This window comes from Benincasa hispida, chromosome 1, assembly GCF_009727055.1.
Source record: "Benincasa hispida cultivar B227 chromosome 1, ASM972705v1, whole genome shotgun sequence".
NCBI classification, from domain to species: Eukaryota; Viridiplantae; Streptophyta; class Magnoliopsida; order Cucurbitales; family Cucurbitaceae; genus Benincasa; species Benincasa hispida.
Window position 1 is genome coordinate 14,058,453 of NC_052349.1, and position 72,089 is coordinate 14,130,541.

At 32.6% G+C, this 72,089-nt stretch overlaps 3 protein-coding genes and 1 long non-coding RNA gene across 4 annotated transcripts; 3 read left to right on the plus strand and 1 right to left on the minus strand.

The window, feature by feature from the left end:
- Window positions 1–7,604: 7,604 nt before the first annotated feature.
- Window positions 7,605–9,446, plus strand: LOC120085263 (ADP-ribosylation factor-like protein 5). Its single transcript, XM_039041205.1, has 3 exons — window positions 7,605–7,764; window positions 7,969–8,183; window positions 8,901–9,446. Exons 2-3 carry the CDS (start codon window positions 7,992–7,994, stop codon window positions 9,258–9,260), a joined length of 552 nt encoding a protein of 183 aa, XP_038897133.1. The 5' UTR covers window positions 7,605–7,764; window positions 7,969–7,991; the 3' UTR covers window positions 9,261–9,446.
- A 1,012-nt stretch (window positions 9,447–10,458) lies between these two features.
- On the minus strand, window positions 10,459–11,661 carry LOC120088884 (guanine nucleotide-binding protein subunit gamma 2). Its single transcript, XM_039046327.1, has 4 exons — window positions 11,220–11,661; window positions 10,834–10,886; window positions 10,689–10,733; window positions 10,459–10,610 (listed from the first exon to the last, which is right to left on the minus strand). Exons 1-4 carry the CDS (start codon window positions 11,340–11,342, stop codon window positions 10,514–10,516), a joined length of 318 nt encoding a protein of 105 aa, XP_038902255.1. The 5' UTR covers window positions 11,343–11,661; the 3' UTR covers window positions 10,459–10,513.
- Window positions 11,662–27,715: 16,054 nt separating this feature from the next.
- Window positions 27,716–30,430, plus strand: LOC120073773. Its single transcript, XR_005480794.1, has 2 exons — window positions 27,716–28,654; window positions 30,111–30,430. It is a non-coding gene; the product is annotated as an uncharacterized LOC120073773 (long non-coding RNA).
- A 26,892-nt stretch (window positions 30,431–57,322) lies between these two features.
- Window positions 57,323–59,089, plus strand: LOC120088922 (calmodulin-like protein 11). The gene is made up of 4 exons (XM_039046363.1): window positions 57,323–57,525; window positions 57,613–57,770; window positions 57,863–57,943; window positions 58,759–59,089. Exons 1-4 carry the CDS (start codon window positions 57,450–57,452, stop codon window positions 58,894–58,896), a joined length of 453 nt encoding a protein of 150 aa, XP_038902291.1. The 5' UTR covers window positions 57,323–57,449; the 3' UTR covers window positions 58,897–59,089.
- The last annotated feature ends 13,000 nt before the right edge of the window (window positions 59,090–72,089 follow it).

Consider the following 72,089-nt stretch of genomic DNA (forward strand, 5'->3'; position numbering starts at 1 on the left):
TCGTTCGTTTTCGATTGAGTTATATTCGTAAGGGAATTTTTTTTCCCTATTTGTTTACATTTTTTCTTGAAAAAAACATTTGGTTAGATGGAGTGGTAGTTAAATATGAATAATATCTCAAAACATTAATTGAAAAAACAAAAAAAATAGAGACACGTTGGTCATGCAAATAAATAATAATAAAATAATAGAGATGGGCTCCTCAGATTCTCGGCCTTATCCGTTGATGATTGGACCTGTCGGCCCAAACGCACTCTATATTCAAAGTTATTATACCTTTATTTTCCACTTTTCACTTCTTCACTTCTTCGAGACATGTGGTCCCCTTCTTTTATTTATTTATTTTTTTAAAAAAAAAATTATCAAATAATAGTTACATTTTATATTCATGTGTTTCCGATTTCATAGTCTCTTTTTACAACCGTTTTTTTTACCCTTATCATCATATACACATACAAAAGCTTCCATGACGTGAAACTTAACTATGAAACGTTACCTTGTCACAATGTGACGTGCTTTCAGTGCCAATAAAAAGTAATCTATCTAATGATATTTAACATTCAGAAAACTGTTAAATAAAAGGAGTCCCAAGTCAAAAAATCACAAATACCACCTTGTCCCGGACCGTCGCAAGGAAAACTATAACCAAAATCCTTTTTAATTGGCATTAATTTGGAACCACGTGCATCTAAAGCACCTTTCTATCAAGTTTAATTTGATTTTTTAATGAATGAAAATAATTAAATAAAAAAATTATGATTAATCTAGATAACTATGTCTCGTTTTATATTTATTTGGTTTTGTATTTTGTATATAATAAAAAGTTCAAAATCACTTTTAGTCCATAAATTTTCATAAAAGTAATAATTTAGTCATGAACTTTGATCTATAATGATCTAGCCACTATATTTTCAATTTTGTAATAATTTAGTCAATGAACCTTACTATGTAATGATCTAGTCCTTGAACTTTAAAATTTGTAACGATTTAGTCTCTATTATAAAAATTAATATTAAGGTCTAATGAGATTCCATGTATAAATAAATCATTAAACTAATTAGAGGCTTTAATATTTTTACAAAATACAAAGTTTACATCATAAAGTATTAAAAATGGACATCTAATTTTGATTAAAAAAATTATGTTTGAGACTAAATTGTTAAAATCTAGGGACTAAATTGTTGTAAAATTAAAGATGTGGGGACTAAATTGTTATTTTCATGAAAGTTTAGTGACCAATAGTGTTTTTTAACCTAATAAAGATTAAGCTTATAATATTACTTTATTTTATTACTTTATTTGTTTCATTGTCCACTTTTGTATGTTTTTAAAATTCAAGCAAAATTTTGAAAACTAAAAATAAAGATGCTACTTAGTAATCATATAGTTTTTTTAATAAAAAAATTATGTTTGTTTTTCAACAACTTATTTATCAAGTTTCCATTTTTTAAATCAAATACTTGAATTTTTAGTCAAATTATAAAAACAAAAAACAAGTTTTAAAAACTTATTTCTTAATGTTTAGTTTGATAACCATTTCGTTTTTTGTTTTTGGTTTTTGAAAACTAAACTCATTTTCTCTCAATTTCTTACCATGATTCACATCGGTTTCTTAAATTCAAAGTTGAATTCTAAGCTAAATTCAAAAAAAAAAAAAGAAAAGAAAAGAAAAGAAAATAATAATAATAATAATAAAAGCCATTTTTTTTTAGTTTTCAAAAATTGATTTGATTTTTAAAAATATTAGTAAAAAGTCAATAGTGAATCAATAAATTTAGAGATGGGAATACATGTTTGTAGGTTTAATTTTAAAAAACAAAAAAAAAATAAAAAGTCGATTAATTACCGAACGAGGCCTAAAGTTTTCAAAATATGACTCTTTTTTTTTTATGAAAAACTAAAAATTACAAATCAAATGAAAATGTAGTTTTAAAAAACTTGTTTTTACTTTTAGAAGTTGACCTAGAATTCAAGTATTATTTATGAAATATAAAAACTATGATAAGAAAATGGTGAAAAAACAAGTACAGTGTTTAAAAATCCCAAAATCAAATAACCAATACCTGTTTGGTAACCATTGGTTTTTTGAAAATTAATTTATTTCATCTTCATTTCTTACAATAATTTACATATTTCTTAAGTACAATGGTCGAATACTTAGTCAAATTCCAAAAACAACTTGTTGAAAGTTATTTTTTTTTTTATTTCTCAAAATTTGACTTGATCTTTTAAACTATTGGTGAAGAGTAAATAAAAAAAATGGAAATGGAAACAGTGTCTTAATTTTAAAATAATAAAAAAAAAATTACCGAATAGATGAAATAATTATATAAGAATGTGTAGTATACAAATCTTTTAATCGGTAGAATATAAAGGCGTAGGTCCTTTCAATATGATATTGTAGAAACGTCCTCATACAAGCTGAAAATGTGGAAAACATGTCGAAGACAATATTATCAATATTGGATTAAATATATAGCACAAAGGCAATTAATTAAATTAACATGGATGTGACAATATGATTAAAGCAAGATTTGCAGAATTTTTCATGATTTGTAGAATAATCCAAATCATGCAGGAGGAGCCCTTCACGTGTTACAAGTGTCTTAGTCACATACTTACATTACAATACAATCGAATTCACACTTTACTCTTTATCTTCTTTTTTTTTTTTTTTTTTTTTTATTATTATTATTATTATTACTTTGTGTGTGTTCGATACTATTTTAATTTGCTGTGTAGTGATTTGATATGAATATAATTTTTTAAAAGTGGTATGTTATTTTGAATTTTAGGTTAAATATATAATTTGATTAATGAAATAAACATTTTAAAATTAAGTAACGAAATAATGATCTGATCTGCAATTATTATTATTATTATTTTGCACAACATTATTGCAACGTTGAAAACACTTGAGCTAATACGACAGTTTTATATAGCATTAGAAAAAATATTGAAAAATTCGTTTTTTTTTTTTTTAAACACTTTCCTAATTTAATCATGGTGCAAGTGATTACTATATTATACAAAGAATTAAAAGGTTAGACTCTCTATACATGTTATTGTATCCAATAAAATCCAAATACAAGAATAATATATATTTTTGGTCTCTAAGATTTCATTTGATAATTATTTTGTTTTTTATTTTTTTTAAAAAAAGTTTAAGCATATGAACACTATTTCCACTTCCAAATTTTTTTATTTATTATTTACTTTTCACTCGTGGTTTAAAAAACAAAGCCAAATTTTGAGAACTAGAAAATGTAGCTTTCAAAAAGTTGTTTTTGTTTCTTAAATTTGACTTAAGAATTCGATCATTGTAGTTAAGAAAGATGTAAACATGGATGAAATAAAATTAATTTTAAAAAACAAAAAGAAAAGAAAAAACAAAAAATTTAACAAACTTTACCTAAATTTTTAGGTCTAGTTTTCATGTGGCCTCCATATTTTAAAAGGTTACATTTTTAATAATTAGATTTTGAGTTTGATTTTAATTTAACTTCTACATTTTAAAAGGTCACAAGTTTAATTTTTTATTGAGATTTAAGTTTTATCTATAACTATCAAGATTTACCTTTACTTATTTATTTTTTTACTAAATACTCCGGTTCTTAATTTTAGAAAGTAAATTGATTTAAAACGCCACATGGAGAAACGATGCAATTTCCAGAAAGACAAGAGAATCTAGAAATTACGAATTCTTGGAACATACACAAATTCAATTTCTTCAAAAAATAGAATCATCTCCAAAATTTATGTAAGCCAACCATAACTGTCATTAAAAGACTGTGAAGCTTTGTTTATAAGGTTCATATCTACAAGGAAGTCTGACTCCACAATTATGCGAGAGATCTTTAGACTTCAGGCCAAGCAGGGTCCTTCTAAAATAGCCAAAAATTCAGCCAGAGGAAGAACATATGTGAGATTCAGGTGACTAACTGCGACAGCCTTCAAATTATAGTTATCATCTCGCAGGATGACACTCAAACCAGTGGAAACTATTGGAATCAGATGCTTAATTGTCATCATGTTTCGAAATGCACTCTAATTTTTCATTCCAAGTTTTCTTTCCCTCCTTTCTCCTTCTCATTTTAAAAAACCCATTGGTTTACCGTTTTTCTACTTTTTTCCCCCTTTTTTAAAGCCATTTTATCTTTATTTTTTTTTCTAATTAAAAAAAAAAAAAAATCTATATTTAGCCTCGCAACTGGGCCGAAGTTAAGGAGTCGGGGTGGGCTTACGACACATCTAGCTCCTACCTGTAGGCTTGAATCTAACAGCCCAACCACTGAGCCCAAAAGAAAAGTAAAAGAAAAAAAAGAAAAACAAAATTTATCAAATAAATATTGAAATCTAGTTTTCAAGTGACAATTGGTTATTGGTTGTTTTTTTGGTTAATACTTAACACTCAACATACAAATGCCAATTCAACTTAGCGCAATTGGCATAAGAATTTGTGAAGGTTCAATCTAATAACAATTATTTAGGCCATGTGCAGGTTTACTTTTTAATTTTTTGCTTAAGAAAATTAAACTTTTGATGTGATTGCCTTTTTGTTCTATATAAGTTATTTTATACAATTAGGAATATGTTTCGTCAACAAGATTGTAACTTGAGATAGATAAAGAGATTTCTACATAAAGACCTAAATAATGGACATATATTACGTTATTGTCTCGAACATTTCATTTTTTATATAAAAAAAAAACTATTGGTCTCCCTATTTTCATTGATATCAGTGGCTATTTACAATTTAACTCTCAGTGACTATATTTATCTATTTCTCACTTCTTCATACATACTCTCTCTCCTCCATGCATATATTCTCTCTCTTCAATAATATATTTCATATATTCTCTCCCCATATTTCACACTCATTTCTTCCTCCTCCCTAGGGTTGGCAAAATTCCTCGCGAGGCATCGGGGGCGGAAAATCCTCAAGTTGATCGGGGATAGGGACGGGACGGAGGACAGAGCAAGGATGGAAAAAGTATCCCCGTCCCGTCCCCGTCCTTGTCCCCGTGTATACATACATACATACATATATATATATATATTGGGTATTTAACTTAACCAAATCAAAACAAAAGGCTAAATCAAATAGAATTTTAGGGGGCAAGAAAGTCTAATTGGAAAACAAAAGGCAAAATGGGGAATGGGTCCCCAATGGAGGCGGGGATGGGGTAAAATCCCCCAACGAGGACAAGGTGGGGATCCCTCCCTCGCCCCGGCCCTGTTGGCAACCCTACTCCTCCCTCTCATCTTTTTTCTCCTTCCGGCGGTGTGAGTTGCAGGCGGTAGACAACGACGTGGGGGGAGAGAGAATCTCCAGTGCGGGCACGAGCAATTCGACGCGGGCTTGAGTAAACAACAACATGATTGCATACGAACACGTGAGACGACATGGTGCAAGGCAAAGCTTCTGGCACCGAGCGCGAGCAAATTCGATGCAGTCTCGGGCAGATCTAGTCGATGAAGGTGCGGGCTCAAACAAACGAACGACGTGAGACGGCATGGCGAAGCTTCCGGCACAGGGTGCGAGCAGATCAATGTGTGGACTTAGGCAGATCCAATCGACGGAGCTAGGCAAGAAGATCTGGTCGATAGTGGGGGGTTTAATATAAAATATGATGATATATATACTGTGATATATATAATCGTTCATTTTATATAAACGACGATGATTTCTATATTTAAATTTCTTGTTTTGTGATATATACGCTTATATATATGTTCTATGTTGAACATCAAGTCCATCTATAATTTATATATCATGGTAGATATTTTTTTTTGTTGATTTTTGAATACTTTGAATTTATGATATATGATATATACACGCTTGTATATATGTTCTATAATTTATGTTCTAAGGTATATTTAAAAATAACCATGAATAGTTGAGTAGATATCAAATATATTTACCAATATATTTCATATATATTTTTAGAATGTGTTCAAATAAACAACAAAATATATTATATGTACAGGTGAACAAACAATAAAACATTTCACATAATAACAAAAATCAACATGAAAAACGAAATGGAAAATAAAATCATATTAAATGTCATTTTCTCTCTTCAAATGAAAATGGAAAAAATGTATCAAATGCATTTTATCTCTACAATCGAAAAATGAGAAAAAATCATAATAAATGCATTTTCTCTCTTCATAATAAATGTATTATAAATGATTTATGTCAAATATCGAATTTATATATTGTGCTATATTTCATATGTTGGTTAGAATATTTTTAAATACCTAACAAAATGTTTTGAGATATATTTTAAATAACTATAAATCGGCAAAACAAAAAAAAGTGAAACCAACAAAAACAGAAATAAATTTCATTAAATGCATTTCACTCTCCAATTAAATTAAAAAAAAGAAAAAAATCTCAACAAATAAATACATTTTCTCTCTCAATTTGAAAATATGAAAAAAAATCTTATTAAATGAATATTTTTTCTCCATAATAAATATAGTTTCTCTCTCCATTATTAAGAAAGTTTTGAAAATAAGAAAAAAAATATATAAATCAAGAATAAAAATAATAAAAAGAGTAAATTTATATAAAAAAAAATACTAAAAATCTTTAGTAAAACAAATTCAAATTTAAAGACATTTTTGAAATATAGACGATTTCTTTTTATGTAAAAATCCCATAAATAAATCTACCATATATTGTTCTAATTCCTAAATGTTATGGGCTGCTCATGACTGAGTTTGGCCCACATAGTCTCTATAATGCGATATATAAAATTATTGTTAAGACAATTGTTAACAGTTTAAAGCGAGTTTTAGATTCCATGATTTATTTAAAGCAATATGCTTTTGTCCTCCAGTGGTCTTATTTCTGATAATGCGCTTATTAGTTATTGGATTCGACTGTGTTTATGCAATTAACTGCAACATAAAAGATTGCGATGAAATTGGATATGACTACAATATCAATCGAGTGAAATTTACTCTAAAGTGACGATAAAGATGGATTTAACTATATTTTTAAAATCTATAAATCCACTTGATATAAATTTGAAAGTTTAAAGTTTCTCTTACTTAGAGACATATTAGTTAATAATCACTAATTTGAAACTCAAAAAACTATTAAACAATTTTAAAAATTTAAGAATTAAATAAACACATACTTGAAAAAAAAAAAAACTAAACTTGTATTATTATTATTATTATTTTTTTGTAATTTACGTGAGATATAGTAAAACATAAAATATTGTTATAAATATTATAATGTATTAGATAAATGTCTACGCTTAATGTCAAAAGCCAAGTGTCTTCCTTCATTATCACATGATTGGCCATATGTCATACAACAACTTATGCTTAGTGTCACACATGTATTGGACAAAACCTATGAATTTTGGAGAAAATGGAGAATCTTGAAAAATTGTTTATTTCATACGATTTTATAATTATTGGTTAGACCTAATATTGTTAGGTGTGATTATTAGTACGCATAGTTGGTTTGGTAATGGACTAACATAGTGGATTGGATTTAATGTGGCCCAACAAATATGCACACGTCAAGCTGCCACGGTGGATCAAACGATCCCTGCTGTCCACCACCTTCCTCGAAGTTCCTTTAACTTAGCGAACAAATACTATCGATGCCCCAATTTTATTATTCTTTCTCAAGTTCAGAAATTTCATCTATGAATGCGATTAGGGTTTTCTCTTCTCCCTCTCCATCGCTTCTTCTGTAAACCTCCCTCCGTATCGGATTCCCCGCATCGATTAGTTCAGGTTTGCTAACTTTCTTTTCAATTTCAACCCTTTTTTTGGTCATCCGATCTGGATCTGCAATTTATCATTCATCCCATTCAATTAAGTAGTTCTGCTTGTCTTGTTTCCGTTTTTATGTGATTCTTCTTCTTTTTCGACATCAAATTCCATGTGTCGAACTTTTACGTTGCTGTTGATGAGTAATTTATGTATTTCATTGTTTAGATATTTAGGCGATTTATCGTCCGATGGGGGCTTTCATATCGAGATTCTGGTTCATGTTATTTCCGGCTAAAGAATACAAGATCGTCGTCGTTGGGTTGGATAATGCTGGAAAGACGACCACACTTTACAAATTGCACTTGGGAGAGGTTGTTACTACCCATCCTACCGTGGGAAGTAATGTTGAAGAGCTTGTGTACAAGAACATCCGATTTGAGGTGCACTCAATCTATCAGTTTATCAATTTACTTCTACTTTGCCTTCTCATCGTTCCATAATTTTTTTATCGGTGCTCTTTGTTTGTTGTTCATATATTACATCCATTGGGGATTCTTAGAGTATTGGTTTGCACTATGACCCTTGAATGCTCCAGACTATTGGCGTTGAGTTGTCACTTAAAATTGTGAGTCTATGGGTTTTGGCTGATGCAAAAGATTGACCTAGAAAAGGATTTGTGGTGCAAGATATAGCAATTGGTATGTTGTCTGTAAAGGTGGATACTTTGCGTGTGAAGTCCAAAACTAGTTCGTGAATAAAGCAATATATTCCCTTTTTATCTTCCCGAAGGCTAGTCTTGTGAAAAGCCAAGCCGAAGTATGAGATTTATCCTGGCTTTTTGTAAGACACATTTCAAGAGCATTTAACTGGAAACCTCCCAAAACCCCTCACAATTTGCAGTCTTTCAGAAGGGACATAGTTGGTTGATTTGGTTTGTGATTTTGTGTGTGGTTTCCTCAGATATTGTGATGGTTTATTTGCCAAACTAAGAAAGTAGAAACAAGAGTAATTGTTGGAAAAATGTATTCTCGCTATCTAGAAAAGGCAGTTATATAGGAGACTTTGTGCAAAACCTGTCTTTGTTCCTCATTTCGAAGGTTAAACTGAGCTTTTCCCTCAACTAAACACGTTTTCTTTTGGCTATATGTCTTCTCTAGGTATGGGATCTTGGTGGGCAAGAGAGGCTTAGGACATCATGGGCAACATATTACCGCGGAACCCATGCAGTGATTGCAGTGATAGACAGTACAGATAGCGCAAGAATCTCCATTATGAAGGAGGAGCTCTTCAGGCTACTCGGTCACGAAGATCTTCAGCAATCTGTGGTGCTGGTTTTTGCAAACAAACAAGATCTTAAGGATGCCATGACTCCCGTTGAAATCACTGATGCTCTTTCCCTCCACAGTATCAAGAATCACGATTGGCACATCCAAGCCTGCTCTGCCCTGACCGGAGACGGTTTATACGATGGTCTCGGGTGGATTGCACAACAAGTAACTGGCAAGGCACCTAGTTAATACAGAACTCACTCACTGCTTGTGAGATTCATTCTTACTTGTAATCTTGTGTTTAAACTCCGCGCCTTCTGTTTCATTTTACACAAGTCTGAGAGCAGTTTACATATCCTGTTTAATTCCATTTTGATTTCATAGTTGTATTAATTTTTTTTTTTATTTTAAAAAGATGGAGCAATATTAAAAGAATTGCTAGTGTCCTTCCAAATGAGGAAGACATGTGGAATTGGATTAAAAGTTGAGCTGTTTTTCTGTCCTTAAGAGGTGATCGATAATTTTAGAAACAAGATTATACATTTAATTGTTAACAATCAAACTTTTCCTTTTCTATAAAACATAAATTTTTGGAATGAAAACTATCGTTATATAAAAGAAGTCAAATTAGTGTCTATTTTGTTCTGTGTAATAGCTCTTTAATATTTTTTTTTCAACGTGATATTGACCAATTTGATAGGGAGTGTATTATTGAGCTAAGTTCATTTAAGTAAATATTCCATTTAATTTTTAAAATATTGAATATATCAATAATCTATTATACATATTTAATGTAAACAAATTAAATAGACAAAATTTTAATTTATTAGACACTTAAACACACGTTTGAAAACTAGACTTTCTAATTTAACCGGTAAAAGAGCATACCACATAATATCAAGCTATTAACCTATCCAATATATATTCTCTTTTCTTATCGTCAGTAGTGAAAAATTAAAGATGATCACTATTGACTGCAACACGTTGCCGTGGGATTCTGTTCAACAAAAGAGATAAAACCAACCACGAAAAGTTTTGCAATTTAATTATTTTTTGAAATTCTCAAAAAGTAAAAAACTATTCAAACTGCAATACTTGAACGTCACGAAAATTGAGAAAGTAATATTTTAAAATACTTTTGGATAACGTACTTTACTAGTGTTCATTCAGAAACTACTTCTTGGAATTGCCCTTTCCCTACCTCCAAAAAAAAGAAATTGTTTCAATCAAACTCACTCTATATTCTATAGCTATAGTGCTATACCAATTACCAACCAAACCCCTAAAAAAAAGGCAGTAAAATTGTTTTTGAAAACCACAACATGAACATTCATTAATGTGAAAGCCCTGTTACTGAGAAATGGGTGAATCTTGAGATAGCCAATGATCATCACATGAGTGAGCTTTTCGAATTCATTGGGCATTAGGCAATCAGGGCCTCACACTCTGTGGAAACCAGAAAATTATATATATATGTGTGTATATAAAATCAAACAGAATGGTTACAAAATCCAGCATCTGCATCGACATTGGCATCGATTCGAATTTTTCGGGCCTTCGAACCATCGATCCCAAGCTGGATTTACCGGGCCGAGAGTTCTGTAAAAAAATGAACGAATCGGACCATGATTTTGAATATGAAAAATGAATTAGCAAATGTTAAGTAAAGAAGCATACTCTGGAAGTAGAGGGTCTGATCTCATTTCTACACTGTCCAACAACCTGGTAAAGTTCAGATTCGATGTAAAAATAAAGAAACACTAAAAAAGTTGGGGATTTTTCATGGAACAAACAATGGAATTTATTGCCAAATCCAACTTACTCTTTACATGATGCTGATGCTTTGTCCAATTTTTCTAACTGCTCCAGCTCCTCCTGCAATTTCAACACAGTGGAATTCCATAATTTCCAGTTTCATTCTATATAAAAGTTCATCATTTTACCAATCTCAAATTTTTTTTGGCGACATCAGAGAGACAGAGTGGCAACACCCACAAACAAAAATCTAACTTTTTTTCCCCCGATTTTTTAAAAGGAACCATAGAAACTTATGGGGGAAGCAGTAAAACAATTGAACAAAAAAATATAAAAAACAAAATAAGAATTAAACCCATGAATTATTTCAGTAATGTCTCATTACAAATGAAAGTAAAAGTTGCTGGAAACAACAAAACAAAAGAAGTAAAAACAGAACAGAGAAAGAAGCACCTCCAGAAATCTAGCCTCTTGGTCGAGGCGCTTCATTTCGGCGAGCAGCCTATGTTTTCCGAGAGCATCGAGGGCAGATAAGGAATGAATCCGGTGGGGAATGGGAAGAGCAGCTTCCGCCATGAGTAAAGACAAAACCCTAAGATTATAGTTGGGAGAGAAAAACAGAGGAAGAAGGAAGGTATGAGGAAAAAGAGAGAATTAAAGAAGAAAAATGGAAGGGGACGCCATAAACGAAGCAAAAGAAGGTTCTTTGTGAAGAAATGGGAAGTGAAAAAGGGTTTTTGTTGTGTGTCAGAGAGAGTTGAAAGGGGGAAAAAGGAAAGAAGGGTGAATTTGTTTGAAAAGTTTGTATGCTTTCTCATGATTCTCTTATTCTGTCTGGCTTTGTCTTGCTTCCATTGGGCATTCGCCGAATTACTGTCTACCCCACCCACGCCTTCCTCATTTGGATCCTCATCCGCTAACTCATAATATATACCAACACTCATTATAGTTTATCAAAGTTTACGGTTGATTTTGACGTCCCAAATGGGTAGACAATTCAAATTCTAGAGATTTAGATCTATTTGGTTTACATTTAACTTAATATTTAGTGATTAACTCTAATTAATTTATGGTTTATAAATATATTATCAAATACCTTTTCTACCAAATAGACTCTTACTTTTCTCAAATATTATAAAATTGAGACATTAGGTTAAATAAAATTATAAAAGAAATATCCTTAAAATTTAATATCATTATTCTTTGAAAGTTTGTAATATTTCGTTTAAATGTATCAAAACTACTCTAGAAGCATAAATCTTATAGAATTTCTAATGAAGATTAAGATTGGAAACACTTAATTGGAGATTGAGAATGAAAACTTTGAGTGTCCTATAAGCCACTACCCAAAGTTTTAAATGAGTGTTGAGACAAAGAGTGGAGTTGTGAAGTTAATATGATATAAAATTGTTTTTTAGTAGTGAGGCACACGAACTTTTTGGACAAAAAAAAAAAAGTGGAGTTCACAACTTTACACTTCCAAACACCCTACCTCTCAATTGCTTGACAAACACCTCCTCACACATTTATGCTCTAATGGTGGTTCAGGCAAGGCCAAGGAGAAAGAGGAGAAGCATAGAGAGGGTACAAGGTGGCGGTAGAGGAGAGGGAGAAGAGTTGGTGGTGGTGACAGTAGAAAGAAAAGGGAAAAAAAGAAGAAGAAGTAGTGGGGACGGTGGAAAAGTTGGAAGGTTTTGTTATATTGTTTGAAAAGAAATGTGTTTGTGGGTTTGTTTTTGCTTTTTGCCTTTTTCTTTGTTCCTCAAAATGGAGTTTAACATTACCTTCTGTCCACCACTTACACTTTCACTTTCTCTTTCTCAAAAATAACTATATAATTTTCAATCTTTTCATTACATCCCTTTGTCTCATTGAGAAAAAGGGCAAAATAATCCCAATGAATAGAAATTTGATCATTCCAAAGTCAACATTTCTGTCTCTCCCAAAATTGTTGGTTTAAAATTCACCTTTCTTTTTATATATAATCTAATGATTTTAGAGGTAAAAATGGATGAGAGTAGTAGGAGTCTAACTAAAAACTCAAATCCATCTAGTGGTTTGATTTGGTTTTTAGAATAAAATTAGACATATCATTTGTATTTGGAGAAAACTAAAAAGTATTAATTTGAATTGATTTTTATTGAAAAACCAAACAAAATACGATCAAACTGAACATATGTGAAAATAAACTCTAATATTATATATTTTTTAATATTATAATTATTATGGTGCATATATATTTATTCTTTATAAAAAAAGGACCAATTATAATGATGTTTATATATTTTTTATTTAAAGAAGTGCCAAAAAAAATCAAAATATAAAATTTCGATCTATAAAAAAATAAATTCAATCTAAATTAGAAAAAAGAACCAGTTTAAAACAAAAGTAGAAATTAAAAAAATGAAAAAAAAAGTAAAAAACAAGAACCAATTCGATAATAAACAGAACCAAACAATATCCCATCTATTGGTTTTGTTTTTTATTAAACATTGGTTTGGATTTCTTCTCTATAAAATCATTGGTTTGATTAGATTCTTAATTATCCTAAAACCATCAAAATCGAACTGATTATCATTTTGAGAGAGAAAAGTGTGGATTGGGAGTAAAATAGGAAAAAATGAAATTAAGTTTAGTGAGTTGAGTATATTATTGCTCAAGACTTGTTAATTCGAACAAATTATCCATTAAATTTGTATTGTCATTCTTATTTTTTGCTAGGTTCCATTACGATCACCTATTAATTATAACAAAAGTAAAGCATGCAAGAATCTATTGAAATTTGCTTGTTTCAATAAAAAAAATAAAAAATAAAAAAATTAATCAAATTCTAATCTCTAAACCGAGTTTAATGAATAAAATTGTCTTAACAATAAATGCACAAATTAATTTAAGAAGAAATGCCCCCAAATTCACACATTTCAAAAAAGTCAAAATTTCTATGAACTCAATCAATTTTTCACCATGATTTTCTTTGGAATCGATTATAAGTTTGTGAGATTTTCCTGGCCATTCAAGATTTTTACTAAAAGTGTGAGTCTAAAACATTTAGATCTGTTGGGTAATTATTTGGTTTTTTATTTTTATTTTTGTTTTTGAAAATTAAGCCTATTTCATTAATATTTCTTATAATGATTTGCATTTTTTTAATTATAATGGTTGAATTCTTAATCAAATTTCAAAAATAAAAACAAGTTTTTGAAAACTACTTTTTTAGTTCTCAAAATTTGGCTTAGTTTTTTAAACTATGGGTAAAAAATAGATAACAAAATAAGAAATTTGGATGTGGAAATAGTGACTATAGATTTGATTTTGAAAAACAAAAATAACAAATAAAATCATTATCAAATCAGACGTTAAGTGTGAATTTAAAACATTTTTCAAAAGTCCTAATATCTAATAAGCTTGACCGTTGCCTCCATTTTTTTTTTTTAAAAGCTTGACCAACATATATTTCATTTTTATTGTAAGGTTTTCTCAACTGTCCTCTAAATTTCCTTATTCAAATTCTCATATTTGCATTTTTAACTTAATATTATAAAAGATTAATTTAAATAATATTTTGGTCAAACTTACAATTTTACCGATTTTAAAAATATCTATTTTGATCCTTAAACTTTTAAAAATTAAATGTGAAGCTTAACAAAATATCTTTAGATTGATGTCAAGTCTTATTTTATTGATGAAAATTGAGCAAGATGGACTTAAGATATGAAAATATTTTTTTTCCCTAAAGTTTAGAAATTAAAAAAAAAGATGATATTGAGTTGTTGAAGGAGGTTGCTTTACCGATGATATTGAGATAATTTTGAAGACCCTTTGAATTTAAGACTTGTTGATAGGGTGATATGACATTGTGAAAAATAAGTAATGTATATAGTTAAAAGTGGTTATAAGTGGTTCCAGAGATCTAGAGTTTACTCTCAATCTTCAAGCTCAAATCTTATGATTGGGGTTTGGAAGATTATTTGGAAGCTTAAAGTTCCATCTAAAGTTAGGCTTTTTATGTGGTGAGCAGTAACGAATATTCTTCCTACTAAGATTAATCTGTTGAAGAGAAGAGTGGAGATTTCTCCCTGGTGTCCTTTATGTTCTGATGATTTTGAAAGCATTGACTATATTTTATTTACCTGTCATCGAGCAAAGTCTATGAGAGAATTATCTTCTTGTTATATTCTCTTTGTTGATTATGATGATAGTTTTGTTGATAGATGGTTTGACATTAATTCAAGATGTAAGGATGATGAATTGTGTTTGATTGCTATTGGTTGCTTGTCTATTTGATTTGTTCAAAACAAGCTTATCCATAATGGAAAATTAACTCCCTACAAAATGAAGAGTAAATGGATCATCTCCTACCAAGAAGAATTTCTGATTGCACACAGTAAAAAATTCATAGGAGCTGGTAATTCACAGAATGTATAGATTCATTCTTTTCCTTGTTAGATGCCTCCTTTTCATGGCTGGTTCAAACTCGATGTTGATGTATCCTGAAAAAATTCTCATGATTAAACTGGTCTGAGAGTGTCAATCTGAAATTCGCTTGGAGTTTTGGTTGCTATGAAGCTGTAAAATTAAATCTTCTTTTTCCAGAGGTATTAGCTAAATCAAATCGATTCTTGAATGTATCAGAATGACAAAATCAGTAATTCCGCTTCAGAAAATTGTAGTAGAATCTGATTACAAGAGAGCCACTGATTTGATATTGAAGAAACAAGAAGTACGAGGTGAGGAAATATGCTGAGTGGAAGAGATATGGAGACTTTGAAATTTAAAAGTCTAAAGCAATTTCATATTTAAAGTGTGGAATTTTGTAAAAAAAGAAAACACATTCACAAGAGAAGTGGAAAGAACGCGCTGATTAAGCGCGTAGACACGCTGCCGGAGGGCCGTAGCGGTCGACACTTGGAAATCCACTAATCAAAAGAGCTCGCCCCTATCATCTTCTTCCGAGTGTTTTGTTTCTTCAAAAAATGACTTATTATTTTCTTTCTACCATAATATCTCAAGTGGGAATTAAATATTCTTATTTGCAGGGTGTAATGAAAATGAGTGAATTATAATAAATTTGAATGGCAAATATAATTAGATTGTTTTTTTATTGTATTCATTAATCACATTTATTATTATCGTTATTATTATCATTACTGTTATCATTACCGTTATCATTACCTCTAAGAGTCAAACGGTAACGATAATAGTAAAAGTGTCAAAATTGATATTTTCTTTGGAACAGTACCAATAATCGTAATCATAACGAGTAACTTCTAAAGTAATTAGATTGAGCATACTCCGCTCGTTAATCCGTTTCCATTTTTTTTTACTACAGATTTGGAAGTAGGTCCTATGTGTTAGTACGGATGCATAACACAAGTAACAATATTAAAGGTAATCAAATGGGCCTACTTTTCACATTATCATAAATTTATTACCTTTTTATCGGGATAAACGTGACTTTAGTTTTTAAAACTTGGAATATTCAACTTTAAAATTCATTTGACATCACTGTAAAAATATAACATAGTTTATTAATTTAAACATGTACTTCAAACATAATAAATTTAAACAAATATATAAATTTTTATTATTAATTATGATATTCTAATTAATTTATATTTATTTGAATAACTAAATTTAAGTTTTAATTAATGTTTAATATAAAAATATTCAATTACTTTTACTTTGATAATTAATTAACATAACAATATGTAGCATCCCAAATTTCAGAAAATTTAAGTTAATTATCTAACATTAGTGAGTTTAAATTTTCCTTTCATTTGAAAAATTGAGATTAAATTGAAATAATTGAAAAAAAAATTTTATTGGTTAAATTGAATTTAATTGATTAGATATTTGAACTAATTGTATTGAAAATATTGAATTTTGCTTTTATTTGATTTTGAATTTTAGAGCAATCTTAAAAAAAATAAATTAAGGAGATAATTAATTTCAGGTGGTTTTGAATTGATTTAAATATTTGGAAGGATTTAATTTGTATCAAATCGATGGATTTTATGTCATTTAATTTTGGTTCTTGAAGCCTAAATTAAGATACTTTGAAAAGTTAATTGATTTATTAATTTAATAGAGTCTTTAGAGATTTTGGATATATTGTTATAAAATATTTTATTTATCTTTTCAAAATTTGAAAAAAAAAAAGAATTGAGATTTTTTTCGAAATTAAATGAGAGTGAAAAGAGGCAAAAGATTGGGGAGAAAACAATTCGATTTTTCAGCGACAACTTCCACAAAATTGTCGATTGCCGGAGTTTGAACAGTTGGATTGTGCTCAAATTTGGCAGTCTATTCGAGACATATAGAGTTTCATTTTGAACGGTTGGATTGTTGTTTGAAGCTCTAGTTTGTTCGTAATCGCTGCTGAATAAAACCTGTAAAACTAGAAATTCTCCTTCTCTCTCACTCTCACAAACCCTTCTCATGCAAGACCCTCACTACCAACTGCTAACCTAAACAATTTATGTCGTCTGACAGCAACACCCGCTGCCTATCTATGGTTGCCACCGCTGTTGATACCATTGTCACCGAAATTGATATTTTAGGTAAGTTTTAGAATTCCTGGAGGTTCTTGACCACCCATTAGCTTTTGGCTCAAATTGGTTGAGATATCCTTTATATTTCACTTTTATATTGAAGTTTGGGAGCATTTCTGGTCACTATCCAACAAGGAAAACGAGTTTTTGAACAATTACTATTCGAAGTTTGGAGATCAGTGGCATGCTTTCTAGTAGGATTTATGGTCGTTCGGTCCTTTTGTTGGTTTTAGTTCAAGTAAATTATTGGAGTTGGTTGTCGGGATAACTGTCCTTGACTTAATTTAGTAAATGGTACTATTACTGGTGCCTTTTTGCCAGACGGCGTATGTTAGATTTATAAAGTTAAGTAATGGACTTTAGAAACATGATTTTGTCGTTGTGATATACTTGTTGCATGATAGTTATGAGTATTATGAGCATGTTTGAAATTTTAAACAGTACTGAAATTATGTATGTGATGCATGATTAGACCAATAGGACAGTTACCATCTCGACTTGATGCATATTTTATTTCAGAGGACCAGCGAGTCTAGTTTCAAGTTTGACGGTGTGCATTCAGGCTGCTAGACATGCGTGAATCGACAGGTTCACGTTCATGTTATTTTTTCATGTTTGATAGTGTGCCTACGGGCCGCTAGACATGCGTGAATCGACAGGTTCATGTTCATGTTACTTTTCCATGTTTGACGGCGTGCCTTCGGGCCGCTAGACATACGTGAATCGACAGGTTCACGTTCATTTTATTTTTCCATGTTTGACAATGTATTTTCGAGCCGTTAGACATACGTGAATCGACAGGTTCACGTTCATGTTTCTTTTTCCATGTTTGACGATGTGCCATCAGGCCACTAGACATGCGAGTCAAGACAACATAGTACGTCCTTTGATATCTTTTCATTATTTGAAATAGTTGTAGTTGTTTGAGCCACGGGCCCAACATTCTCTGCTTGTGGATACATAGCCTGATCCCGGTTGAGATCACTTATTGAGTATCTTTATACTCAACCTTTCTTAATTTATGTTTTTCAGGTAAGGAAAGGAATGAACCGACGGGTGACGAGAGAGACCTGTGATCATGCCATATGAGACATGTAAATCGCTTCTGCTTAGTTTACGTTTTCAAGCTATTTAAAAGTTTTGATTTGAAACTCGATGTTGGTCAAAATTTTATTTGTTTAAGTTATTTTTTCTTCATTATTTGAGGGGCCTCGATCAATGGTTTTACTTATTTGTTATTTATTTTGGAAAACTGTCTTTATTATTTTAATGAAATTTATTTTCCTCAATGGTCAAAATGTTTTGAATGTAAATGTGTAATTATGAGTAACGACCCTTATCAGAGTACTCAAAAGGTCGGGTCGTTACACAATATATATATTTTAAAAGAATACTTCATGTTAGATATATTTAAATAATAATATATTTAATTAAAGTATGGGTTATGTATGTGGATTAATAATTTATCACATTGGGTTATTTTGTTAGATTGGGCCCTATTATGTGATCTAATTAATTAAGGCCCTAGATTCCTAATTGAGTATGAACTTAATGGTAGAAGCCCATTCCTAGTTAATTAGGGTTTAATGGGAACCCTAATTGATCTAGTATATAAAAAGACCTTAGGGCTATGGTCCCCAATATATCAAAACAATAAGACTCAGTCTTTCTTGAATCCCATCTAAAGAGAGATCCCACTAAGGCATTTGGAGTTTTGGTTGAGGAAGATCATAGTCATCTATCATCATCTTGAAGCTATCATCAATTTTGCAATGGAATCCGGTATGTTATTCTTGACAATTTGACAGTAATGATCTTAGATTTTATCTATTCAATATAGATATAAAGAATTTATGCTAACAAGTGGTATCAAAGCATGAATTTCATGTTGGATTGTTAGTTTATGCATTTTCCATTTTAAGAATTTTTTTTTTAAAAAAAGGTCGGCTTACTATAGCAGCGTTGTAAACTCATCGATGGTAGGATGGAAATCTCGACGGTCATTTTTTTTTCTTTGGCAATATGTGTTCTTGCAACCCGTATTCTTGTCTGTGGTATTTGGTATACCCATCACCGATTATGAATGATGTGCTAGTGGTGGATTAAAGTGAATATTATGGTAGATATGATGGATCAGGTGAACAACGTCCAGGGCCCTTTTCCAAATACCTAGAGGAATGTGGAATCGTCCCGCAATACACTATGTCGGGCAAACCCAGCATGAATTGTGTAGCGGAAAGGCGAAATAGAACACTTAAGAATATGGTAAGAAGTATGATTAGTCATTCTTCTCTACCAGAATCCCTTTGGGGTGAGGTACTAAAAACTGTAACATATATCCTTAATAGGGTACCTAATAAAGCAATAGCCAAAATCTCTTATGAGTTGTGGACAGAAAAGAAGCCTAGTATTAGACATCTTCACATATGAGGTTGTCCAGCTGAGGCTAGGCCTTATAGGCCTAATGAAAGAAAATTGGACTCAATAACTATTAGCTGCTATTTTGTTGGGTATTCTGAGCACTCTCAGGGTTTCAATTTTTATGATCCCACTTCTAGATCATTGTTTGAGACAGGAAATGTTAGATTCCTTGAGGATGTTGAGTTTAGGAGGGAAGATAACATAAGGAAAGTCTTTGAAGAGGAATTTGTTTCTTTTCCTCATGTGATTATAAATGATGTTCAGACTCCAATTCTGACTTCATTATTGAACCAATTATAGAACAAGACAACATTGAAGTCCCCGATGTTGAACCTGAAGTTCAAACTCAACAACCTCAAGAAGTGCTACTAAGAAGATCTACTAGAGAGAGAAGAAGTGCAATTCCAGATGATTATATTGTGTTTCTTCAAGAACATCAGGATGATGTGGGCGTAATGGAAGATGATCCAATTAACTTCCAACAAGCTTTACAAAGTTCTAACTTTCAAAATTGGATAAGTGCTATGGAAGAGGAAATAAAATCCATGAAAGACGATGATGTTTGGGAACTTGTCGAACTGCCATCAGGAGTGAAACCCATAGGTTGTAAATAGATATTTAAAACCAAAAGGGATTCACATGGCAATATCGAAAGATATAAGACTTGTCTTGTTGCAAAGGATTTTACTCAAAAGGAAGGCATTGATTACAAAGAGACTTTCTCTCCGGTTTCATCGAAAGAATCTTTTAGGGTAATCATGGCACTGGTATCTCACTTTGATTTAGAGCTACACCAGATGGATTTAAAAACTGCGTTTCTCAATGGAAACATTGATTAGATGATTTATATGGTGCAACCAGAAAACTTTGTGTTTGATAATTTAAAGTCTATGGTATGCAAATTAAAGAAATCTATCCACGGTCTCAAGCAAGCCTCTCGTCAATGATATCACAAATTCCATGAAGTGATAACCTTATTTGGTTTTGAGGTGAACATTGTGGAAGATTGTGTATATCACAAGTTCAATGGGAGTAAATCAATCTTTCTGGCGTTATATGTTGATGACATACTCATAGCTAGTAATGATGTAGGTTTATTGCATGACACTAAGAGATTTCTAAAAAGAAATTTTGAGATGAAGGATCTTGGTGATGCTTCTTTTGTATTAGGAATTGAAATATTGCAAGATCGTTCTCAAGGTATTTTGAGATTGTCACAAAAGAACTACATTGAAAAGATCTTGAGTAGATTTGGCATGAAAGACTGTGTGCCGGGAGATACCCCGATCGCTAAAGATGATAAATTTCATTTAGGTCAATGCCCCAAGACCACACTCGAGACTAAGGAGATGCAGAAGGTTCCCTATGCATCGGCCATTGGAAGTCTAATGTATGCTCAAGTATGTACGCGTCTAGATATTGCGTTCATAGTTGGAGTGTTAGGCAGATATTTGAGTAACTCGGGGATGGATCATTGGAAAGCAGCCAAACGGGTTATGGGGTATTTACAGAGAACAAAAGATTATATGCTCACTTATCGGAGATCAGAAGTTTTGGAGATCATTGGGTATTCTGATTTTGATTATGCTGGATGTCAAGACACTTTGCGATCCATTTCAAGCTATATCTTTATGTTGGCTGGAAGAGCTATATCCTGGAAAAGTGTTAAACAAACACTTATGGCTTCTTCTACCATGGATGCGGAGTTTATAGCATGTTATGAGGTATCCAATCATGGAATATGGTTGCAAAATTTTGTCACTGGGCTGCGGATAGTGGTTGGCATAGAAAGACCACTAAAATTATTTTGTGATAATAAGTCGGCTGTGATGTATTTTAACAACAACAGAAGCAATACGAAGTCAAAGCATGTAGACGTGAAGTTTCTGGTTGTTAAAGAAAGAGTTCAGAATGGTCAAATTTCGATAGAACACATAGGAACAAACTCTATGGTGGCAGATCCATTGACTAAAGGTTTACCACCTAAAGTTTTTCATGAGCATGTTGTTCACATGGGTGTTAGTCAATTTTCTGATTCTATGATTTAGTGGGAGTTTGTTATTGAGAATGTTCTTTGACCTTATTTTATCTATTTTCTATATAGAATAAAGTTGATGNTGATTCTATGATTTAGTGGGAGTTTGTTATTGAGAATGTTCTTTGACCTTATTTTATCTATTTTCTATATAGAATAAAGTTGATGGTTTATGTTTTATTATCTGAACTTGTTTATCATGCATGCAGTTTAGCATAAAGTTTTTTTTTAGAATGATCTCATTATGGAATTTGGACTAGTTGGAAACAGGCATGATCCAGATCACTTTGCATGTAGTTTCCATGCTATCCATCCATACTTGATCTATGTCATTGAATGTATTGGAATTGGTGATCAAGGAAGGTTTAGTTACAAGAGTAGTGACGAACGCCGCCTTGATTCCATGCTAATATAGGAGATGGACCAGATTGAACTAAAGAGGAATTCTATTATTGAAATAACATGTTTATGCACGCTTAAGGTTTATATGATTTAATTATATTAGGTACATAGACATAGCCCAAGTGGGAGATTGTTAGACATATTTAAATAATAATTACATTAATCATTTTAAAAAATTAACTTTGATTTTTTAAAATATTGGTAGAAAATAAATAAGAATAAATAAATTTAGAGATGAGAAAGACGCTTATAGACTTAATTTTTAAAAACTAAAGATAAAAAAAAGTTACGTTAATTTTTTTTTTAAGAAAAAAAAAGGTGTTAATTCTTTTCCTATATATATATATATATTGAATTGGTTATCTTTCCTTTCACGATTCACGACTCGACTTTTGTAATTTTGTTAGAATTAAAGATTCTTTTGTTCAATAGTCAATAAAGTTAATATAAAGCAGCTAGTAATAAAATATTTTGCTTTTATTGGCATGCTAGACTTGATCACTATTGCTAATGGCTAAAGGACAAAATAATAGTAAGACTATTTCATCTTGGTGTAACTTTCTTGTCATAAATGTACTACATTGTAATTTACTATCTAATATTGAGTTTTGTTTTAAATATGGCCCCTAATCTTTCTTATATATTGAAAAATGGAAGTACTTATTATCTTTGACTCATTAAAATGCTAATTAGCTAGCCATATTATTCATTATTATTTTTGTAAATAAAACTACTTTGAAATTATATATCGCCTGTTTTTAATCTTAGTTTCTAATTTTTTGAATTGTCCTCAATTTAATCTTATTTAAATATCTCAATTTTATATTAAGATGTTTTTGATTCCCAATTAGGTCATTTATTAAAATAAAAGTTTTTAACAAAAAAAACAAAACAAAGATAACGTTAAATTCACCACTACATTATTATTTAAATACATAAGAATTATAAATATTGTCGGTCATGTTCTATTTGACACGTGAAATCATATTCATTCCTACTTAAAATCCAATTATCTATCAATATGAATATAACTTAACTAACATATATGTACCTTCACCATAGGTTAATATATTGAAAAATTATTTCAAATGGTAAAACTATTGAGAATATTTACAAAATATAGCAAAATTTTATAACTATCAATGATAGATGCTGATAGTTATAAAATTTTGCTATATTTTGTAAATATTTTGATTCATTTTTTTTAATATTTAAAAATAACCCTAATATATTCCATTTTCATTTCCATTCTATTTGATAGTTATAAAATTTTGCTATATTTTATAAATATTTTGATTCATTTTCTTAATATTTAAAAATAGCCCTAATATATTCCATTTTCATTTCCATTCTATTGAACTAAAAAAATAAAATAAAGATACACCCATCAATAAAATGAATTTCGCAAGTCCATCATTCATTTGCTATAGTAATAAAATAATTTTATTGACATATAAACTATTCAAAACCAAATTAAAGAAAAAAAAAAAGAAAGAAAACAAGAGACTAAGACCACTTGAAAATAAAAAACTACAACATCGAGATTGATAATATAAATTTTCTATTAGTTGAATTAGGTTGAATATGTTAGCCATTCATAATATGATGTCAATATAGATCTATATTATGATCTTTGTGTTATATTCTCAAATTTTCTCTAAGATATTTAACGATTTATTTGAAGGTAATTGTTTTAAATTGTAAAATTGTTGAGAATGTTTTCAAATATAACAAAATAACATTGTCTATCGATGATAGACCACGATAGAATGCAATAGACTTCTATCATCAAGCAATAGATTGCGACGGACTTCTATCACTAGTGATAGAAGTCTATTGTGTTCTAATGCGAACTATCATTGATAAATAATATATTTTACTATATTTATAAATAAATTTATTTNTTCTATCACTAGTGATAGAAGTCTATTGTGTTCTAATGCGAACTATCATTGATAAATAATATATTTTACTATATTTATAAATAAATTTATTTATTTTACTTTATTTGAAAATTACACTTTATTTGAATACTAATGATTTAAAGGAGTTAAAGTGAGAATAAATGATTAGATAAAAAAGAGAGCAAAGCACGAGATAAAACCGTTCTCACAAAAGGTACCTTAAAATGTAAAAATTTCCAGAAATCTTCCCTCTTTTCCTTTTGCTTTTCTCAGTTTACGCCGAAAAGAGTTTTTAGACGGCCAAAAGCAAAGGGGAAAAAAACAAGACTTCTCCACAAATCTGACTCCAACCATTGATTTCACTAGTTAGTCACACGTTTCTCGACTTTTTTTTAATAAATAAATATTAGAAAACGTAGTTGTCATACATAAAAAAGAAATTTAGAAAAGTCATAGATTCTATATCCAACATAAAAAAAAGATTAAAAAAGTCATAGACTCCAAGTACTATAAAAAGATGAACGGATCGAATCTTGTGCAAAAATCATCCTTGAAGACTGATTTCAAATAGTTTCCTCTCAGCACAAATTCCGGCAATCAACAATGTTGGAAAGTTATACATAATTTTATTTTATTATTATTTAATTAAATATATTAAATCATAATTTATTTATTATTTATTAATTAATTAAAATTAAATATCACATATTTAAGATATTTAATTAATTATGTATTTAAATCATATTAAAATGCATACCTCTCTTATAATCCATAGTTTTCAATATGAATCTTATTCATAGTAATTTTAACTTATAGTTTTATACGAATAATTAATATTTATATCTTATTCAAACACACACATATATATGTATTATATAGTCCATCCATATATAGTATGCTAATTGTATCATATAATTAATTTTACATTCCCTTATTTAGTTTGTACAATTCAAATTATTCCAAAACTAAATGATCATTGTTATACCGTTAGTGAGCTAGCAATGAGACTTAATGGATTTACATATTAGAAGCTTCAATGATACAAGATTAAATTAATTAAACTCTTTAATTAAATCAATCAACATTCATTAACTGCGCGCCACTCTACTAAAAACCCACAACTGCCCTCTTCGCACACTATAAAATATTTCTGTGTCCATGGACATAACCAATACCAATAAGTTAACCCTTTACGAATTGCTTGTAATTATAACGGGATCAAATTATCGTTTTACCCCTATAATTACCTCTTACTTCTTAAGTCTCACTAATCTTCTACAACCTATTTATGGTTCTACCATAACAAATCCTTCTCATGCTAATGAGAATGAGAGACTCCATTGTTCAAGACCCAGAGTCAATACTTAAGGGAGCAATTTATTTATTTACCCTAAAGACAGGAAGGAGTGAACTCCATCTTGTGTAACTATGTTCCTAGCTCGCTACTTGGACAAATCTCTAAAATGGTAGGCTTATTGAGTCGGTGACACGAGCCACTCTCACCTACACAAATCAAATTACCACTCTCATAGACAGGAGTTCATAACTCACTCAAGATTGAGGTTGAATTACTTATGGTTATCCTATGAAATGTTAATATCTTCAACCAACAACATTACAAAGGGAGATTAATCATTATGCGGTTTGTTCTTATACAAACTCTTTGTATAGGATATCCCACTCGCATGTCTCCACATGAATGATTTGGATCATAGTGTTTATAACACTTACAATATTTGTAAAATGAGTCGTATCCATAGTGTTACAAGGATAAAATACCTAGTCTTGTCCATATACTACAAATCATTTAAGTTATTACTTGAACATGATCCACATCTGTGTCCAGCACATACAGTTCACGTGGAGATCCAATATTATTATTTGTAACATGATGGTTGGGGTTTTGAACGGCCATCGAAAAGTAGGTTATGATGACAGTTTTAAACCGCCATAGAAAGTAATAAAAAATTTAAACCATCATAAAAAATTTGAAACAAGCTGTCTAACTTTACTTTCAGATTTTAGCACAAACTTCACTTCCCTCCTTCATGATTTTCCTCTTCTTTCCACGATTTTCCATTCCCTCTCACCAACTTGATCTCTCTCTAATTTGTCTCACTGGCCGCCGTTAGTACTCTTCAAAATCTCTCTCCTCTGTTAATTGGATGTTACTCCTTATTCTCACCGGTAAGTATTTTCTATTTTCATTTTTCATTTTTATTTTCTTTCACCGACATCAATCCTTGTTCTCGCCGATATTGTATACTACTGTTGATTCTTTTTTGTCATTTGAGATTGGAAGGTATCTCATGGGTTGAATGGAAATGGAATCAAATGTTTAGGAATTTTGATTTTGCTTGTGAAGATCGAGGGTTGTTTCTAGGTTTTGTTTTCTTTTCACTGCTATTATGATGGGATTCTGTATAGGGTAGTTTCCTTGGGCTTTGAAATGGAGTATTATATACATAATTGATCGTTCTGGTGTAGAATTTTCTTTTTGGAAATCCATGCTCATTGGATTCTTTTATGTTCGTTTCTTGCAAAATTTGCTTCCTTAAGGTTGACGTTGGCACCGATAGGGCTCGAGCAGTTTTCTTTCATTCTCTTGCTCCTCTTTATTTATTTGACACATATTGAACACTTGTTAAAATAACGAATGTATTAAATATTAGTCGTACAAGTCGATATAGATCCGATTTTGATGTAAAGCTGCCTCTCTTTTCCCTGTAAAGGGCTCCGAGTCATTTGGGTGTTTTATATGCCTTTTCATACATGGAATAGGTCTATAATGTTAGAACTCTCTATGAAAGCTGAAAAATTTTCATCCTCACACTCAACAGATATTTCTCATTTACTATAAACACAGTTACAATTGACATGATTTCTTATTACTAAATTGTTTTAATAGGTCATTTGTGTGCATTAATATTCTTTGATTTAATTTTTCTCTGTTTTCTTTTCTCAATTTTTCCCTTCGCGAACTTAGTTTTAGACTCTGAAGAATTTTCTCTTATTCTTACCATGAAAGATATAATTCTATAGTCTTGTTCCTATTTCTTTTGGTGAATACCTTTCTCTTTTTGTTCTACAGGTGTTACAGAAAGATTCGAAATCAAGAAAGAACAGTGTTGCTCGCAGTTTAACGGTTGTCGACTTCTTTTTGTTAAATGTTGTAACCACTTGACTTCATCATCGTTGACTGAATCGCCTACACATATATAAACGAAATCAAACGAGAGATTAAAAAAAGGAGAGTGAATAGAAGAGAGCAAGACATTCATTCTGTAATACTTTGAAGAGTAATAAAAGAGAACCTCCCAATTTACACAATGGACATAGGCCTTTGACCAAACCACTTAAACTCCTGTGTCTTTTCTTCTTCCTCTACGATCATTTAGATTTTGCTAAGGTATCGTTCACACGATCGTGTAGTTCCTATCGCATTGTGTATACGATTGTTTAGCTCCGCGCTCAGTCGTCTATACGATCGTTTAGCTCCTCAACTGTCGTCTATACGATCGTCTAGCTTCATTCAACTATCGTCTACACGATCGTTTAACGCTTCCTCCTNGTATATAATCGTTTAGCTCCTCTCGCATCTTTTACACGATCATTTAGCTTCGCATTGCATCGTCTATATGATCGTTTAGCTCCTCAACTGTCGTCTATACGATCGTCTAGCTTCATTCAACTATCGTCTACACGATCGTTTAACGCTTCCTCCTATCGTTTAGTTATTGATGCATCGTCTACACGATCGTGCAGACTTTTGGTAAACGATAGAAGGATTTTTCAAGCATCTATATTCTATCTCCCCTAACTCTTGAATTGTTATCAACCGTTATAACTGAGTGTATTGAGATTATTAACGTGAAGAACTAATCATATGGGACAACAACAGGCTTATTAACGAATTTAACAAATAAGTCAAGGATTTGGAATTAGGCAGGAATAACTCGAACACTAATCAAATGTTGATGAATTGTAACAGTAAATTCTTTGACAGAAATGTTCCTTCCCATATATGTTTTGTGGTAGTGCATTGTTATTAACTATTACCTTTATGCAGAACAAAGAGTTGAATTCATATGCTACCCTTAGCAGTAAGATATGATGTCTATTGTGATCAACTATGTTATTTGGTACCTCTGACAATCAAGGTTAATTCCATTATTATTACATTCCGACACAAGGTAAAGGTAGTTTTGATAAACATTTCATCATAGCATAGCTTTTACATTTCATAATCTGATATATGTAAAGTAAGTCTTTACGTATTGCTCATGGTAGACAAATTCAAATGTTGTTATTTATATAATATCTATATATGTAGCATAATTCACATTGGGGGTATAGTAATTGTACTATCATTTTGCTTTACTGAACATACTTTATCTAACTAATATCAATGGATGCAAAATGTTAAAAGTTGGTTGTTTTGACTTTTTTCTGGTTTGGTCTGAGTATGATTGTTGCAGCACTCAAGGACTTATGTCCCTACGTCAGGGAAAAAAAGGAAGAAATACTCAACGACTTATGCCGCTAAGTTAGAAAAAAATGGAAAAAATAATGAAGGTATGTAGACCACAACTTTATTACCTCGTCATACATCATTTTTCCTAATGATTTTCACAATTACTATTAAGTATTAAATATGCACTCTTTGGAACTCACAGTGCATGCATGTTGGAATTCATTATATTGAAGTTAATTTTAAAAGTGTGCTTTTCTATTTGTTATATTTATGGTGCATTTCGCTTTGTTTGGAGGGTCTGGAAACTATGTTTCCATTTCTTTGAGATAATTAATGGAGTTCTTGATTTTGTTTTTTTACCCTCACGACTCACTACTTATATAAAAATTATTCTATTGGTTTATTGTAGTTGTGTTGGTGTAAAGGGATCAAATCTCGTAGCGGAAACGTTTCATATGAAAACACGTTGCATCCCACGATTCGATTTATACAATAAATAAAATCGTTATACTAAACTAAATGAATAAACACGTAAACTAGCATGCTATTGGAGAAAGGATTAGAACGGTTCTTATCTTTATAAATTTACCAAAATCCATGAACAACCCTTTGTTCAAGTCTCGGAGACACCACTTAGGAGAACTTTGTTCAAATCCCGGAGACAACACTTAAGAGAACTTTGTTCAAGTCTCGGAGATAACACTTAAGGGAACACTCATCTACTTATTCTTAAGGAGAGAATGAGTGAATTTCATCTTGTATTCTTATGTTTCCAGCTCCATTCTCAATCTTGTCCCCAAAATGGTAGGCATATTGGGTCGATGATCTGACCACCCTCACCTAACAAATCAAAGGACAATCCCTCATGAACAGGAGTTCATAGTATACTCATGATTGAGACACGACTTCCTATTGAAATAGGAACTTGACTAATCAACAGTGTTACATCTAGTGGTTACTATTTCGTGGTCCAGTCTTATGCAAACTCATTGCATAGGATATCTTCACTCGTGTGTCACCTACACCAACGCATTGGATGATTATGTTTGTATCAAATACAAAGTGGGTTGTATTTATATTGTTACCAGGATAAGATACCTAGCCTTGTCCCTATACTATAGATCCTTTAGGCTGTATCTTGAACATCGATCCTTGTATATCTCCACATACAGTTCAAGATTCATAAGACAACCTTGGATGTTAGTTTATTAGATTTATGATTATTAAGACAAAAGAGACAACAATACAGATAATAACATTTATTGATTTAACATTCATAACTCTTTATTAATAGTCAATTAATAACATTTACTTCTACGAGTCTTATGACATAGAATCCAACATGACCGAGATGGGGGTTGAGATACATAGATAGCATTGGAAATAGATTTTTGGAGTTAACTATGGCTTTTAAGAGAGAAGTTAAAACAACTATTATTGTAAATATGTAAGTTTATTAATGATCATGTTAATTTAGTTTCATTCTATTTAAATTCATTAACCATCCGTTTATATCCTTTCAGCTTATAATTTTTCATATTGTTTCGTTATTTCTAGCTAGAGAATGGAGAAAAGGTCGATAAACAATGATTAACAACATTGTGCCATTTTTTGGGACATCTATCAATTGTGAGCAATAATTATTATCAATTTTCGTCACACAACAACAACCACAACATATGTTTGAGTATCACATGGTGGTACACATCAACATATTGTGTGTGGCTCCTTAGAACTTTTTTTTTTTTTTTCCCCCTTTTTTAGCTTGGTAGCTCTGTAGATTTGAAACGATATTGTTTAGCATTTTTTTTTTGAGAATTGTATTGGAATTCAATTCTAAATCAATAAATGAAATGATAGACCATGATTTGAAATTATGATTATTTTGCTAAAACATTGGTGTGGACTGTATGGAATTAATTGAAACAGGGGTAAAGAACTATTGTAGAAATCGATTTTAATACAAAAGGTGGGTTCCAGTTATGAAAACAAATATATTGCAGGTTCAATTAGAAACAATGTCAGTTCTACAATGTCATCCATTTCATATACAATGTCAATTAGCAATTGATATTAATTCAATACATAATCGTATTATGTATGATGGAATGAGTATGATGTCGGTTTTTAACTGATATCATACAAAACTACCATTAAATGTATATGATATGATGTTAGTTTACAACCGCCATTTTAAACAACTGCCATCATATCTATAAGAGGCGAAAAATATGAACGGGAATGAGCAATGACTTGAGTTTCGTTCTTGAGTTCGAGCGGGCGTAGCATTCTGGTCTTAAGCAAAGTCGTCTTGTTCGGCCATATGTCCTGTTCAGTCAGTTGCATATCAGTCAGCATGATTGTAGCAATACAAATGTTCTTAGGAGATGAAAGCTTGATGTAATTGAGCTCGACCGATAGGGAGAGGAACGATGTAGAGCCCGATTGATAGGGAAAGAAGCTTCAGTTGCTTCATTGAGCGAGATGTAATTGAACTCGACTAATAGGGAGAGTAGAAGGAGGAAATAACGATTTTGAAAACATGACAGGGCAAGGATAGATTCTTTACAATGACCACCATAGATCAAATGAAAGAGATGTAGCGCAACTTAGTAGCTCTTTTTCTTTTGGGTACAAAATGTCATGGGTTCCAATCCTGTCATTCCTACCTATTACTTCTCCTCTAGGCGGTAACAAAGGATCCATTGAGATCGATTTAAATTGGACAAACAAAATCTTTCATTGTTCAAGCTCCAGGTGCACCTATCAGAACAGACCAATTATTAGATCCACCTATCATCGCTTGTATAACCATAAAAAAGATCAGCTTAGGAAAATATCGGTCTAGCCATTGATGGCGGTTCAAAATCGCAATCAAAGATAATTTGCCATCGTAGCCTAAGATGATACGTGATACAATATGTAATGATGACAGTTTGAAACTCACATCTAAAGCCAAAATTATTGTAGTGAAATGGGTGGTTTTTCTCCAACAACTAGTATTGGAGTGTTAGGTTCATAGTTTCTTGAATTTCAAAGTATTTGTTATTGCAATATTATTTGTCCTCCTACATCATAAAAGAGTTCTTGAAACATGCTACAATATTGTGAATAGTGTGGGTTGTTCACTATTAGTTATTTTGCAAGAAAGAGAAACATATATGTCAAGCTTTATGAGTTTAGTAAAGTTTGATGTAGAAACTTTTGATGGAAGGATCTACTTCAACTTGTGTAAAGTGCAAGTCAATGATGTATTAATACAATTTGGGTTGCATAAGTGCAAGTTAAGGGTGATGGTGTTCTAGTGTAGTTTCAAAGTGATTCCAGCAAAAGTTCAAAGAAGTGAGTCTTCAAGCAAAAGATGGGTTGCTGGGGATGCAGATATTCTGAACACATGAAAAATAGAGCAGGTTTGTCAAAGAGCTCTAGATTAGATGTTGATGTAGTCTTTCTGGCCAGGGGAGACAATGACTTCCTTTAAAGAAGCCAAAATTCATCTTTGTGATATGTCTACTTTGCCATGATAGAATATGTGATATTAGCGATTCTGCAAGTTTACACACGAGCATTGATTTGGTGGTTATGCAAGATGTTTGGTGGAAGTAGTGTCGATGGCTGAAGAACTTTCGAGTAAGCCAAGTGGAAATTGCACCATAAACTTTAGCAGGTTTATTGACATGTGACGAAAAAGTAAAATCTTGGGTGGTGGTATTCCGTGTCTACTATTTATAGAAAAATATTAGAAGTGCAGTTGCCATACATAAAAAAAGGTTTAGAAAAGTCATGGGCTCCAAGTACTATAAAATGAACCTATGTGTTTTCTTTTCAATTATCTCAGTTAGGAAAAAGAAAAAAAAGGCTTAGCATGTTAACTCTAATTAAATTAATTTTCTAATCCTAGTTTGAAAGTGGGAAAGGGTGTAAGTAGTCAAAAAGCTTTAAGCGAGAGCTATTGTAATCGGAGTTGGAGAGAAAATTATTCTGTGTGATTGTAGCAATTTTTTCATATAGTGAATTTTTCTAGTTCGTAGTTTTTTCTCCAGTTTGGAGTATTTTCATGTAAATTCTTGTGTTCTTAGATTTTATTGATTTCTTTTAGTTTCTCAATTATTTAAATTCCCTGTAAGAGTGTAATAACATGCAACGGAAGTATCAAGGATCCATAAGCATTTAAATTCACTAATTTTGGCAGAAACTAAAGCACGATCATCCAAATAAGAGGTTTTTAGATCATACCTTTATAGAACTCTTCAAGATCTTAATCAAACAGCAGTAGTCTTCTCCAATGATCACTGTGAACCACCTCAAGATCTTTCCCACTATCCTTTTGGAGCTTTAGACCGAGTTGTGGGACTTAAGAACAGCTTGAAGCAATGTAAAATCGAAGGAGAAGCTCACAGTACCCATTTTTTTGAAGAACTCTTCTTCAGTCGAAATTTTCTCTCAAAATTTATGTAGAATGCATGCCTCCAAATCATTTCATTCTTCTTTATTTATTGTAGATGAATATGCAAAGAAGAGATGTGTCTGGCTTGGAGTTTAATGAAGAAGAAGAAGTGAGCTTTGTGTGAGCATGAAGAAGATGATAATGGAAAACCATGTTTTTCCATTTGTGCATGTAATCCAAATTTTCTAATTTTTCTTTAAAACCAAAGCCATGTTCAAAATTCAATTTTGATTTTATAACTGAAAAATCAAATTTCTAAAATTAATTTCATAAATTAATTTAAAAAATATTAATTAATTTAATATCAAATATTACATTAATTTTTGCACAATAACCATCTTCATATATTTAAATCATATTTGAATATATATTCTCCTAATCTATTTAATTTTAATTTGAACATTTCAAATTAATTTCTCAAGTTACTCTAAAGTTTAACCATTTACGAGCTTGTAGGGGACCTTGCGGACCTACAGATCATGGGCGGCAACGATTCGAGATTAATCGGCTAAACTCATTAGACCGATCTAACCCTCATTCGTTAACGCACTCTACTATAGCCCATAGTTGAACTCCCCTCACAGTAGAGATATTATGTCCACTTTATAACCATAATCAGTAAGTCGATCATTCACATGTTGTTCATAATCACAGCTAGGTCAAAATAACCGTTTTACCCATGTGAATACATCTTGTTCCTTAAGTTCCCACTGATCCTCTAATGAACAATTATGATTCATAATTTCTATGAATTAAATCCTTTCTCTATCATGAGAAGGCGGGACCCAATTGTTCAAAACCTGGAATCAGTACTTAAGAGAACAATCTATCTGCTAACCCTAAATTGGATAGAAGTGAATTCCATCTTGCAAGACTATGTCCCCAACTATTCATCCAGTCTTATCCCAAAATGGAAAGCTTATTGAACAGTGCTATTGGACTACTTTCACCGTTTGCAGATCAAAGGATAAACTCGAACACACAAGAGTTCATAGTAGCTCAGGATTAAGATCGAGTTAACCTAGGTTATTTGATAAATGAAATAGTCAGTTTTAACAGTAAACGGTCGTTATAAAGAAAAATGACTATTTTTGTGGTCCAGTCTATAGGCAAACTCATTGCATAGGATACTCCTACTCACATTTCTCAACATGAGCGATTTGTGGATCATATCGTTTGTAGCACTTTACAACTTCTTGTAACAACTACAGAGTGAGCCGCATCTAATAGTGTTACCAAGATGAGATATCCAATTTCATCCATATACTTATTAGATCATTTAAGTTATATACAGTTAACTTGATCCTATTTATGTCACTACATAAAGTTACAATATTCAGATTATAGCCAATGATATGTTTATTGAATTTTCATAATAAGATGCAAAATCAACAAGTCATTATTATTGATAAATAGAATGTTTAACACTAACTGCGAGTTCTAGGACATTCCCAACATTCCTTGCAAAAAAAAGTAGAAGGTTTTTTCCTGACAATTTCGTCGTTGTCGTCGATATCAAAATTGTGAATCGTGATTGTTCCACCACGATTGTCGACGACTGAACCCCAATTAAACATAGTATGAAATAATGTGTTTTTGGTTTTTGCTTCTTATTAATGTTTTTATTGGTAAAAAATTAATAACAAGTGGTAAAAAAATCATTTTCATCCTTGAACTCTTGTTACAATCATAATTCAATCTCTGAATTTTAGTTGACAATGATTTAGTTTATATATACTTTCAAAATTATAACAATTTAGTCGTTAAACTTTAATAAATAATAATTTAATCATTATATTTTACAATTTATAAGAAAATAATCCTCACTGTAAAAAAAAATTAAGATTTAATGAATTTTTTTTTACGTAGGTAGATCGTTAAACTAATCAAAAATCATTTTTTTTTTTAATAAACCATAAAGAACATGCCATTACATTATAAAAGTTAATACCTAATTTTTAAATGATTTTTTGTAGTAGAAATTAAATTATTAAAAACTAAATCATGGCTAAAAAAAATAAAATTAGAGGGCTAAATTGATACTTCAACAAAATTCATAGACAGAATGTGATTTTGAACCGATAACTATTAATTGTTGCCTTTGTTTTACGATTTTTCTTTCGTTCAAGACTTTTAACATGATATTGTTCATTCAACCATTGATTAATAAACACACGTGTGAATGTAAGGGCAAGCAACGCAGGCATTGCAATTCGGTGTACACGTGGAAGTATAAGCATCCAAGTGTGAAACACGTGTCACGAAGACGCTAATTTCCTTCTTCTTCCTCTGTTTCTTAGAGAGAGCTAAAACGTTTTAGCTTCCACACTAGAACCGCCATTGCCGTCAAAATGTCCTGCAACTCACCTTTCTGTTTCACTCTCATCAGAAAAACACTTCCTATTTATTACCCTTCTTCCAATTTAGTCACCCCTTTCTTCCTTTCCCATTCCCAATTCCTCCGCTGCAATGACTCTCCGCCTCTCTCACCTTTACTGCTTTCCGAAGACCCGCCGGAGTTTCCCCAGCCTTCTTTTCCCCTCGAAGTTCCACAATTTTCGCCTCCTCCGGAGGTTTACCCGAGCACTCCGTCGGAGCTTCCGCCGATAACTCCGGAGCCGGCTTTTCCTTCCCCGCTAGGACCCGAGTTTCCGAAGCCTCCGTTGCCGTCGCCTCCGGGAATCGAGGTACCGGTACCGCCCCATAAGCCTCCAGATATAGAGCCACCGTGGCCTGGTTCGCCAGTGCCAGGACCGGACATTTTGCCGCCACCACCGCCGGAAGAGGTTCCGCCGAGGCCTTCTGGTCCAGAGATCGTGACGTCGCCGTCTCCAGCTGGTTTTATTCCTCCGATGTCCATTTAATAGATTTTCATGTTTTAATTTAATTCAATTTTGTGGCAGTACTTAGTACTGGTAGGTTAGGTAAGGTCTCCAAATATGAACTTTGCTCTACACATGAGAATCCGTTGTCAACTTTACTCTCAAAAGTACAAGTACTCATATATTTGGATGGATTTAATACGGCGTTTGGTGTGTTGATGGATTCGTTTGGCGTGTTGATGGATGGTTGAGTTGGTTATAGTCCAACTATAGTATTTGGGGTGCAAATCAAATTATAATAGTGTGCATTTGGGTTCAAAATATTTTTGTTTGAAGAGTAATTAGTAAATATTATGGGAAAGAAGAAAAGGAAAGGAGAGGATGGAGAGAAATACTAAATACGGTATAAATAGGATTTTTAAATATAAATAGTTACATCCTCAATTTCAAGTTTGAAGTTTGGATTGTAATTAAAGTGTGGGTAGGGCAATCCAACCTCAACCTCAAACCTTTATATGCATGCTCTTTCAATTTGCATTAATGATTGGTGATGGGTATTTTTCGGGTGGAAAAAAAAATATAATTTTCTAAGAGGATCTAATTAGTTTTTTTTTTTTTTTTTTTTTTTTTTTTTTTTAATTTTAAATTTTGGGCCTATGTGGTGAGCCTTATCTACATTTTTAATTTGAAGCCCAATTTAAGGTTAAATTTCTTTGCCTTTCCTTTTCCAAGCTCAACCAAGAATCCTCTAAACATCTTTGAAATCTAGCTTTGGCCTTTGGATTTTTCATTTGGTGAATTCCTCTATAAAAACTACAAAATATTGCTAAAATTTAAAACCAGAGGATCTGCATTTTATTTTTCAAAAATTCGAACACTTCTTTAATGTAACATTCTCGTGCGAGTCTATGAATTAGCACAAAATCCAACACAGTAGGCTTTATAAGAAAAAAAAATGATATACTAGGAATTTTAATTCGAGACTTTTTACTTTGATATTAAATTAATACTAAGCTAATAATCTAGGCTTTTTAATTTGAATCATTAAATATTAGTCTGTAAAAACAAAATATTGAATCATTTATACTGTGTCAACTAACAGCCTCTCTGTAAAGTTTCTGGTTTGTTTTCCTCGTCTTCTGAAAGGGAAAAAAAAAAAAAAAAAGTATGATAATTTTCAGTTAATTATCGTTTCTGTCTTTTGACAGTCAAAATTATGTCTTTCTTAATTTAATAAAAAAATTGGACTTACTAAATTTGGCATATAATTTTTTTTCTCTTAACATTTATAATATGAACCTTAGATGTTGGTGTATAACTTTTTTTCTTCTTAACATTTTTAATACTAACCTTAGATGTTTTTTTTTGTGCTTGAGAATATATTAGTATGTCGTCTATGAAAACTATCACAAACTAATTCAGGTAAGAATAAAATATCCTATTCATCAAGTTCATAAATACAGCAGGAGCATTTGTCAAATCAAACGACATTACTAAGAACTTATAGTGTCCATACCTAGTCCTGAAAGCAGTCTTTGGAACATCTGTTTCCTTCATCTTTTAACTGGTGGTAACTGGATCTCAAATCTATCTTAGAGAACATCTTTGTTTTCTTTAACTGATCAAAGAGATCATCTATACGAGGCAATGGGTATTTATTCTTAATGGTCACCTTATTCAACTATCTATAGTCTATAGATAATTTGAGAGTACCGTCTTTCTTTTTGACAAACAAGATTGGTGCTCCCCAAGGTGACACACTGGGTCTAATGTATCCCTTATCAAAAGTTCCTGTAATTGAATTTTTAATTCCTTCAATTCTGTTGGTGCCATCCTATATGATGTCTGGGATATAGGTGTTGTACAGTAAACAACTTCCATGTCAGGTGGTAAGCCTACTAACTCTTCAGGGAACACATCTAAGAATTTTTGTACCACAGGTACATCCTCGGGTCTCAGCTTCCTATTTTGTGGAACCGCCACAAAAGCTAAATAAGGTTCACATCCCTTACTCAGCAGTTTCCTAGCCTTCACGACTGATATTAGACTTCCTGGAAGTATTCTTTTACTTCCTACCAGGGTTATCTTTTTTTCACCTGGTTTCCTAAACACTATCTCTTTCTTAAAACAATCCACAGTGGCATAGTATTTGCTTAGGAAATCCATGCCTAAGATAACATCAAACTCTAGTAACTCTAATGGAATCAAGTTAACCTATAAACTCTAATTCCCAAGAATTACTTCATAATTCCTGTAATACTCATGTACATTTAGAGTATCTCTTACAGGCATAGAGATACACAAGTCCTCATTTATACGCTCAAGCACTCTATCTATATGCAATGAAAATATGCTAGATATGAATGAGTGCGTAGCACTTAGATCAAATAACACATAAGCGGATTGAATACATAAAGTTATCGTACCAGTTACAATATCTGGAGCTTTTTCCGCTTCCTGGTGTGTCACAGCGTATACTCTACCCTGTTTCTGTTGTTGTTGGGGTCGTCCAACTACTCTTTTCTTCTTAGTAGCGCAAGATCCCCCACCTCTGGCTCCGGTCGCTCTAGGTTGGTCTACAACCTGGGTCATACCTCTTTGTTCACCCTGTGCTCCATGATCTAGCTAGGGACAATCTTTCTTGAAGTTTGCTACTTGTCCGCACCGAAAAGAAACATTCCTTTCGCCATAACATACTCCTTTATGGCGCTTACCACAGTTTGCGCACAGTGGTTTCCTTCTTGTACTAGCTACTGACTCGCTAGCACGACTTGTTACTGATCTACCACTCAGTCCAGCTACAGGTCTTAGCCTCTTTTGACTCGAACCCTGTTGGCTCGCGCCTCCATAATTCCTCATACCCGACTGTCTAGAGAACGGGCATCTAAAACTCTTACCTCTCATCTCTTCTGGAGTCTTGAACTGCTCTACACCTGGCTGGAGTTTATCTACCATCGCTACACTCTTTTCAACTCTAATAGCGGTCTCAACTAACTGAGTGAAATTCACCCAATTAGCTGTAGCGGTAATAGGTGTACGTGTCTTTCTTCTTAGGTCATTCTCAAATCTCCTGCATCTCTCATTCTCTTCCGTAATGATCGGAAAGGCATATTGAGATAACTCTGTAAATCTTTGCTCGTACTCAGCAACCGTCATTGATCCCTGAGTTAGCCTAAGAAACTCCTCCCTCTTTGCTTCTTTAAAAGTACTAGAGTAGTATCAATCCTCAAATACTTGTCTATGAAGGATCTCTTACCGAAGAGTTCCATGAGCGCGTTCGGATCGCTCCGAACTCACCGTGATCGAAATACACATTATACATTCAAAACATACAGTTATGTAAACAAACACTAATTATCGGAATGCTATGAACAACAAAATAACAAGGTAAAGAATGTCATACCAGTTGAAGACGTTCTTCAAACTTTAGCACTCAAAGCAGCGAAAAACCTCCACGCGATCAACCAACACCCAGCGAAAGCGTCGACTGCAGCAGCACGAACAACCATGAACACGAACGCCGTGGGGACGACACCACCAAAAAAGAGCCCCGAGTATTCTCGGAGTGAGAACCCACAACATGGTCTTTAGTGAATTTGGTAGAGGAAGGAGGAAACACATATCGTGTAGGCGATAAGCAAGTGGGAGAGAAAAAGATGCTATCGCATAGCAAAATGCTTATCGTTTAGGAGAAGCTACACGATTGTGTAGGTTTTACTAAACGATCATTTAGGCAAAGGTATACGATCGTTTAGCAAAATCGACACACTATACGATTGTTTAGAGAAGCTATGCGATTGTGTAGGAAATAGTGTGCGATCGTTTAAGCGCGAGGTGAACGATCGTTTAGGCGCGAGGCAACTATCGTATAAGCTCTCAATTCTTTAAGCGATCGTTTTCTTTTTCAACAACGCGCTCTTGCGAAATCTTTTGGACCATTGATCAAAATGAAAACTGTTTTCATTTTAATTCATCGGTTACAATAACCGAGTCATTCTCACTAACCCACGTCCAAACGTGAATTTTGGCTTAATTATCATATAACTAACCAATGAATGAATTAATTAATATAATCATATTATATTTTTATCATATAGTTTGTTATCACATATCTACTATAGTATTTTCTCCTCTACTTGATATAAATCATATTTATATCTAATTTCCTCCAAAATAATATATCTCATACATTTAGCCAATTATATCATATATAATTAACCAGTCCAATTATATCATATATAATCGAATTTCCTCTTGTCAATTTGAAAATTTCAAATTAACCCAAACATTGGTTCTTGACTTTATCCAAGCTACTCAGGGGACCTAATGGATCTGTGGCACGAAGCTCCAACAGTCCGTGAATAGCTGACTAAACTCTTTAGCCACGATATCCACCATCTGTTAACTGTCAGACATTCCACTAAAGACCAACAACTGAACTCTTCTTACCACAGATATATTTTTGTGTCCATCGGATATAACCAATCATGAGTACGATGACCCTTCACAGATGCTCGTAAGTACAACTGAGCCAAATTACCATTTTTCCTCTATAGTTACATCTCACTTCTTAAGTACTACTGATTCCTCTAATGAATAATACAATATAGTCCAACTATGTGTGAACACTTCTCGGGCCAAGAGAAGGCTTGTGGCGCCACATCGTTCAAGGCCCGGAATCAGCTCTTAAGGAAGCTATTTATCTACTTATCTCTGCCTCGGGGAAGGAGTGAATTCCATCTTGTGTAGCTGAGTTCCCAGCTCCCAAATCAGACGAATCCTCAAAATGGTAGGTTTGAATCGGCAACCTGGCCACTCACACCCATACAATCAAAGGACCACTTCAATGGCAGGAGTTCACAACTTCACTCAGGATTGAGGTCATGTTACTTATGGTCATCCTAGTGAAGTGAAGTCTCTGTCATGAACGGTGTTATATAACGAGACGTTAACACTTCGTGGTCAGATCTAATACAAGCTCTTTATATAGGACGCCCCGCTCGCATGTCCCCAACACGAATGATCAGGATCAGACCATCTACGACAAGTCACAAGTCACAACACTTGTGACCATTCCACAAAGCGGTCTGCATCTATAGCGTTACCAGGATAAGGTTTCCCTCCTATATCCATATACTACAGGCGATTTTGGTTATCACTCAGACATGATCCAATTGTATGTCACCAACATACATGCTTGAGTCTCATACAGATAACCAGGGATTTTATGTTTATTGGTTTGTGGTAAAGCAAATAAAACAAGAACTGAGCAAAAATACAAAGATGAGAAGTAAAATGATATATTAACAACACAACGCGTTCGTACAAACTGTTTACAAACTACAGGACACGAGACTTAGGGCATCAACCCCAACAGTCTAAACTCAGGCCAAGTCATAGCTTCTGAACTGTTTCTCCTGGCCTCTATCACTTTCAACCATTTCTCATCCCTTTCTGCAGAAGAAAGAACGCTGCTAACTCCGACCTTATGATCCTCAGGGCATTTCATAACATTAAAACATTTCTCAATGAAGTCCAACCAGACCTCACACATCTACTGGATATGTGGCTCCATCGAACGTCGTGGCACCTAAAGCTTTCAAACCTCTCGACGTCAAATTTCTTCTCTAGATCGGTCTGAATTGATCCTACACTCGCCGCTAATCTCTGGGCGATTCTATCAAATACTCGATCCTCCATCCTGGGGATCTGCATCTACCCGTGGGTACTTTACTCTCATTTTCAAAAAGTCGTCTCTTGCCCTACTTCTTTCGGATCTAGGTCCTGTCTAACTTCAGGGCCTCCGCTGGTAGGGTCAACATTCCTCTCCTCATTCTGCCACTTTTCCTCGACATCTTTGCCTAATTAACTTGACACATGTTAGGGACTTACTTATGGGACTTAATCTAATGCATGAACTCTCTCTTTCACCCAAAATCTCATGCTTTGATACCCACTAGTATCAACTAACCCTTTAACCTTCCCAGAACTTATACTCTGATACCAACTGTTACACCCCCTTCCAGACTACCCTCTGAGCCTAGGAAAGGATATGACTGCAGCAGTTATCAACCCTTTTGTCGACACTTACTGTCTAATATCTCTAGCGGAAATAACTCTGATACCAACATGCAAACTCATACACAGCGGATGCCTCTTAGGCCAAAAACATTAAGTTCACACACAAAATATTTAGAGAAATTACATTACTAGTTTCATAAGTCCCGAAGCCCAAAACCTTAGTCCCTATATGAACAATTGTAATATGTGTACAATATTTACAGTAACCACCTAACAGACGGGTTACAATAACTTTGTCCTTGAGTGGCAGAGTCAATGCAAAGCTACCTCCTGAGGATTTGACCGCTATCTGGGGGAAAGGAAAACAATTGAAAACGGGGTGAGCTTGCTAGTCCAGTGAGTGACTTAAGAAAGAAAACTAATTCTCATGCAAAAGTCTCAATAAAGAGAGTAAACTGAAATATAAATTTCTACAGTAACCTTGTACAACAATATAAACATTTTCCAAACATAAAACATATAAAGCTGTTTTTATCATAAAACATTAAACTGTTCCTTAGTTGAGAACAACCCTGCTGTGGTTAAATCCCAACGTCAACTGCTAGTCAAGAGAGAACCCTTTTGCTCAATCTATGACTTTAAACTACCTATGCGCACGTGGCCATAACTAAGTACCGTCATACCTTAGGTAATTTTGCTCAGATACCTTCTCAGAACTTGTCCCTCAGTATCGAGTTGCTTAGATATCTTTTCAAATGTCCCTCGATATCAAGTTTCAAGTAAAACTAGCCATACAATGACTGTCTCTTTAAAGCATGTAAATCATAACGCAAAGAAAATATGTCATTAAAGATATTAACGCATACTTGGTGTAATTAAACACACATAAACAGTTTTTCAATAAACTTTCATATATGGCATGCGTTTAAAATATAACTCATAGTTTGCTTGGAATTTACTTTGTAAAACTAGCTAGCATGAGAATAATCTTTCTTTAAAACATTATAAATATTTAGTCACTCAAAACTTTTAGAACTATTCCTTAAGGGTCAATATGCTTCTATCACTGGTGTCAATCCTGTGGACACAAAAGCATATATTAGCTACTAGCATAAATCTCCCTTTTGAGACTAACCCTTAAATAATTTTTGCATTTAGCCTTCCCTTTTGAAGACTATAACTCAACGTACCTTGCTGTATACCTTAACATTCAGGAATTTCTTTGAGATTTGACTCATGCAAAGCTTCCAACCGCTTTTCATAAACGCAACACCATTTATGCAACCAACACTTTTCTCTCTAAGTGTTCTTACAGCTGCATATGGTCATCCTCAAGGTTGCATATGCATCCAAGACTCCACTGCAAGCTTTCCTCGGCCTACACAACAGGTCTAATGCACGAAAAAGCTCAGCCCTTGGTCTATCCAAGCGTTTCCTTCGAGCTGTCAGTTTATTTAACTCAAGGAGCTGCTTGCTTGTTCATGAAATTCCATATTAATTTTACTAAATTAATAACTTGAATTATAGAGCTCATTTCAAGAAATTTTTTTCTACAACCTTGTTAATAATTGTCTTAGGAATCTTACCTCAAAATTTCAGCTTTAGACTACTCGTGGTCTCTCATAGAGACTCAATTCTTTAACGATGGCCTGGATTCACTTGAGAACAGAACCTCTGGTTCTTTTTTCTCCTTCTCCGGCCTTAATCCAATGAAAACTTCTTCTGGCAGTGTCACCTCTAAAAGTAGACTCTCAGAGCTTTCCAACAACACTAAGAACTCTAAATTTGCGCGCAGGAATTGATCAAACTGATCCTTTGAAGTTCGGCCTCCCTTTTTTATACTACTTTCCACCGCTTCTCATTAAAGCATAGCGTGACACTTCATTCTTCATGGAGTTAAATCCAGTGCTAAGGACATCTGGTGTTTTTAATTGGTGATTAATGCCGATTAATGCAAGTCCAATCGTTTAGCTCACCGCCCCATCGTTTTGCTCATCGTTTAGTGACCTCACGCTGATGTTTGTCACCTAACGATCTCGCCCAACACTTAGCACACTGATGCCCATCATGTAGCGTTGACGCCCATCGTCTAGAACAGCACGACTATTGTCTAGTGCCCATGCCCATTGCATAGTACCATCGCCCAGCGTCATCGCCCAACGCTGATGTTGATCGTGCAGTGCCAATGCCCCATCGCTTAATGATATCGTCCAACGTATAGCGCTATTGTCTAGCAAAACCCTTCGCATCGTCTAGCGTCGTACATTGCGGCACGATCGCTTACCGCATCGCTGAGCTCCGTGAATTTGCTACATGATCGCCTACCTCATCGCCTAGCACCACTCATTTGCTAGACGATCGCCTACCTCATTGTGCTGCGCCGCTCATTTGCTCTACGATCGTCTAGTGCGCGCAACTCCAATCCTCAGCACCCATTGCTCGCGCACACTTAAGGCTGCCGCATGCTTTGTTAACCTCTTAAGACTTCGGCTGCCGCATGCTTTCCCACGCATAGCTTTTGCTCTCGGTTACACTTTGGTTCCTTCAACGCCCAAATAACCTCTCAAATGAGCATGGCCAACGCATGGCATAACACTTAGCTAATTTTCGAGCCTCCAATGCATGGGTTACACTTAGCCAATTTTTCAAGCTTTACCCAAGAGTCAAGCTTTCAAAGTCAAACTTTTCTTCTAACTTTTCACCATTTTCTCTACAATTACACATTAATTCTCACATCAACCTACTCACCACACTAATCTCAGTAGGGAACATAATCAAGTAGAGAAATTAGGGCTAGGGTTCACAGTGTGAACATCTCTAGGGCCAAGAGAAGGTATGTGGCGCGACATCGTTCAAGCCCTGAAATCAACCCTTACATGAGCTATCTATCTACTTACTCCTACTTCAGGGAAGAAGTGAATTCCATGTTGTGTAGCTGAGTTCCCAGCCCCATAATCAGACGAATCCTAAAAATGGTAGATTTGAGTCGGTGGCTTGGCCACTCGCACCCATGCACATCAAAGTACCACCCTCAATGGCAGGAGTTCACAATTCACTCAAGATTGAGGTCATGTTACCTATGGTCATCCTAGTGAAGTGAAGTCTCTGTCATGAACGGTGTTATATAACGAGACATTAACATTTCGTGGTCAGGTATTATACAAACTCTTTGTATAGGATGCCTCCGCTCGCATGTCCCCTAGACGAATGATCAGGATTAAACTATCTGTAACAAGTCACAACACTTGTGACCATTCCATAAAGCGGGCCGCATCGATAGCATTACCAGGATAAGGTTTTCCTTCTATATCCATATACTATAAACCATTTTGGTTATCACATAAAACATGATCCACTTGTATGTCACCACATACATGCTTAAGTTACATAAAGACAATCGAAGATTTTAGTTTATTGGTTTGTGGTAAAACAAATAAAACATTCAGATGAGCAAAAACGAGAAGTGAAGTAAAATATCATATATTATACATCACAAGCATTCGTACAAACTGTTTACAAACTACGGAATTCGAGACTTTAGGTCATCAACCCTAAGACAAAGAACAGACGTTTCAGAGAAAGGGAAACCAAGTTCCTCAAGTAATTGGTGTATCCAGTTATTTTGATGGAACGCATGCGAAGCGGAAGAAAAACGGATCTAAAGTACTCTAATTAGATTAATTAGAAAAAGGAGAAAAGAATACAACCTTTGTAGTATTTGAATCTTTTTCAAATCAGTTCCAATCTCCTCACGAACGGTTCGTAGAACACCACAAGAGTCTTCCCGACTATTCTTCAGCCTTAGAATAGGATGGTGAAATCCGGTGAGTGACTAATTTGAAGAGGAAAAAATGCCAAAGCTTTGAAAGAAAAAGGGGATGAGATTATCATATAATCTCATCAAAACCCACTGTGGCCAAAAGTTCTTAAAAAATATTAAACACTCCCTTTTAAAGACCATAACATGCAAACATGCAATTTTGAGTTTGATGAGAATTTGACACTGAGAAAACCACTAACTTAAAGTGAGATTTAATGGGACAAGTGTCTTCAAATGAAAACAACAATTAGCCATGCAAAAGTTGGCATTTCCCACTCACAAATGTTGGATCATTTCACTAACTTGGTCAAGTTTGACTCTCAAAGTCCATAGTCAACAAATTTGACCTTTTGACTTTCAAAAATAAAAAATCAACAATTTGACTTCCATTGCATTTTTTACCTAGTCAATAATTTGACTTTTAATGCAATTTTGACCAATTCTATTTAATCTCAAAATAAATTCTAATAATCAATTTTAAAATTAAATTAATATTAAATAATTTAATTAATTTAGTTTAATATTAAATCCAACAATAATCCCAATTTATATGCATCCCTATTCATAATCTTAATGTTTAAATCTTATTTATATATCTCCTATTTTCTCTCTATTTATGTTTAGGCATAATTAAACATTACGTCACATATATCGTTGATATTTAATGCTTTGCTCCAAAAATCAAATTTAAACACTTCAAATTCGTTTGTCACATTGTTCTAAGGTTTAGTCCGATATGAGCTAATAGAGAGACCTCATGGACCTATCACTACAAAAATTTTGGGCTTTAATGTCGGTTGAAAAAAGTGAAATCGGATGTATAATGTTGATTTTTTTTTTTTTTAAAAAAAAATGGATCTTTAATGCCGGTTTTAAATTGACATTGTAGGGTACCTTTAATGTCGGTTTTAAACTGACATTAAAAAACCACTTAGTTTATCCTCTCACTTTCTATTTCCCTCCATTTTTTTCATTTTTCCCTTTTCACTCTCCCCCTATTTTCTTTTTCCTCTCATTCTCACATTCCCTCTTCAGAACCTCTTCTTTCTCACTTCTCTCTTCCAAACCCTTGCCATTCGTCCGTCGATCGTGGGTGAAAAGTCTGTCGTGATGTAGATCTGGCTTCCGTGCAGATCTGTTCATTGTGCAACCCGCGCTGTCGCACCTAGTTGCTCGGATCTGCTGCTCGTTCTGTCGAAGCGCCAGAACCAACCTGGATCTGATTGTGGGTGAAGCTCATTTTGACGAAGTACTACAACTCAGATCTACTGCTTCCTCTTCAGTTATTTTTCTGTGTATTATACTTTCGATTTGATAAATAAGCACCCAAACTTGCAAACTTGATACGCTAATCATGTGTCTTTAAATCTAAAGTTCATATTCCCACGAGGTGTGTTCCGCCGTTCGTCATTCAATTTTCCCTCGTCGTCGTTCTGCCAAAGTTCTTCGTTCGATTTTCCCTCGCTGCGTGTCTCCTATCTGTTGTCGTTCGTCTTTGTCCACCGCGCTGCCGTCCAGATCAGTATGTTCTTCTTCTCTTTCCTCTTTTAAACTCACAACAATTTTTGTTCTTATGTTTACGCCTCTCAACTGTTTGTGTAAATGTCTCAATGAAAGCCAGCTGCAATTTCACTCCAATATATCTATCTACTCCTAGATTTGGGCCTTTTTTTGTCTATGGTCTTTGAAATTCGATTTGATTAATGGTTTTGTTGTATACGATACATTTCTTGAATGACTTGAAGTTCTAGTGCAGAATGTAAAACCTGGATTTCCATTTTCCCTACTTAAGCAGGTGATAAAAGGAATTAACTAAGTGAAAGTTAAATCCTATGTTAAAGAGAAGGAAATTTCTAAGTGTTGAATAGATTTTCGTTGAGTAGTTTTGAGTTAAGCCTTAATTGGTGAAATTTGGCTAAGTGTAAAGTCAAAAAGGACCCATGCGTTGAGTGTTCAGAGACATTAACGCATAAGATGAGTAGAAAGCAACCATGCGCTTGTGAGGTTGAACGCATGATTGACCGAGGTATTGGCAAGAGGCGTTTCCAATAGTTGCTCATGCGTTGGGTATGCGTGAGCAAGAGCAGTGAAAGCAAAATGTTGAGCTCAAGACACTGGGTAGACGGTTGTGTAGCACATGAACATTGCTATACGATGAGGTAGACGATCGTCTAGTAAGTGAGTGGCGCTACACGATGAGGTAGGCGATCGTGTAAGCGGGTGCTGGACGATCATGTAGCAATGCGGGGAGCTAAACGGTGAGGTAGACGATCATATAGCAGATGTGCGGAGCTATGCCATGTGCTAGATGATCGTGTACTAGATATGCGCACGACATTAAACGATGAGGAGTGACGCGCTAGACGATCGAGCTATACGATAGGCAAAGTACTACACGATTAGTGTAAGTGCTAGACGATAAGCATAGAAGCTGGACGATAGCGCTAGACGATAGCACTAGATCTGTCTCTTATACACATCTAGATGTGTATAAGAGACAGACACTAAACGATGGCACTACGCGATGGGCGTGAGCATTAGACGATGAGCAGACGCGCTACACGATAGGCGGAATGTTAAGCGATAGGTGATGATGTTAAGCGATATGCGGATGCGTTAGACGATAAGACATTAGTTCTAAACAATGGGCGTGGTAGCTAAACGATAGGCTATGCACGAGATTGTTGAGAGCGAGATCGTTTACTAAACGATTGAGCTACACGATGGGCCGCTGGAGCTAAGGGATAGATGAAGGAACTAAACGATGGATCGGTGCTGAGGCTTGCATTATTCGTAACTCATATCTAGGTAACCAAGCCTATCTTCTTCAAGATCTTGAAAAAGAAGATTATCTCATTTATTCAACTATTGAGTTTTCATGTTGCAGGTGCAACAAAGAAGTAAAGATTTGGTATGACAACCTCTTTATGCTTTTTCTTGGGGAACTCTAGATCCAACACATTCACTACAAGAATTTTTCCTTGAATGTACCATTTATACACATTCCCAATAAACACGTTTAGTTGAATATGAATTCTGATCACATTTTCACTTTCAATCCTTTGTCTTAAACCTTTTTTATTTGTGATCCTTTGAACAACAGTGGTCAGACAAAGATGCCTATAACCAGACACTACTGAAGCTGGGGGGGTCTGTTCAAGAAGAATTATGAAAGGATCCATACTTACTAAGTGGAGAGGGACGGTAAACTCATAATGTTTGTAAAATCATAATGTTTGTATTACTTGTAATTTGTGTTTTCAAGGGCTGAATTATTATACGACCTTTTAAATTATAAATTTATAGCAGAATTTACGAATTAAATGTAATAGATTTACAATTCATACATAAATAATATGTTATAGCCACAGTGTTCGATGATGATGTTTCATGTTATACTTTTTGACTGAAAAAATAGATTCGACAACGGAATTTAAAAAAACAGACAATAATTGATAAAACGGACAGATTCTGGACTTCAATGTCGGTTTAAAAGGCTTCATTTGATTCTCGAGCATTAGTTGCAACCAACATTAAAGGGCTCTAATGTCAGTCGCAACCGACATTAAAACCCTTTAATGTCGGTTGCAAATTTCATTAAAGGGCTTTAGTGTCAGTTGCAACCGACATTAAAGTCCAAAATTCTTCTAGTGTACAGATCATGGGCTGCAACGATCCGCGATTAATTGACTCAACTCTTTAACATAATTAACCACCATTCGTTAACTACCGGGTCTCTTCACTAAAGCCCAATAGTTGCACTCCCTTCACCGCGAATATATTATATCCATTCGATATAACCATGATTAGTAAGTTAACACTTTACAGGTTGTTCGTAATAATGGCTGGGTCTAAAGCTGTTTTACCTCGAGATTACATCTTGCTCCTTAAGTCCCACTGATCCTCTAATGAACAATTGGTTTGTGATCCAATCACTAAACCGAGTCCCTTTCGGGCCAATGAGAGGGTGGGGCCCTTGTTCAAGACCTGAAGTCAATATTTAAGGGAACAACCTCTCTACTATCCCTAAAAGCGGGTAGAAGTGAATTCCGTCTTGCACCCTATGTCACTAGCTATCTACCTGATTTTACCCCTGAAATGGGAGACTTATTGAGTCGACGCTATTAAGCCAACCCTCATCCATGCAAATTTAAGGATAATCCCGAATAAATAGGAGTTCATAGTTAACTCAGGATTAAGGTCAAGTTATCTAGGTCATCGCTTTGAAATAGTCAGTCTTAAACAGTAAACAACGTGATAAAGTAAGAGTGACTTAATTCTTGGTCCGATCTTATGCAAACTCATTGTATAGGACGCCCCCGCTCCTCATGACAATACATGAACGAATCAGGATCACTTCGTTTTTAGCACTTTACAACAAATTGTAATAACTATAGAGTGGACCGCATCCGATTGTGTTACCAGAATAAGATACCCGACCTTATTCATATACTATAGACCATTTTGACTATTTACTTGAACCTGATCCACTCTTATGTCTCCACATAAAGTTCAAGTACTCATGTAATAGTCATGGATCTTTTTGTTTATTGGATTTAGACTTTTCAAATACAATTCACATATTCAATAACAGTTTTATTGAATAAACGTCAATAACATCTTTATTGATAATTGAATATGTTTAACATTACAAACTATGAGTTTTAGGACATACAACCCGTGTTCTATGTATCAATCATATTGCTTTGAAATTCGCTCGTATATAAGATGTTTGATAATATTTTTGCTTAAGAAGCTGAAAAAGACTGCATTTTTTTTTTTTTTTTTTTTTTGCAGTGTGGCGCTTGAACTTTCATGGCCAACCACTTTGACTGCTACTACTGTGAAAAGTATGGTTCAATCTACGTTTACAACAAAGCTGATGTGATTAGATTTATCTTTTTGTTTTTAATCATGTTTTCGATTTATCTAAAGGATAGGAAGATGATTTCACGTTCAATTTCATAGGAAAAATGGTTGCAACAACAACTTCTATTTTCGGAGGATAAGGTTGTGGCTTTGATTTCTAGAGGACCACGAGGGCATTGGTTTCGATTTTTAGAAGAGGTCTGCAACTTCGATTTTTAGATGTTGGTTGTAATGTTAGTTCCGATTTGCAGAGGTGAGGGGAATTTAATTTTTATTTTTAGTTGAAGAATAAGCTTTAGGTTTTGTTTGTCAGAATGAGGCATATTAGACTATTTAACTTTTTGATATTTGGATGTGAAACTTTTCATGGGCTTTTAGTGTGGTTACTGTTTATTTTCAAGCATATTGTTGAATTCTCTATCGATTGGGGTTTGTGTTTGTTAAGCGTAACAACAATGTAATTGGTGGGGCAGTGAAGAAGGCAAGGATAAATAAATGGGTCTTAATTCCAAAAGAGTGAGGTAAGTGATTGCTCTTAATTTATAGCTTTGGGTGAGTGTTACTTGATACTTAGACAATATATACCTTAGATTTCAATCTGGATAAGCTTTCATGGATCGTAATGTAGCAAGCATTGTTCTGCCATGAGATATATGAAGTATTGTTCAGATATCTTGCATTATCTAAGTCAAAGTTGAATTTATTTTTGTTGTCTTTAGGCAAGCAAAGAAGTGGTTTCAAGTGTTTGCATTTTTCTTCTTGTAACATAATGGATCAACTAAAACCAAATGCAGTCCTTGAATTGGCAGTGAACAGATTTGATGTTAGTTTCCATTCTTCTTGCAATTTGATTTAAGTGTGTGTAGGCTTTTTCTTTCTTCATTGTTCGACTATTGATCGAGACTATACTTCTTGTATTATGATCATAAGTGTTTGATAGACATCAATCTCTTGTTTTAAGTTGTTTAAGGGTTTAAATGTATTTGGGGACAAGGAGTAGAGTTGTAAATTTTGGAGATCAAAGTTCATATCAACTATTAATTTGGTATGTTTTGTTTACTCTATAGTAATATAATAACGAACGGGAAAAAAAGCTATAAGGCTCTTTAAATTGGAAGTGGGTTCATATTTGTATTTTTTTTGTTAAAACTCTGATTTGTTATTTTGTGTATTAATATAATATTTTATGGTAAATTTGTGGATTATTAATGAAGCACACATTTTTAAGTTGTTTTGAGAGTCAAAGTGACAATTATACACTTTTTATGTAGTTCTGAGATTCAAAGTTATACTTAGACGCTTTTCAAATCGTTTTGGAAGCCAAACTGATGCTAATTCACTTTTTATGTAGTAGATGAAATGATACCTTTACACGTGAAAAGATCAAAGACGGAAAGCTCAATTCTATGATGTTATAATCCTTAACATTTGATAAATTTTGTATTTTGTGAACGTTGTATAGTTGCAAATTACACTTGATATATTTCTTGTAATTATTAGATAATTTATTTATTTTCTAATATAAATTGATTACTAAATTTCAATAATGAAAAGGAAATCATTGTATTTAATGCATACATTATGAAGTATTTCATCTGTTTACTTAGTTGAAAACAAGTGCTTGTAATGTAAATGGGCATAATTTCAATGTTGTTTGTTATAGCATAAGATTAAAGTTGTATATATGATATAATAGTCTTAAAAAAAGGTTACTATAGGTCAAAGAAAGCATTAAGAAAAGACTATTATATAGTAAATATAGCATTGAGTCAAGCTATTATATGTTAAAGATAGCTTTTAATGACTAACGCTATTGAATGTTTTCATAGTCATATATATATGCTATATCTTCGTACTCTATTATAGCATCCATTATAGCTTTACAAAAAGGCTATAAAAAGTCTCAGACTTTTAATTAATACATGGGTTTTTAGGACTTATGAAAAAGATTATAAAAAGTCTTTTATAGTCTTTTTTATTAGTTATTGTAACCAATTGTAGTGTCACCGTCTTGGGTTTCCTCCATTTGCTTTCTTAACTTGGGCCTATAATCTGCAATCAACCCAACAAAATCTAACCCTATTAATTGTTAGTCAGTCGAATACAATTAATATTATTAAACGTCGGTTTGAGTAAGAAACATTCATTATAGAAGTTTGTTTCAAGAGAGTTTGATGAATGAGAAATTTTGACTAATCACAAATCATCACGTCATTTCTCAAACTAATGACGAACTTACAAACGCTAAAGTTTGAAGTTAATTAAAAATCGATATGTATCTCAAATTGTTAGCAAATTTCGATCATGTTGCATGTTTTCGTTACAGTCGTTACATCGAATAAACGGATTTAGTCTAATTCAATTCTGTGTCGTACTAGGAAATATTTAGTACAAAGAGAAATAGGTTTGAAGGGGTAAAATGTGGAAGACCAAATAATAATGGGAGAGTCAAATAGTCAATGTCCCAACTAAAGCTTAAAATTAGGGTTTTTGAATTTAAAAGTCAACAGGAAATTAAATTCCCATTACCGCGTTGTTGTATTGTGTGTTCGATTTTTTTGGGGTCTCCGTCTCCATCTCGCTCTTTTGAACCTTCAAAAATCAAAGTCCAAACTTTGAACAGCCAACCCCTAAAATCTCTCACGTGTACACGTGTTAATTCCTCTCCCTTCACATTAAAAAATTGTAAAATTTAATAAATAAATAAATAAAAAAAAATTATCCCATTTTGTACACTACACACAGAAACCGCGTCTCCAGCCATACCCTCATTTATTATTATTAATTTTTTCAAAATTTTATTTTCTTCCTGCTGTGATCTGTCTCCTCCAATCCTTATACTTCCTTCTCCATCCTCATTGTTCATTCCATGAATCCTACTTATTAAACATCTTTTCCTCTGTGTTTTTCTTTTTCTAATTTCCATTAATTTCTTAGACATAATTAAATGTTTCATAATTTATCTCCATATATATTATTTTTAGAGTGGTAGGTTTTAGAAGCGTTCATAGATTGAATTGGATTAATTTGAAATACATTTTTAGATTCAATTAAAAATGTGTTTGGAATACATTTTCATATGTTTAATTCAAAATATAAGTCATTTTAAAAGAAATTTGAGTATTTGGCAACCACTCAAAATAGCTTTTCAATTGTATTTTAATAAGTTTTTATAAAATTTTTTTAAATAAAAATGGTTTTGTTTTAAAAAAATAATCTTAAGTCAATCCAAACATGCCCCAACTTTTTTTAGTTGTATATTTCTTCAACTCAAATAACTATTATGAAATAATGAACATCACACCAACCCAACCATGAAACATTCGGGTTGGGTTGGCTTAGGCTGCTTGAGACATTTCTTTTTGTTTAAAAATAAGTAAATTATTAATATTTAAGAATTTTATTGAATTATTTTCCTATATTGAATTAAGACTAATGACTCATATTCAATTTATTTTATGAAAATTGTCTTTTCAAAGATGGAGAATACAATATCTAAAAAAAAAAAAATATGAAATTAAATAAAAAAAAAATTAATCATAAGCTCGAGTTGGTTCAGTAAATCTATGAACCAACTAAATTCATAAAATTTACATTTATTTTAATCCAATCAAATTCAGATGAGTTGATGATAACTCAATCCAAATCGCACATGTTGAATTGGATCGATCAAGTGTTTTGGGTCATTAGATTTTTTTAACACCTTTCGTAGATCTTGTATTTGACTTTCTACTTACAAAATTTCAATATACAGATAAAAAGAGTGTTAAAATATAGATTGATTAAATTTATCATAACTTAAGAGCTCAAACAACGAATGAGATGATTAAGAATCAATTGAAATGTATTAATTTATAGGAGGGTTTGTTTTTATATATGAAAATGAAAGAAAATTAAATGACATAGATATGCTAGATATAGTGAGATTTTCAAAATAAACAAACCCAAAAGTGTGTAGTATAGGCTTGTGATTATCCATAATAAATACACGTATAATTCAAGTTCTCTTTATTAAGAAAAGAATAATTATTTTTGAAGTCCACGAATCTAAATGGATTCCTATGTGTTTTGTGAAATGAACAATCTCCACATGCTTGGTTTTTACCAACAATTACTTCATTGTCCTTTCTTCTTGAGTTCATATCCACAAAGTCATGCACTTCTAAATCAAAATTTATATAATCTTTTAACTACTTTATTTTCATTTGAGTGTTTCTTTTTTCCTTATTATAAAAAGCCCAATCAAATATTAAAAGAAATATTTGTTTTTGAATAAGTCTAATCGTACCACCCTTGAAATAAAGGCAAGTTGAACCTTTCAAATGGTAATATTTCCAACCCAATAAAAGTATATAAAAAAAATATATATATATAATATTCAATTAAAATTTTAATTCATTAACTTTGACCCCTTTCATAGTCCTATTTATATATTTTGTGTACTCCTAAAAAGTTATATATTATTACATCTTTAAATAAATGCCTCATTTTGACCTTTTTTATACACACGTCCAAACATTATTAATGAACATTATTTTAAACTAGCAATTTTATATTTAATAACTTAAAAAATTTTAAATTTAAAAAATAGCCAAAAAAATCAACATATCTCAACTGACCTATTGTTTATATTAGTGATTAAAATGTTTGTGGTACAAATAGATGTTAAAAAACTTATAAATTTAACTTAAATGTCTGTTTGGAGTGACTTTTTAATTACTTGAAATTGTATTAAATTAATTCAATAAAAACATATAGTTAAAGTTAAACGAGAAATGAAACGAGGATAAAATAGATGTAAGTGGGTCTTATTTCTTTTATTATTTTAAAAAGACATATTAATACAATACACAATAAATAAAAAGATTTTAATATTATCCTAATATAGAAAATATTTTTGGAGTACTAAATTATTCGGATTGGTTTGGTATGAGATATAAGAAATAAAATAGGTGTATGAATGAAGCAACGGAGGGGAAGGGCAAGGGAAAGGCAATGCAGCGTGCTGGGTGGGGTTGAAGGATTCTACTGCACACTACACATCTTCCAATACACAATTTTTTCTCTCATTTTTCAATGCTTCCCTTTCCATTTGTCCCCTTTCCTTCAGCCCTCACAGCTGTCATTTTTCTTCCCCAATCTTATTATTATCTTATTCCTAATTCTTCCCTCCACCATTTCATTATATTAACCCTCTATATTATAAACAAGTATATCTTGGAATTCTTTCATAAATTTCTATATTTTTTTATTTTATATCTAATATGTCAGTAATATAATTTTCAAAAAAATCTGAGAGGTTTAAAAGTTAATTGATTTATTAGGTATAAATTAAAATTTTATGTTCGATAGAAGTCTACACTTTAAAATTTGTGTCTAGTATATCTATGAATTTTTTAAAATTAGAAAGTTTAGGAACTAAATTTGTAATTTAGAAAGTGGAAGGATGACAAAAACACAAAGTATGTGGACTAGATTTTGCAATTCAACCTTATAAGAAAATACTCCTAAATTTGTTTATTTGTTTAGAAAATCACCCCTATTTTTTCAAAGATTGAACTATTATCCTTGATATATCATAAATCTTTCAAAAGTGTCCTTGGAGTATGAATCTATAAAAATAATTGACAAAAATTGAGACATAGAATAGTGTCTACGTGACTCTAAATGAAAATTAATATCCAAACACTACAACATCGGTTTAGGTCATGAACGACACACTTCTTGTAGGTCGTAATTTCTATTCATTTAAAATTTCTATCCCAAATTCAATCTAAGTCTGCATTAATATGATAATTTTTAGAAAAACAATAAGTAGTTTTAAAGTGATAAATTTCAAGAGTATTTTTTATAATTAATTATTCCTCATGTTTTAATTTGTCAGGGGTCCAATGGTTTCTTCCTCCATTTCAAATAACGAAGGATGTATGATTTTGTTTAGGTTTTATTTTGGTAGATAGAATTTCAATATATATCATGGCTCAAAATATTGGTTTGACAACAACTTTAGTAAACTTTTAAGATTTTGTGTAATAAGGACTCTATCTAATATCTCTAAATTTTATTTTCGGTCTATTGAACATTTAAAAAAAAAAAAAAATCAAACAATATAAATTTAAATGTTTAAAAGCCTATTAAACATAATTAAAAGCTTAAATTCTACTATGCTTAATTGTAAAAATTTACAAATTAAACTTTTCATTTAACTTAGATGTTTAATTTTGAATTAGGTCACTCGTTTTGAATTAAATTTGATGTGACCTTTATAAAATTGAACATGTCTTTCTTCATTAATAACAATTTTCGAAATGTTTATGATATTGGACTTAGTAGTTAATTTTAACAACAGGGTTTTTTTTTTTTCCTTTTTTTTTTTTCTTTGAGAAAACAATTTTAACAATAGTTAAGTGATTGTAAGAGAAAGCATCCCTAGTTAGACTACCTTCAAAAGTCACTTTGAACTCCCAAACATAAAATAAATTTTTTTTTTTATCATAAATGTAGCATAGAAACTGCTGGAAAATCTTGAAAATAAATACGTGGTAATATTTATATTATTTTAACGAGCAATTAGGTATTTATTTTGATTATAAAGAAAGAAGTAATTTAAAATTTTCCTTTTTGTAAAGGTGGTGATGACTTTAGTGAATTCTTCTCTATTAACGAAGCTAAATTTGACTCTTAATATTAGCTTTTTTTGGAATGTTTTATTTATTTTTTAATTTATTTTTTCTTTTTATAAAAATTAAATTATAATTTTCTCATTTCACATCCTTGGTATTCTACATAAACCCCAGCTCAGATTCCGCATTCCCAACCCTCCTCTGTATCCTTTCTATTTCTCTCTCTCTCTCCCTCTCTCTCTCTGTCTCTCTTTCTGTTTGTTTCCCGAGAAAATTTTCTGAAGAGAGAAAAAAATGACGGAAGTACTGAGTGAAGAACAGATCGTGGAGTTTAAGGAAGCCTTTTGTCTGTTCGACAAGGACGGCGATGGTGAGCTCCCCTGTTTTCATTCCTTTTCGTTTACAGAGTGTTTTGAATTTTTTATTTTTTTAAAAAAACTTTGAACTGTGATTTTAGGGTGCATTACTATTGAGGAATTGGCGACGGTGATCCGATCGTTGGATCAGAATCCGACGGAGGAGGAGCTTCAGGACATGATCAAGGAAGTCGACGTCGACGGCAATGGAACTATCGAATTTACCGAGTTTCTCAATTTGATGGCCAAGAAAATTAAGGTAAACACTAACGAAGAAAACCCCACCACGACATGTCGTTTCAAGAGTCAAAACGTTTGAATATTGACTTTTCTTTTTCTTTTTAATTACAGGAAACTGATGCGGAAGAAGAGCTGAAAGAGGCTTTCAAAGTGTTCGACAAAGATCAAAATGGATACATCTCAGCTACCGAGGTACTTATTTATTTATTTATCCATTAATCTATATTCTTTTTGCTGTTTTTTAAAGTTAAATTACAACTTTGAACTTCTTTAATTTTTTTATAAATTTGTTTGATAGATATTTTTAAAATTCATTCGAGATCTATTGAGGGTTTTATTAAAAAAAAAAAAAAAAAATAAAACGCGTTTTAATAAAAAAGTTTATATTGAGATTTCTTTCAAGACCAAAATAATAATTGTCTAAAATTTATGTATATATAAACAATTTTCAACTTCAACCTTTATTTTTTTTAAAAATATGTTTATGTTTTAAACAATTTTGCAATATTTAATTGACTTTTCATAAATGTTTGAGAATTTCATAGAAACCTTTATAAATGTTTACAAACTATGTTTGTAAATTTTTGAAATAATAGAGTATTTTATTAAAATAAACGGGAGTTTTTATATATATATTAATATATTAATATATATATATATATATATATATATATATATATATATATATATAACTAATATTATATAATTTAACCATGTGTGTTCCACCTTTGCTTTTTTAGTTTTTTTTAAATAAACTCAATAAATGTATATGACGACTAATAAATGATACAACTAATTTTCTTAATGATAAATTGGGAAAAGATACGTGAGATGGGAGTACAATGTACCGTATGTGTGGTACGCTGTACCATGTACCTCTCCGCACTGGATTAAGGAATATTGGTAATAAAAAATAAATGGTGTGATTATTCGTTGACTTTTGGGGCTGCGGAGAATCTAACGGCTGAAAAAAAACTGATGATATTTTTAAAAAAAATAATGTGCAGCTGAGGCACGTGATGATCAACCTCGGGGAGAAACTTACAGATGACGAAGTGGAGCAGATGATCAAAGAAGCCGATCTAGACGGTGATGGTCAAGTCAATTTCGAAGAATTCGTCAAGATGATGATGGCCGTTGGATGATAGCGTCAAGTGGACCCCAAAAAAGGGCGATTACTTAATTTCATTTATTTTCATATAATTTCATTTATTTCCTGCTTTTTACGTAATTATTAATTTGTAGTTTTTTTTTCCCCTTTTAGCCCCACTTCCACTTGTTCATTAATGTAAGCACCTCTTTATTCCTAGTAACAATTTCTTACTGTTCATCTCTTTAGGCTCTTATTCTGAAATATCTTGCTTAAAATCCCTTTTAATTTTAATGACATTTATTTTATTTTTGTCTACAATTCTTATTTTTTTTATACTGCATTTTTGTTCAACTTAAATCATCTATTCTTTACTGAAAAAACATAGATTTATATATGTGACTTGAAGACACAACTCTATGCCAATTAAATGTACTAACAAAATTAATCATAAAAAATAAAAATAATCTATTGGGGTTTGAATTAATCATCATCATCAGTATGGAAAAAATTAAAAAGATATTGTCCTTTTAGAAACTATTTTGGAAAATATTGTTGTTTTCAAACTATTTGTAAAAATATTGTTTTTTTTCTTAAAAAAAATAAGTCGAGGGTTCAAAATTCGACCTAGAACTTCCTTTCATTTGTACGTCGAACTTTGAACCCTTGACCTTGCCCTTCCTAACATTATTATTGAATCTGTTTAATTATCATTCCGAAGACCTTCCTCTATCAAAAGATCGTATTTCTAAATTTTCATAAGGTTCCCCTAGGATTCCTTCCAAAGCTTGTTGAATAATTTTTACGGATTCTGTCATCTCAGCAAGTCTGACTAAATAACGAGCTAATGAATCTCCTTCTAAACACTGAACTTCCCAATCAAATTCGAGAGCGAGATTATGAGAGAGAGCGAGATTTTGAGAGAGCAAGATTTTGAGCGAGAGCGAGAGCGAAATAGCGAGATTTTGATAGAGAGCGAGAATACCGTACAAATTTTCCCCTTTTTTTCCTTTTAATTATTACACATTCCACATTCTTCATTCTAATTCTTTCTTTTTCTTTTTCTTTTTTTTTTTTAATTTTTCATTTTATAAAAACAATTTCTAAAAATATTTTATTATTTTATTTAAACTCTAAAAAGAATAAATTAAAAAAAAAAATCATAAAAATAAAAAATGTAAATTAAATATCTCATTTATATAAAAATAATTACAAAAAACAATGTGTCCCACGAGGCAGACGTCGTCGATTTCGAGCTGGTTTTCGTCGTCGACTTTGAACTTGAGGTTGCCCAGGTTCTTCTTGATGTTGCTCTGATACCTCTGCAGGCGCTTCATAATATAAATATTCATTATGCTCTCCACGATCCCGACCATGTCCATGCATGTATGAAGACGAAGGACCAGCCTCTGAGTCATAATGTCTTGAACCAAATGCTGGCATCATCATCATCGGACTAATATAATTAGTTTGACTCTGTGTCTGCGTCATAGGGGGCAACTCTTCCACATTATGTGCAACCTCATCAAACTCGTCCTTTTCCCGAACAGGTCCTCTACGTCTAGGAGCTGGTGGAGGAATAATAGATATATCGTACATATAATGAATTTCCTCCATATAGCTTTGGTTGTCACTACATATAGCAAGAACCTAGTTCGGATCAATCGCAATCTCACGGAGTTTACTGTTGTTCGATCTCTATGAATTATAAAACAATTAGACAATATTTAAAATAAATTTAAATTAAAAAAATAGATAATATTCATTCATTTACTAGATGACCCACAGCTGCTCCCGGACGAGTGACGTAGCGCCTTGTGATATTATTATACCAATGAATATATTCTGGACTGACATTTGTGTCAAACTGTTCAAGAGAAACTCCATTGCAATAAACCTTGCACGATAGTGTCATCGCACTACCAAATGTGCAACTTTTTCAGACCAATCTCCAGTCCTTAGGTCAATATCATGCAGTACAGGTTCAGTATTACAAGGCGATGGGACATCCTGCTGAAAACCGATTTGTCTCATCACCCTGTCAGGAAGATGCCACTCACCAATGTGAAAACATATGAGAGGACTCATCGTCCGTCATATGTTTTGACCATTCGTACAAAAATTAGGTAAAGTATGCACAATAATTTTGTACGGCTCCTAAATAACCTGAAACACAAAATATTACATTAGAGAATATTAAAGATAAATACAATAAAAATGTGAATAAAATAATCAATTAGGTTTAGTGTAATGTACTTGTTCAGGTTGAAGCAGATCAAACATACCGAGAACCGCAGACTCCAACTAACTGAGTGTCATTAACATGATGTAGCTGTGGAGCCATTGTTGGAAATCGCTCCCAAGCCCATAGTTGCAAAAGTATGAGAGGCCCAATTATCTCTCGAACCTCAGGTCTTGTTGCTTTGCATAGTTGTCTATACAACCATGCCAAGCATGCTCCACCCCACGAATACCGCCTCACATCATGGAGGTTAGCTAACAGTCGCAGGAACATCAAGTGAACAAAATGACTTGATTTATCTGAAAACAGACTTCCACCCATCATTTGTAGTATATATGCTCGCGCATATCTTATGATGGTTTTCTCGTCTGCATCATCTGTGAGTTCACGAAATTGTGTTCCTAACCATATTAAACTTAACCTCGATCCTTTAATCTTGTCAGCAGGTGGGGTCGCACCAAGGTACAGTTGACAAACTTCTAACCAATCATCGTACATCCCTCCGGTGACCGGCTCACCGTCAACAAATAACCCCAACAACACTTCTATGTCTTGTAGAATGATAGTGCACTCTCCAACAGACATATGGAATGTATGTGTTTTGGGCCTCCATCTCTCGACCAAGGCTGTGATTAGATTATTGAGGAGAGTAACATTCAACATATGTTGACAATTTGTAGAGTGATAATGTACACTTCTATATCTTAAAAAATGATAGTGTACTGTTCATGTAACAAGTGGCAAACATTCAACATTCCATGCTCGCATTTTATGGCCGTTTGCTCACATTTTAACATGAACTACGAAGATTTTATTGAGGATTACTACAAATTGTCAACGTATGCTGACTGTTACTCTCCTCAATTTCAACCTATACCGCATGAAGATTACTAGATCATGCATCCTAATATGCCCGTCTTACATCCTGATCCATCTTTGTTGAGAAGATCTGGTAGATCGAAAAGTTCACGTTATCACAACGAAATGGATTGGACAGAACCAGCCACTCGACAACGATGTGGATTTTGTAATCAGTTAGGACATAATCGAAGGAAGTGTCCTTCGTTATTAAGACGGACTCCAAATAGTTAAGGATTTAATAATAAATAATTTTTTTATTATATATTTATTTTATTGTATCTTCATTTTTTTTATTATAATTTGTTTTTTTTATAATAATCTACTGTATATTCAATTTTTTTTTTTTTTGTAATCAATAAAGTTTTATATTATCACAATCTAATATATTCAATTTATAGTATAATAATCTAATATATTCAATTTATTCAATTTATTGTCTAATGATTATTCAATTATAGTATAATAATCTAATATATTCAATTTGTTGTCTAATGATTATTCAATTATAGTATGATTATTAGCTCTTTTTCTCTTTTTTTATATATATTTCTATGGAAAGTTCAAATAAAGTGATGACTCTCGCTCTCTCCTAAGATCTCGCTCTCTCAATCTTTCTCTCTCCTAAGATCTCGCTCTCTACTAAGATGTCGCTCTCTCACTCTCGCTCTCTCCTAAGATCTCGCTTTGCTCTCTCCTAAGATCTCGCTTTCTCACTCTCACTCTCTCCTAAGATCTCGCTCTCGCTTTCTCCTAAGATCTCGCTCTCTCACTCTCGCTCTTTCTCAATATCTCGCTCTCTCTGGTATTGTTGTTATTTTTCCATTAATGATTACTAGCTTTCATTTCTTCTGGAACAATCACAAACACTTTTTTGATTATGGATCTACTACCAGAAACTCAATGCGTAATCTTAGCATTCAATGTGTATTCCTGAATAATCTCATTTTCAATTATTCAACCATTTCATTTTACTAAGTTCAATGTTAGTCAGATTAGTCAAATAAACTAAATCTCGCGCTCTCCAACATTCTCGCTTTAAATCTCGCTCTCTCCTAAAATCTCGCATTGAATCTCGCTCTCTCCTTAATCTGCTTCAGCCCACTTATCTCCTTAAACGCTTTGAAGTTTCGATATGTGTGTAACCTTCAACAACCTAATATACAAAATTTTGTTCGTAGACAAAGCTAATTCGGAATTGTCTTTCATTAAAGGCATAACTTGTATCAATGCACTTCATATTCGCCTAGAGTTCGCTCCCAGAAATATAGCCATCCCCCCCCTCATGTCAATCCACAAGCCTCCGTCTAATTCGAAATGATAACAAAATGCATAGGTTGTTAGAAGCAGCTCGAGTACACATATACATATAGTATACCATCTCATTACTTTATTTCCTCTATAAGGGAAAAAGAAAAGTAATAAACCTGCAATCTTGAGGGTATCCGTGTCGAAACTTCAACCTTCGACAACCTAAGCGAGATTCGCGAGATTTCCCTTGTCGAGGGTTGAAGTTTCGGCCTATGTATTGTTTCCAAGTTTTTCTTTGTTCGTCGAGTTCTCAACGTTCGACCTCCACATTAGTCGAGTTCTCAACGTTCGACCTCTAGTCTCGAACTCCCAAAACAACAATATTTCTCTAATAAGTTTTGAAAATAATAATATTAATATTAAAGGTCCCATCAGTATGTATATTTAATAATAATAATAATAATAATAATAATAATAATAAGGTTTAAATCTTATTTTGGTCCATGAACTTTCAGTTATATTTTAATCCGTAAATTTTTTAAAATGTTCATTTTAGTCCACAAACTTTGAATATTGTTTTATTTTGGCCCATAAACTTTTAAAAATGATTGTTTGAGTCCCTGAACTTTTAAAAAATGCTTATTTTGGTCCCTAATATATTACAATTTTGTTAACTTTTTAACAAAATGACGAGGTGTTGGTTTTTGAATAAGGTGGCAAAGCAGGAGAATTTAAAAGATATTTTTAGTTCAAAGTTTTGGTCGTTTAGTATTTTAGGGTGTTGGTTTTTGCCATTTTACTTGACCTTCATCTTGCCTAATACATCTAGAGCCTAGTCATCTAGAAATACAAGCTCCTTCACATTTCCGCTGAAGAGTTAACATAATTTTAATAGTAGATACCAAAATAAATACTCTTTAAAAGTTTAGGACTAAAACGAACGTTTTTTAAAGTTTAAGGACCAAAATAAGATTTGAACCTAATAATAAATAACAATTGATCGCCAAAAACCTAGATATAACCAGAAAGGAGCAACTAATTAAACCCGTTAAAAAAACCGAATTAAATTATTGAAAATGACAAAATTCATCCAAATAGAACCAATCATTTTTTTAACAAAATTAAAGTACAATAAGGGTAGAGAATTTGAACTATCGACCTCGTGGTTAATAATACTCCCGTACGTTAATTGAGCTATATTTACTTTAGTACTTGATATTCTAGATGAAGATTGTGTCGTGGAGGAACCAACTGCCTAAAAATCAAGAATGATGTGACCTCAGTGCCAATTCGCAAGAAGCCGGTTGCTCCCCAAGGTTTACACAACACCCAATCTATGGCGTGCACTTGTTAGAGAACAAATTGGAATTAATCGAACAATAGCTCAGAAACACCCACGAAAAGCAAAGAACATAATGAACAAGGATTATGCTTTCTTTGTATTCTGAAAAATACTACAGGACCAAGAAGAAGAAAAATATTTTTTTTTTTAGATTTGAGAATCAATTCCGATAATGAATTCAGATCTACTAAATTTAGTAAAACATTTTTACAAATAAATGATAATAAGACGGTAAACCTTTTTGTTAAAAAAATGAAGAGAAAGGTAGTATAGTAAAAAGTTTTTTCTTACCTGCAAACACGACTATCCGAACCCGTCTAACCAAACAAACAGTGGCAGCAATGCGTGTGTACAGAGAACGTTCCTATTTCTACAACAACTATAAATTGGAAGCTCTCTTGCAAGCCTATATATATATACTCATCTGGTTAGGCAAGATCTTTCAATGTTCTACAAGCTTCTACCTCCTTTTTCTCATAATCACTTGCCTTTTGCTATGAGCCAAAGACCCAATGTTATTCCCAACAGTACCAACTAATTTTATTTTTATTTGATATTGCTAGAAAATAAAATGAACCAATAAGTATAAATAATAGTTTGATTGCTCTCATTGTTTTCTTTTACTTTCGGATTACATCACCAATAAGTATACCAAAATGTACATTTAAAATTGGATTTAAGTTAGTTGTGGTATTTATTTCACTCAAAAAGGGGTCTCTTCACCAGGTTTTCTGTGAGTGGCTTCCGGTGGTATTCACGTTTGGCATATTCCCTACTCTAACCGAGATTTTTGGAGATGATTATGTACTACAATTCGATGGAGGAATTTTGGGACACCCTTGGACGTGCATGCTACCCATATAGTTTAACAATAGGTCTTCTACAAGAGGAAAAAAAACATGTAGAAGTTACCTTACTCACTTAGGGTGGGGTAATTGTTGGAATCGTCTCAGAACACCAATCATTAAAAGTGGACATCCCTTGTCGATAGTATTACGCTGGATTCACATAGGGAACATGTGAAGACTTCCATGGTAGCTATCAATTTTGTTATGAACTTTTAAGTTTATACTTTAAAGGTCTCAAAGTTTAATAGATTTTGAACATTCAATTTAGCGTAAATATTTTTCATATTCAATAATTTTTTTAAAAAAAGAATATTGACATATATATAAAAAATAAAATAAAATTTTATATAATATATGACTTGCAACAAAAACAAAAATTAAAAATAATGAGGTGAAATTGAAATTCATGAACTTATTTGACAATGTACAAAATTAAAACAAAATTTAACTATTTGAAAAATAGTGCGTTAAACTTAAAAGTACATTTGGATGACTGTAGCATCTATATTTTTCAATATAATAATTTGGGATAGGTGAATTTGAAAGGATTTTTAATATTAATATTATTGTTTTCAAAACTTATTAGAGAAATATTGTTGTTTTGAAACTTATTAGAGAAATTTGTTGTTTTGGGAGTTCGAGGCTAGAGGTTGAACATTGAGAACTCGACTAATGTGGAGGTCGAACGTTGAGAACTCGACGAACAAAGAAAAACTTGGAAACAATACATAAGCCGAAACTTCAACCATCGACAAGGAAAATCTCACGAATCTCGCTTAGGTTGTCGAAGGTTGAAGTTTCGACACACATCCACCCTCGAGATGGCAGGTTTATTACTTCTCTTTTTCCCTCATAGAGGAAATAAAGTAATGAGATGGTATACTAAATGTATCTGTGTACTCGAGCTACTTCTAACAACATATGCATTTTGTTATCATTTCGAATTAGACGGAGGCTTGTGGGATTGACGTGAGGGGGTGGGGATGACTATATTTCTGAGAGCGAACTCCAGGCGAATATGAAGCGCATGGATACAAGTTATGCCTTGGAATGAAAGACAATTCCGAATTAGCTTTGTCTACGAACAAAATTTTGTATATTAGGTTGTCGAAGGTTACACACATGTCGAAACTTCAAAGCGATTAAGGAGATAATTGGGCTGAAGCAGATTAAGGAGAGAGCAAGATTCAAAGCGAGATAGTAGGAGAGAGCGAGATATTGAACCGGATTTTAAGAGAGAGCGAGATTTAGTTTATATTGACTAATCTGACTAAAATTGAACTTGGTAAAATGAAATGGTTGAATAATTGAAAAATGAGATTATTCAGAAATACACATTGAATGCTAAGATTACGCACTGAGTTTCTGGTAGTAGATCCATAATAAAAAAAAGTGTTTGTGATTGTTCGAGAAGAAATGAAAGCTAGTAATCATTAATGGAAAAATAACAACAATAACAGAAAGAGCGAGATATTGAGAGAGAGCGAGATCTTAGGAGAAAGAGAGAGCGAGATTAGGAGAGAGCGATACTGAGAGAGCGAGAGTCTTCACTTTATTTGAACTTTCCATAGAAATATATATAAAAAAAAGAGAAAAAAGAGCTAATAATCATACTATAATTGAATAATTATTAGACTGTAATTGAATATATTAGATTATTATACTATAATTGAATAATCATTAGACAATAAATTGAATATATTGATTATTATACTATAAATTGAATAATCATTAGACAACAAATTGAATATATTAGACTATTATACTATAATTGAATAATCATTAGACAACAAATTGAATATATTAGATTATTATACTATAATTGAATAATCATTAGACAACAAATTGAATATATTAGATTATTATATTATAATTGAATAATCATTAGACAATAAATTGAATAAATTGAATATATTAGATTATTTTACTATAAAATGAATATATTAGATTATTATAATGTAAAACTTTATTGATTACAAAAAAAAAAATTTGAATATACAGTAGATTATTATAAAAAAATTGAATAGACAATAAATTATAATAAAAAAATTGAATATACAATAAAATGAATATATAATAAAAAAAATTATTTATTATTCAATCCCTAACTATCTGGAGCCCGTCTTACTAACGAAGGACACTTCCTTCGATTATGTCCTAACTGGTTACAAAATCCACATCGTTGTCGAGTGGTTGGTTCTGTCCAATCCATCTCGTTGTGATAACGTGAACTTTTCGGTCTACCAGGTCTTATCAACAACGATGGATCAGGATGTAAGATAGGCATATTAGGGTTCGTGATCCAGTAATCTTCATGCGGTACAGGTCGAAATTGAGGAGAGTAACATTCAGCATACATTGACAATTTGTAGTAGTCCTCAATAAAATCTTCGTAGTTCATGTTAAAATGTGAGTAAACGGCCATAAAATGCGAGCATGGAATGCCGAATGCTTGCCACTTGTTACATGAATAGTATCGCTCGGTATGATGGCTTGTTCGAGGTCACTAAGTATGAAACACCTGAGAGAAATTGTAACACACGAAGAAGTGTGTTTAATTTCAAATTGACATGCTGGTATAATTGCAGCAGTGAACAACCCAGCAAATGGTTGGACAAGACCGAAATGTCACCATCGTTTATGCTTACGACATATCGTCAGCAACTTCAATAAAAAGTATAAATTTAATTCATTGAAAAATTAAGTTTATCGTGTCGGGTGTCAGTTCAAATTCAAAAGTTCAACAAAGCAATTGAAGATATCAAAGGAATAAATCGGAGCTGTCTAAGTTTTTTTGACAACATTAGTTAGAGCAATGGATTCAAGCACATAATGGAGGATTTAGATATGGGTGGATGACGACAAATCTATCAGAGTGCATAAATGGAGACTTCAAAGAAGCACGAATGTTGCTTATAAATGCTCTTGCTCAGATAACATTTTTCAAATGCGTGTTTCAAGAAAAGAAGAGCAGAAATAAGGGATGCATTGGAGCGTCTAGATAAACCCAGGACCTGTTGATCCCGATGTTTTGTACGACCAATCCATTCATCGATCATATGTTGTATGGCGAGATCGTACTACTGGAGAAATATCTCGCAGACGTCGAGAGGCATAATTTATTTAGTTGGACTGGCATCTGATTACAGCCTTGGTCGAGAGATGGAGGCCCGAGACGCATACATTCTATATGTCTGTTGGAGAGTGCACTATCACTCTACAAGACATAGAAGTGTTGTTGGGGTTACCTGTTGACGATGAGCTAGTCACCGGAGTGATGTACGATGATTGGTTAGAAGTTTGTCAACTATACCTCGGTGCGACCCCACCTGCCGACAAGATTAAAGGATCGAGGTTAAGTTTAATATGGTTAGGAACACAATTTTGTGAGCTCACATATGATGCAGACAAGGAAACCGTCATAAGATATGCGCGAGCATATATACTACAAATGATGGGTGGAAGTCTGTTTTCAAATAAATCAAGTCATTTTGTTCACTTGATGTTCCTGCCACTGTTAGCTAACCTCCATGATGCGGGGCGGTATTCGTGGGGTGAAGCATGCTTGGCATGGTTGTATAGACAACTATGCAAAGCAATAAGACCTGAGGTTCGAGAGATAGCTGGGCCTCTCATACTTTTGCAACTATGGCTTGGGAGCGATTTCCAACAATTGCTCCACAGCTACATCATTATAATGACGCTCAGTTAGTTGGATGAGCCTACGATTCTCGGTATGTTGTTTTAATTTAATTTAATTTTTATATCACTGATCTAGTTAATTTAAATTCTAAATTATCAATTTAAAAATTTAGGTGGAGAGACAAAATTTTTGTGACTAGGACAATCACACATGTAGTCAACAGTATAGATACATGTTTGATCTGCTTCAACCTGAACAGGTACATTACACTAAACCAATTGATTATTTTATTCAACATTTTTATTGTATTTGTCTTTAATATTCTCTAATATAATATTTTGTTGTTTTCAGGTTATTTAGGAGCCGTACAAAATTATTGTGCATACTTTGCCTAATTTTTTGTACGAATGGTCAAAACATATGGCGGACGATGAGTCCTCTCATATGTTTTCACATTGGTGAGTGGCATCTTCCTGACAGGGTGATAAGACAATTCGGTTTTCAACAGGATGTCCCATCGCCTGGTAATACTGAACCCGTACTGCATGATATTGACCTAAGGACTGGAGATTGGTCCGAAAAAGTTGCACATTTGGTAGTGCGATGACACTATCGTGCAAGGTTTATTGCAGTAGGGGTTTCTCTTGAACAGTTTGACACAGATATCACTCTAGAATATATCCATTGGTATAATAATATCACAAGGCTCTACATCACTCGTCAGGAAGCAACTGTGGGTCATCTAGTAAATGAATGAATATTATCTATTTTTTAATTTAAATTTATTTTAAATATTGTCTAATTGTTTTATAATTCATAGAGATCGAACAACAGTAGACTCCATGAGGTTGCAAATGATCCAAACCAGGTTCTTGCTATATGTAGTGACAACAAAGCTATATGGAGGGAATTCATTATATGTACGATTACATATTGTTCTTCCACCAGCTCCCAGACGTAGAGGACCTGTTCAGGAAGAGATGAGTTTGATGAGGTTGCACATAATGTGGAAGAGTTGCCTCCTATGACGCAGACGTAGAGTCAAACTAATTATGTTAGTCCGATGATGATGATGCCAGCATATTGGTTCAAGATATTATGACTCAGAGGTTGGTCCTTCGTCTTCATACGTGCATGAACATGGTTGGGGTCGTGGAAAACATAATGAATATTTATATTATGAAGCGCTTTCAGAGGTACCAGAGGCAACATCAAGAAGAACCCGAGCAACCTTAAGTTCGAAGTCGACGATGACAACCAGCTCGAAATCGACGACGTCCGCCTTGTGGGACACATTGATTTTTTGTAATTATTTTTATATAATGAGATATTTAGTTACATTTTTTTTATTTTTATGAGTTATTATTTTTTAATTAATTTTTTAGAGTTTAAATTAAATAATAAAATATTTTTAGAATTTTTTTAATAAATGGAAAATTAAAAAAAAAATAAAGAAAGAAGGTGGAATGTGTAATAATTAAAAAGGAAAAAAAGGGGAAATTTGTACGGTATACTTGCTCTCTATCAAAATCTCACTATTTGCTCTCACTCTCGCTCACGCTCAAAATCTCGCTTCTCGCTCTCAAAATCTCGCTCTTTCAAAATCTCGCTCTCTCTCATAATCTCGCTCTCGAATTTGATTGGGAAGTTCAGTGGCAAAAATAAGGAGATTCATTAGCTCGTTATTTAGTCAGACTTGCTGGGATGACAGAATCCGTAAAAATTATTCTGAAAATTAAAAATACGATCTTTTGATAGAGAAAGGTCTCCGGAATGATAATTAAACAGACTCAATAATAATGTTAGGAAGGGCAAGATCGAGAGTTCAAAGTTCGACGTACAAGTGAAAGGAGGTCGATGGTTCAAAATTCGACCTATCTAGGTCGAATTTTCAACCCTCGACTTATTTAAGAAAAAAATATATATTTTTATAAATAGTTTAAAAACAACAATATTTTCCTAAATAGTTTCTAAATGGACAATATCCTTTTAATTTTCTCAATTTGAAAGTATGACTTTATAATTGATAATATAACTCTTATATCTTATATCACTGTGTTAGCATGTTTCATGTGGTTGAATGGTAAGATAGAGGATGAGATAAGGTTTAGACTATCTTGATTATTCGATGATCTTCAAAACTTAATATATATATATATATATATAAAACGCGTGTTTATAGATAGAGACCATTTTATTTAATTTCTTTTTACCATGTTCTCCTCCAAAATTTTAATTTAACTTTTATTGATAAACTATTTTTGTCCAAAACTTCTATTCACAATTCTAAACTATTTTTATATTTAATTTCGTATATGCGTTTACCAAATAATTAAAGTCACAAATTTTTGTATTTAAAAATCATTTCAACAAATTGGCAGTATATATATATATACACACAAATTGACGGTAGGTATAATTTATAGCAGTTGAGATTCATTTCATCATCTAAAATTAAAAAAAAAAAAAAAAAAATTAGTTTTAACGTTGTTTTGTTTGACAACCTATAATAAGCTATTTTGTAACATTTAATCAAAAAAGGATTCTAAAAGTGTTTCATTCAAAAAGATTGTTCCCAACAAATTTTCTACATACACTACTAAATAATTTGATCCAAGATGACGAAAAAAATAAGCACATAAAAGAACGCTTAATTACTAAATTGTAGCTACGAGCTAATATGAACATATTTTTTTATTGACCAAAAAATCAAAAGATTCAAAACTCTTAGATGTTGTAATTGGGAAAAAAGAAAAAAAAACTACCTTAGATTTTTGTCTATTATATGTGTGAATTCTTTAAGGTTTTTTGTCTTTGATGCAAAAGTGAAATTTAAACTTTGATTAGGTGAACTTTGGTGGAATTTAGTGATCTACTTAAATATGGGTTAGGGTGAACCATATAATGCTCTATTGCTATATAAACTAATTTAAAATAGCCAATGTATGTGAATAATCACATTGAGAATTATACACCATAATTATTTTTTTTTCCTTTTAAAATATTTTATAAAAAATTATACATGGAGGAAAATATAAATGTTAACCATTTGAATTATACTTTG

Excerpts from the sequence above, each read along its gene's own strand:
- LOC120088922 (XM_039046363.1), top strand. The coding sequence starts at position 57,450 with ATGACGGAAGTACTGAGTGAAGAACAGATCGTGGAGTTTAAGGAAGCC. Across the intron at positions 57,526-57,612 it reads GTTCGACAAGGACGGCGATG|GGTGCATTACTATTGAGGAA; the intron begins GTGAGCTCCCCT and ends CTGTGATTTTAG. Across the intron at positions 57,771-57,862 it reads TGATGGCCAAGAAAATTAAG|GAAACTGATGCGGAAGAAGA; the intron begins GTAAACACTAAC and ends TTTTAATTACAG.
- LOC120088884 (XM_039046327.1), bottom strand. The coding sequence starts at position 11,342 with ATGGCGGAAGCTGCTCTTCCCATTCCCCACCGGATTCATTCCTTATCT. Across the intron at positions 10,887-11,219 it reads AAGAGGCTAGATTTCTGGAG|GAGGAGCTGGAGCAGTTAGA; the intron begins GTGCTTCTTTCT and ends TTGAAATTGCAG. Across the intron at positions 10,734-10,833 it reads GCATCAGCATCATGTAAAGA|GTTGTTGGACAGTGTAGAAA; the intron begins GTAAGTTGGATT and ends GAACTTTACCAG.
- LOC120085263 (XM_039041205.1), top strand. The coding sequence starts at position 7,992 with ATGGGGGCTTTCATATCGAGATTCTGGTTCATGTTATTTCCGGCTAAA. Across the intron at positions 8,184-8,900 it reads ACAAGAACATCCGATTTGAG|GTATGGGATCTTGGTGGGCA; the intron begins GTGCACTCAATC and ends TGTCTTCTCTAG.